General features: G+C 53.0%; 3 protein-coding genes across 5 annotated transcripts in view; all 3 read left to right on the forward strand.

The window, feature by feature from the left end:
• Positions 1 to 2505: 2505 nt before the first annotated feature.
• Positions 2506 to 8893, forward strand: JDP2 (Jun dimerization protein 2). Its single transcript, XM_026051793.1, has 3 exons — positions 2506 to 2724; positions 7381 to 7485; positions 8352 to 8893. Exons 1-3 carry the CDS (start codon positions 2524 to 2526, stop codon positions 8535 to 8537), a joined length of 492 nt encoding a protein of 163 aa, XP_025907578.1. The 5' UTR covers positions 2506 to 2523; the 3' UTR covers positions 8538 to 8893.
• Positions 8894 to 23605: 14712 nt separating this feature from the next.
• On the forward strand, positions 23606 to 28561 carry BATF (basic leucine zipper ATF-like transcription factor). The gene is made up of 3 exons (XM_026051879.1): positions 23606 to 23671; positions 25262 to 25366; positions 28352 to 28561. Exons 1-3 carry the CDS (start codon positions 23606 to 23608, stop codon positions 28559 to 28561), a joined length of 381 nt encoding a protein of 126 aa, XP_025907664.1.
• A 10487-nt stretch (positions 28562 to 39048) lies between these two features.
• Positions 39049 to 68355, forward strand: part of FLVCR2 (feline leukemia virus subgroup C cellular receptor family member 2) — a 35018-nt gene continuing 5711 nt past the window's right edge. Inside the window, exons 1-9 of one of the 3 annotated variants that reach the window (XM_026051778.1) lie at positions 39049 to 39441; positions 50867 to 51008; positions 52214 to 52354; positions 57281 to 57348; positions 58097 to 58200; positions 65627 to 65737; positions 66325 to 66430; positions 66915 to 67026; positions 67422 to 67477. In XM_026051778.1, the coding sequence (XP_025907563.1) occupies positions 39154 to 39441; positions 50867 to 51008; positions 52214 to 52354; positions 57281 to 57348; positions 58097 to 58200; positions 65627 to 65737; positions 66325 to 66430; positions 66915 to 67026; positions 67422 to 67477 (1128 nt within the window). In that variant the 5' untranslated portion in view covers positions 39049 to 39153. The remainder of the gene's footprint in view (positions 39442 to 50866; positions 51009 to 52213; positions 52355 to 57280; positions 57349 to 58096; positions 58201 to 65626; positions 65738 to 66324; positions 66431 to 66914; positions 67027 to 67421; positions 67478 to 68355) is intronic. The other 2 variants (XM_026051779.1, XM_026051777.1) reach the window with 2 other exon arrangements.

Here is a 68355-nt window from a genome sequence, read left to right on the forward strand (position 1 = left end):
TGTGAGGTCCAGAGTGTCTGTGCTGAGCTGCATCCTGTTATGTAAGAGAATGAAAATCAGGGCCCCTGAACCCAGAATGAGATTGAAGAATTCAGCTCTAGGATGCAGTCAGTTCCCGGGCTGAAACATATGAAAGGATGGATCAGGGCCCCAAATCAGCATGTGCCGCAGCTGCTCACAGTCCTTGCCTGAGGGAAACCCAGGGAGATGTTCACATGCTTCTGCTCTTGTTCCTGCCCCCTCATGGGTCCATGAAGCTGGGAATGCGCTTCATGGGGCTCCCTGGTTGGAGCTGGACTGCTCTCCTCCTGTGCCAGGGGTCACCTTATTGACAGCAGCTAGGAAATCTCTAGCTCCTAAATACACAGTTATCCCCAAATGGGAAATGGGGCTTGATTCTGTGCAGTTCCGTGCTGTGGTTGTGTCCTGGGAAGTGTCCCCAGGTCACCTTCCCTTTGCTCACAGGTGCTTTTCTGCTGAGGAAGGGGCAGTTTGGGGAAGATGGGGAGGCTTTTGGCACACTCCCTGAATGTGATTGAGTTTTCCTATCCAGAGTGCTGCCAAGGGCAGGATAGTGCCGGGTTTCTGGAGGAGGGAAGCAGCTTAGCCCTCTGTAAGCCAAAAAGGGAGGCAAAGGAAGCAGCGTGCTGCTCCGGAGCTCTGCTGCCAGGTGTCTCCTGTCCATTTACCACATTACCAGTTCCAAAGGTGGAATTACCACCCTTTGGTTTAGGGTAGTGATGACAGAACAGATACTTTAGCTTGTTTTAGATTTTTGGAGTCTTATCCAGTTGATGTTTAGTCTTTGCTGGTCGGAATTATTACCAAGTATTGTCCTTCCTCTTATTGCCGAAGAGACTGGAGTCTGCCCCGTCAGGTAGCATCACACTTCCCAGCAGTCATTCCCATCTCCCCTTTCCCTCCTCTCCTTTCCGGGCTGCGCCGGCCTCGTGCGGATCAGCGCCCCGTGCCCAGCGCTGCCCTCCCCTCTGCGCTCCTCCCGAGCGCGGGGACAGGCCCCGGCTCCCCAGGGGCTGCTCGAGCTGCTGCCTCGGGGCACGGGCGCCGCTCGGCAGGCTGCAGCGCCGAGGGAGGGCTCGCCTCGCGCCTCGGCCTCTCGTCCGCAGCGGCTGTGCGGCTCCCGCCCCGCCGCGACCGCGGGAGTCTTCAGCAGCTCCCTAGTCTCCCTGACCTGTGCGGTTGGCTCTCTCCCCACTTTACTGCTCATCTAACAAATATACCAGATAATCTCCTGGGCAAAGACACTTCCCCGTGCCAGGAAATCTGCTCGTCCTGGTTACCCTTTAGCCCTCTCCTGCTCGGGGTTACCTGTTTGCAGCCTGCCGGGGACGCAGGTTTGCTAGCCCAGGGCCGGCAGGACACGACAGCTGGCTCCGCGGTGCCTCTGTGCCCTGGCTTAGCACAGCCCTATGTGGAGCCTTTGGGAGGGAGCAGGGCAAGCAGAGACCTCCCTCCCTTCCCGTGCCTCCTAGCTCGGCAGCCAGCGCCGTGGCACCTCCCAGAGGCTCCTGCAGGCTGTGGCCGGGGGACGGGTCGGACTCCTCTTCCTGGATTTGAGTCTTTGCTGAATCCCGGCCCCGCTTACGGCTGTGGGAGCAGCTCACTGAGGTCTCTGTTAGCCCGGTTTTCTCCCCAGTTTTGTGTGCGGGTGTCCCGGTCCCTAGGTGCCTCTCTGCCTTGGGGGCTCCATGGGGTGGAAGCGCCGGGTGTGCTGCTGCTGGCACAGCAAGGAGTGGACACACGGGGACATGGACACAGCAAGGAGCAGGGACACGCGGCTGGGCTGAGGGTGGGAATGGCTGCGGCACCGACAGCAGTTGGCTGAGCACGTTGTAACTGGGTTGCTTGTGAGCGCCCCGGCCCGTTATGCAAACGGAGAGGTGCTTATGCTGTAGCCCACAGCTCCCTTCGCCTTTTGGCTGGCACAGCGGCTCCAGTTCTACAGCCTTATTTAGGCTTATTTAAACATTTTCTGTTTCTTTATATAGGGGCCACTTGTCACATTTCCTGGTAACTCCCTCTTGGATGCCCAAAGTGACCCAGCAAAGCTTGTCCCAGACCTGGTCTTATTCCAGCTCTCTCTCCTGGGCAGGAGCCTTTTTCCCGTTGTTGTGTTCTCTCCTGCCAGCCTTCCCTTCCCTTCCCCTGCTCGTGCTGGGGTGTTTGCTCTGCGGCAGGCTCTTCTCGCAGCAGCTCTTCTTGGTGGTGCCCTTGGCCCTTGCGTGTCTTCTGCCCCACAGCAGGCCGAGCCTGCCCGGATGATACCCAGCCTGAAGCACTTTATGGTCCTCTTAATACCACCATCTTCCTGCCCGGGTACCTACACATTAATCAAAACTTGTTTAAGAGTGGTGTCACGTAGGCATGGGAAAGAGCATCCGCTTTCCCTGGGTCGCACCTGGCTAGATCGTGGAATACGCTTGGCTTGTGCTGTGTTGTGAGACCTGGACTAAAGTGGGCTGTGTCTGCTTGCCTCTAGGCCGCGGAGCTGTTGTCCCTGCTATGATGCCAGGGCAGATTCCGGACCCGTCGCTGACGGCTGGCGCGCTGCCCGGGCTCGGCCCGCTGACGGGGCTGCCTGGCACGGCCCTCACGGCGGAGGAGCTCAAGTACGCCGACATCCGCAACATCGGCGCCATGATCTCGCCGCTCCACTTCCTGGAGGTGAAGCTGGGGAAGAGACCCCAGCCCGTGAAAAGCGAGGTGAGTCCAGGGCCATAGAGAGCAGGGGAGAGGGGGCTGTTACCTGCCTGTCACACGTGCCCTGCGCCATGTTCCTCTCCCGTCTGTGCTGCCACTCTGGTGATGTGCATGTGTCCTGGCACCTGAACCGCCAGCATCATCCTCCTGCTTCCCTCCCTGCATCTTATGGCTGAACTTCTGTCCCTGTGGCATGGACTGGGATGGAGGCTTCATGTCCCAGGCCTGGCTGGTTCTTTGCAGCCTTTGGTCTGCAGCTGAATGTGGCCCTGCAGGGTGTGACACAGCCTGCCTTTCCCCAGGCTGGGCCAGGCACCCCGGAGGAGCTGAGAGTCCCACCAGGGAGCTTGCCTGAGGCTTTCCTCCCATTTCTGGTGACAACGAGCTCTGGAGCCGCCGGTGTTGCCTCTGCCTCCTCCCCTGGAGTGAGGCGTGTGGGTGAGCAGCCCTAAGCAGCAGGCAGGGACTCGGCCTTGGCTGCAGGCCCTGCTGCCTGGGGCTGCCTCCCTGGCCTGCTGGCGAAGGGCACTAGCTTCACCTCGGGGCTCCTGGAAGGGAGAGGTGGGCAACGTTTGTTCGGTACCACAAGCGGTCACATCACAGATAAACCACAGAGACATTTGCACAAACTTTCCTTTGGTGGTTGTCTCGTGTCTCTGCTGGCTCCTCAGACCTCACTGTATTGAGGCGTTGAGAGTTTGCATCTCCTGCTCCTTCAAAAGGAACTGGAAATCCATCAATCTGGAGGCCCCAAATCACTGAGTGGATTCTGCCAGCAGGTCCAATAAGCAAACCTTTTGATGAGTCTGCTTGTGCTCTGTGTGAGTATTTTGGGCAGTCCTACGTGAAGACAGGATGTTGTGCATTTTCCGGAGACAACAGAGATGGAGATGTCTGGAGATACTTGCATGATAAGAAGTGACCCATGAGGTGATTGGCCAAACAGAATGAAACTGCAATACAGAGGGAGAGCCCACAGGGCCTGGGCAGGTGCCTTAAGGTTTGTGGTGAAAGCTCAGCGGCACCCAGACTACCTTCAGGGAGGCTGCCGGCTCCTTTATGCCAGCCTCTTGTGGTAGATTCCAGCTGGGAGAAGCAGTAGGATAGAGTCCAGCTGATGACCTTTCACTGGAGTGACATTAGCCCCTTCCACAGCACAGAGCTTTGTGGAGCTCACCTGGGAGAGAGCTTGGCAGCTCTCTGTCAATAGGAGCTGAGGCTAGGAAGCTGGGGGAGGTTGTCAGAAGGGTCTCGGGGTGCTAAAGGCTCTGCTTCCTCTATGAGCAGAGCAGCTGAGCTGTCAGCTGAAGCTAATTGCTGTCCTGACCTTTGGGCATGCTGCTTTTGCAGCAGCTTAATTGCAAATTCCAGCGAACCCTTGCAGCTGGCTGGGGGTATGTTAGCTGGCTGGCCTGGCACTGGGGGCTGGGGAGAGGTGGTGGCCCTGGCTGATGGATGGGAGGGCAGTGAAAGACATGAGATCAGCAGTGAAACAGAGCTGTGCAGCCCTGCAGCTGCACCCCTGAACGTTTTGGGTGTCCTGTAGCAAGTGGTGTGAGCTCCACATAGCTTCATGCGCTGGGGAAGAAGCAGGGAGCTCTGTGTTGTCTCCCCAGGACGCAGCCTCTCCTGGGGAGCTGGGCACATCTGAGGCTGGCCCTGCAGCTCCTCTGGGCACGGGGATGTGCAATGAGGTGTCTCTGCCCCACAGCAGGTACTGAAAGTGCTGAGCGTCCGCTGGGGCAGTCATTCAGACACCGTGTGGAGGAAGGGAAAGGGGAAACCCACTGGCAGCCTCCGGATGGTTGCGCTGCCTGCAGCCTGCTCCTTCCTGCACGGCCGGAGGCAGGGGGGCTGAGGAGAGCACATGGAGCTGCCCCTGGCACAGCTCTCGCAGCGACCCTGGGGACAGCAGCCCAGAGGCAACGCACACGCGGAGCTGCAGAGTGGCCTCCTTGCTCCCATGGGTGCCCCAGGTGGGTGCTGAGCACCGGCCTGCCCCGCTCCTCGGCGGGCCGGGGGCTCCATGCCGGGGACACGCGGGTGTGTGCCCAGAGGTGCAGTGTGATCCCAGTGCTCCGCTGGAGCGCCGGGCACTGCTGCTGGGCAGCTCCAGTTGGCTGCTGCCGGGCTCCTCGCTGGGGACACCAGTGCGGGCGCTCGGGGACAGGCTGCGCAGTCCTGGCCCTCGGGCTCATGAAGCTCATCTGTTCCTGAGGCAAGTCAGGAGACGTTCCAAACATGTCACCCAAACCTTCAAAACTCAGAAGACAACCCAAAACCTTCTCCCTGCTGATCTGCCCTGGAGCTCAGCTGTTGAAATGTGCTATGGGCCATATGTCAGTGCCCTCCCTTGTGCCTCTAACCTGCCAAGGCCCAGCCTCCAGCACCAGGGCTACGTCACCTTTTTGAACAGAAACCGAGGCAGAAAATGAGATCTTGAGGTCGTGGGAGCTGTGGACAGAAAAGGCAGAGCCAGACCTTCTGTGGGGAGAGGGAAGCTCTCAGTGTTTTCTGTGGTGGGGACAAGGAAGGGTCATTTTTCCATTTAGGTAAAAAAGCAGCAGGGTGTGGAAATGTGTCAGTTCTCAGACAACACTTGCACGTTGGCTCTTCTTGCTCCCAGCTCCTGGTAAAACCAGGGCTCTGCTTTGCAGGGAATCTTTGAGCACATGTTTCTTCTCCCTGCATCCTTTTCCAGTAGCTTCTTGGCCTTGAATTCAAGGATTATCTAAGGGGTAGAGGAGTGGCCTGTAAGTGCACGGAGAACTGTGACTGCCTTAACTATCCTGGCATCTCTTTGCAAATCTGGGCAGTTTCTGTTTCTTCATGGATAGTATCATCTGGACTGTTCAGAAAGGGCAGAAGGAAAGAAGCCAGCAGAGCATGGAGTTAGAGCCTCCCCGTTCACTTCTGCTGATGCAAATACCATCTAAGTTACATGGGTGCAGTGAGAGCTGAGAGCTCCTAGCTGGACCGGAGGGCATCACTGCAGTTCCAGCCCTGGCTCTCTCCAATCCAGTGCATCGTGTTTTGGGGCAGTATCCCCTGGGCTGCCTTGGCAGAGGAAGGGATGCAGCCTGACTTTCTGTGAAGTCCATGGGCACCTTGGACTGACTTGACTCTCTCCTTTACTCCCGTCTAAAATAGCACCCTTATTATTATGCTTTGGACAGGCAGGAGAGAAGATGCAAAACCTATTAGTGCTATAAAACTTACTGATTGTCCTCTAAAGCCCAGCGTGAGATGTGCTCACCTGCGGTGCCCCTTCACTCTGCCCAGGCTGTGTTCCATCCTGTCCTTCACGTCATGCTGAGATGTTTTGATTAAGGGGCTTTGGGCTCATTGAAGGTTGGCGTCTTGTACAGCTTCCATCTGTGAATGATGGAGCTTGTAGCTGATTTCCTCAAGGCACCATAGATGCACCTATGTGTCTAGGATAGCATGTTGACCCGCAGTTTTCTGTCCATGGCACTGAAAATCTGACTTCCCTTTTGAGGACCTTAAGCCAGCCCATGTACTAGATCAACACATTGCTTGAGGCAGTTTGGGTGGTGGGTACTGCAAGAGGCTGCTCATCTAGGAGCTGTGACCCTTGGCCACATCTCACACCTCTCCTTTCAGAGAGGTCTGAAAGGAAGGACACAGCTGCCTGGTCAGGGCTGTTATGCAAACAGACCATGGAAGTGGTCATGAAGCGACTGTTCTTGCCACTGCCTTTGAAAGGGTGTATGAAGGGACCAAGTAGCTAAGTGTGACGCTGTGGATTTTGGAGTCCCAGGCTAATATGGATGAATGTCGTGTGTGGGGCCTCAGGGCACCTGCAGCCTTCTCACCTGCAGCCTTGCTGCAAAGCCTAACCTGATTGTTGAATTCACAGGTCCTTCTAGCACTCAGATCTTCTTAGAAGGAGCTAGTTTGGCCTCCTGCACAGGCTCTGCAGTAATACCCCTATTGATTTGTTGAGGGTTTTCCAAACCCATATGGCCCGGTGTGTGTGGTTTGAGTAAGATAGCACAGAGCAACTGAGTCATGGCAGCTGGGACACTGCCACATCCTGCCCTGCTGTTAGGGACACGAGGCCTGTCCCCACCTTACGGCAGAGGCTGTGTCCTGGCCACTGAGAAAGACACGGGGAGACAACCAAATTTACTGGAAGTGGGAGACAGCCTGAACCAGCTGGGGGGCTCTCAGGTGCCTCGGCCTCCCTTGCCCTCTCTGATGCTGTGTGTGCCCTGCAGGCTGTGCCTGCCCATGTCTAACAAACTGTGCCTGTCTGGCTGGGATCCTGGGTGCTCGGCGTGCTCTTCTCCCTTGTTTTCACCCCTTGCTGCCCTGCCTGTCCTGCACCGCCTGCTCCCGGGGGCTGCTGTGGCCAGTCCCCACCGTACTGCCCTGCTCTCCCCCCTTGCGTCCTGCAGAGTACAGTTAGTGGCTGTGGCAGCAGCACACGTGGCACTGCTGCGGGTTAGTCCCTGTCACCGGTGCAGTGTGCCTGTCCCCTGCTAGGAGCGGAGGGCACCGGCAGTGCTGCGTGCAGGCGGCTGCCGCTGTCCCCCCGTCCCCCCGTCCTGGGCTGGCAGGGGTGCCAGGGGGCACGTTCACAGCCCCTGCCCTCCGGCCCACGTCTGACACCTCTGAGCCTTTGTCTTGTTACAGCTGGATGAGGAAGAGGAGAGAAGGAAAAGACGCCGGGAGAAAAACAAAGTAGCAGCAGCACGATGTCGTAACAAGAAGAAGGAGAGGACAGAGTTCCTACAGCGGGTGGGTGCCCTGCCAGGGTGCACGGGGGGCTTCAGCTTGGGCTGCTCCTTAGGCCATGCATGGTCTGTCTGCAGGGAATGCTCCCTCTGAACTGACCCTCTGCCTCCCCTTGCTCCAGTGCCCCATCTGGGAAGAGCCAGGCCTGTTGTCCCCACCTGGATCCTGCTGGTGAAGGGGTGGCCTTGTGTGCCCAGTCGGAGACACTGGGCATTCCCACACCTGTGTCGGGGCACAGAGGGGCTGGTGGAAGGCTCTGGGCTTGGCGGTTGCACCTCCCTGTGGCAGGAACATCCCACCCATGGGTCTGTGGCACCGAACGTGTGGTGGCAGCAGGCCGGCTCCCTGCCCAAGCTGCTGGAGTTTCCCTGCTCAGAGCCCAGGCAAGCCCTTGCTGTGAGCTCAGGGCAGAAAAACACCCCCGGCACCCACCTTGCCAGCTTTTCTGTAAGGGTGGTGGGACATGGGCAAGTGATGCATCTGGGGATAGGGAGCTGTTTCATGAGGGCAGGTCCATGCAGACAGGGCTGGGTGAACCTTGCAAAGAGTGAAAATGCAGGTTCATTTTCTAACACCCCCTTTAGCCCTTGGAAATCAGCTAGGCAGAGCATTAGGTGCTGTGCAGTGGCGAGGCCTGTCTTAGGAGACGGGTGGCTGGATCTTTCTAGCGTTGGTAACACAAGGTAATGGGACCGCGTGTGATCTGCCTGGAAGAACTTGATGTCAGGGCAGGTCTTCAGGCTACTGCTTTGCTGCAGGGGCTAAAGAACAGTGCTGGGCAGAGGTAGCTGGCTTTCCAAATTGCTTCTCCTTGCATGTTGTCCGGTGAGAGTGAAGTCCATATGTGGTTGTGTTTCCGGCCCTGCTAGGAGTCTGAGCGTCTGGAGCTCATGAACGCAGAGCTGAAGGCCCAGATAGAAGAGCTGAAACAGGAGAGGCAGCAGCTCATCCTGATGCTGAACCGGCACCGTCCAACGTGCATCGTGCGGACAGACAGCATCAAGACGCCCGAGAGCGAAGCCAACCCGCTGCTGGAGCAGCTGGAGAAGAAGTGAAGGTGGCTCTGGGCCACGAGGAGGAGACAGTGGCGTGGGGTCTTCCAGGGTCTCTAACACATGTACTGTATGAAGAACTTTGCACCGAGGCCTGGTGCAGCCAGGACCCAGTGGGCTTCCTTGGGAAATATGGACCAAATAAATACAGGGACAGAGAAGATCAGGAACATGTCAGTCATCTGCTCTGAGGCTGAACCCGGGAGCAGGGCGAGCGGCTCTGGTGAGGGCCACCTCTTTGTGATACCTCATCATGGCCCGTCAGCCTTCTCGGGGCCCCGGGAACGCCGCTGCTGCAGCGTGACCTGCGACGAGGAGGAGGAGGAGGCACGGGAGGAAGCTCCCACCCACCTCGCCCTCGCCTACCGCCCACTGCAACGCTGCCGGCTGGGAGCAGAGCCTGCACGTGGCAGACACGGCCGTGGGGCAGCAGAGCAGAGACCCCGTGGCGGCCGGAGCCACCCCGGACACTGCCCCTGCTCCTGGCGCACACTCCGCATGGGAACCTGAAGCGAGGAACCGCAAACACTTGACACAAGCCTGGCTGGTGGGCAGGCCTGTCGTGGCACGGTGGCGCAGGCGCCCCTCACAAGCACACTCTCAGTATAATGTTTACAGCCCAGCTGTCCTTGTCGGCCGTGCTTTTAAATGCACATTTTTACACTTTTTTAAAATATTTTTTACAAAGTTTTTATACAGTGATCTCTATATGGATTTATATAATCACTAGATGTGATCCCATAGAAATGTATGTTATGATGGTCTGTTTGTTACAAATGCATATGCCACAGTAATCTCCATGCTGTTACTTGTCCGGTAGCGTCCGGCTCTTCCCCCAGTGCGCTGGGAAGGGCTCCACGCAGCCCTCCACTGTGGTGCCGCTACCCTCTCCATCCATGTATGTCCTTCATAATACTCAGTTCTGTATCTCAGTAAATGTTACTTTACGTACGCAGCCCTCCTGTGCTTCGTGTGGGGCAGGCTCTGCGTGGGCTCGGCTGGAGCTCTGCCCGCGGGGAGCAGCTGCGGGGCTCGGGCTGCACCAGGTGAGTGGCATTTGGGCTCTTCCATTACTCACACACAGGCAGCCTTGACTGCACTTGGGCAGAAAGTCCTGCCAAGGTGGCCAAGGCAGGGCTTGCAGGCTGAAAAGACAGAGGTGAGACAGCGAGGCCATCTCATCCTCATCTTTCCTCCTTGTTTCAGGCATGGGTACAGTGGCTTGAACTCCTTTCAGAGGAGAGGAAAAGATAGGGGGAGCTGTCACCGCGTCTTGGTGTTGGTCACAGCTTCACAGAAGGAGGTGGAGGACAGTTCCTGCCCAGCCGGGATGCCTGAGGTGGTGCTGACGCTGGGGAGGGTCACCTGAATGTGACTGAATGGGGAGAAGGCTCCTCTGAGCGTGCCCGCTTCTCTTGTAACCTCTGCAGCACCTCTTCTCATAACCTCTGCAGCACCTTTCCCCTCCCTTCCCAGTCTCCAGGGACATCTGATGCCAGCCCTTTCCTTGTCCCATACGTTCTTCATGGCTTTCCTATCCTTTTTTGTAGCTTCTGTCTTTGGAGACTCCTGGAAATGCTGCCAGCTCCCTTTTTTAGTGTGAAAGCTCTTGGATGTGTTACAGGCAAAGCCTCTGCGATGGGATGTCTTGTCACCTGAGGCGTTTTGGAGGGATGTGCAGGGAGAGAATCTGAAATGAACTTGGTAGAGAAAAGCATCGTCCTGGCCCTGCTCCTACCTCTTGTCGTGCTGCCCTTGGCAGTTTCCCTTCTGTGTTTCATTCCACCCAGACCCTACAGGGTGGCTTGGATGACTTGGATCTGACCCGCTTTTCAGCTGCTGGCAGTAATCTATCTCGGTACTTCTGAGGAATGTGATAACTCTCAGCGTGCTTTGCTGAAAGGATGCAGAGCACTTTCCAGGCCTGTTTTCTCTCTTCAGGATTTGATTTCCCCTGCAGAGTGTTCATGGCAACAAATCTGCGCTTGTATCTTTGCAGGTCCCTGGGAGCTCCCAGTCCAGCTTCAGGTGCTCTGGCCATGGACAGCTCGTGCTTCCAACTCACCAGGCAGTCTGGGCTGTCCCCACATGAGCAGTCTGCCCCTTGGCTCTGGGTCCTGCCAGCACACAGTAGGGGCCAGGCCGTCCTGCCTCACCCCTGCCACCTGTGCAGTGTCCCTGTCCCTGCTGTGACTCTCCTACCCCGCCGCCTTCTGTCCATGCTGGTGCTGCCCCCATGGAGTTAACCCGGGATTTGGGTTGATCCACAGGCTGGTGCCTGCTGGGGGTGGCCACGGGGCTCTCAGGCTGCTGCTGTCTTGCAGTGCCAACCTGGGCGAGGTGACGCTGCCTTGTGAGGGGCCACAGAGGCTGCCAACAGCTGAGGGACTGAAGGAGGTCAAAGAAACACATGGAAGGATCCCAGCTGTGCACCAGGGAGGCGAGACGAGCGCAGCCCTCCCTTGGGGGCTCTGCAGGGGCTCTGCTTGACCTGGCTGTGTCACTTTGGCCCTTTTCCCATATGGGGCAAAAAAGTCCCCCCCTAGAACCACGCGTGGGATGTGCAGAGCTCTGCCGAGGTCCCCCTGTCTGTGAGTGCCTCCTGGAGGAGCCCAGCACCCATCCAGCCCGCGCTGCTGCAGGGCGCACGGTGCTCCCAGCCCGAGAGCCCCAGGCTGCCGCCCTCGCAGCCGAGCCGCACGGACCTGTGTGAGTGCCGAGAGCCCCTCGGGCTTGTTGTGCCAGTGCCGAGAGCAGACGTTTTACCTGGCAGAGGCAGCGGACACTTCTCAAAGGTTGGTCAGCCACCCCGCGGGCATCCCCCACCTACAGTCCAGCTCGGCAGCACTGCGGGCTGCGGGGAAGCAGAGCGGATGGCGGCGAGCGCTGGAGCCAGTGTGCGGAAGGGGCTGCTCCGTGTCCTGGGCTCCGGTGAGCGGCCAGGCCGAGCTGCTCCCCACGGGTATGTGTGCACGGGCAGGCGCTGGCACACAGGCGTGCGCACACAGGCGGCCGCACAGCCCGGCGCAGGCACAAGGCGACGCTTCAGTGAGTGTGCTCCCACTAAACACACAGCACTCGCACGGACCTGAGCGCCGTGGATGGCCTCATCCTGCCCTTCCTCCGGCGGGGCCGCTGCCCGGCGGGGCCGCCAGGGAGCGCTGCGGGGCCGTGGTGGGCGCCGGGCGCGCTCTCGTCCCCTGGAGAGGCGCTGAAGGAGCCGAGCGCTCCTGCGGTGGCGCTCGAAGCTCACGGCAGAAGGGTGAGCGCGGGCAGCAGAGCCCGGCTCACCAGCTCCTTGTCCCCGCGCCGCCTCGCGGTGTCCCAGGCGGCCCAGGCCCATGGCGCCGCGCTCCCCATGGCGCCACGCTCCCCATGGCGCCGCACTTCCTGCCGCCCCTTGCTCCTGCCCGGGAAAGGCAGCAAACGCGAGGAGACCAAGTGCTGCAGGCACCAGGTCCCGCTTCCCTCACCAGCCCCTGCCCTTGGCCACCCCGAGGCTGCCCCGGGGCCCACAGGGTCCTCACCGGGCTCCTTGAGGGGCTCCTTGGGCTCCTCGCCTCCTTCCCAGCCCCCTGCCCAGGGCACGGGCTGCCTGGCGCCCGCTCCTCTCACGGGGCTGCCCGGCCTCCCCGCAGCACAACTTGGAGCCTGCTGCTTCTGCGGCTTTCATGTTGATGTTCTCGTTTGTTTGTGTGTTTCTGCGTGAAAAACTGACCTCTCTGCCCACGCTGGAAGGAGCTGGCAGTGAGTCCGTGACACTGCAGTGAAGGGTGTTAACTAACCTCTGCCTCTCTCCTCTCTTGTTTCACTTTGAGCCGAGGGCGGCAGGTATTTATTGATCTTTGAGCCTAATTGGCGCTTCCACCCATCTCACTGGAAAACAACCCCCCAAAATCCCCAGGCTCGCTATTTACTGAGAGACGCAGAAGCTGCTCTGCTGAAAGCGAGTGCCCGCTCTGCTTGGCGCAGCGTGGGCACCACGCAGCCCACGGCCGGGCACAGGGCCGTGAGCCAGCTCCGGTGCTGCGAGGATGGTCACGGAGCCTTGGGAATGAGCCGGAGGCAATTCCGACTGTCCCTCCTGTGAGCCGGCGGCTGCCCTGTGTGGGTCCCGCCAGGCTGGGACGTGGGTGGGTGATCCCTGTGTCGGCATCAGCCCTTTCTGCTTCAGGAGACCCTCCTGGAGCTGCTGGGTGCCCCAGCAGGGCCACGCGAGGGGCTCTGTGATTCAGACTGCCCTAGGTCTGGGTGCAGGGGCTGGCCCAGGGTGCCTCCCCGCAGCGTGGACATTTTTCAGTTGGTGGTGCCTGACCGTGGCGCTTCTCTCCCCCGAGCCTCTCATGCCGCGCGGTGCGTGGCCCCGGCTGCCCCCAGCCCCAAGCAAAGGGAGCCGCAGGAGCCACAGGGGGGACCGCCTAATTCCTCCTAATGACCCCGACCTTTTCAGTCCCAGCAGGTCCCTCCTGCGGCGCAGGAGCCGCCGGCGAGGTCCCTGGCGCCAAGCGCGGCCCTTCACCCGGCTGCAGAGCCGGGGTATGGCTGTGGGGAGAGAGAGCCTTTGGGGTTGTGTCTCTGTGGGTCTTTGGCAAGGCTTGCAATAAATTCATTCCAGTTAGCTAAGAGCAAGCTCTGCTAAGGGCTTTTAACCCTCCCCTGGGTACCCTTGTGCTAAATGGAGGCGGGTTTGCTTTGCTTTGGCTTTTGAAGTGGAGCGGCCAGCTGAAGCTGCCTCTGCTCCGTGGGGGCATGTCTATCAGCACTGCTTTAATGCTGGGCAAGGGCATCCTCCAACTTAAATCTCATCTGAATTGGGTACAGCTTAGCTGCTCTGGCTGTGCCTGTGAAGACAGGCCCCCAGTTCCCCATGTGCAAAGGGATGGCTCTGCTGCGCGGCGCTGTGTCCAACAGGGCTGGATGCGAGCGGTGCCGGGCAGAAGCGGGAGCGGAGCCCTTGGGATGAGGGCGGCTGCCGCGGGAGGGCACCTCACCCTGCCCCGTGCTCTGCCCAAGGACTCGCTGCAAGACAGAAGTGCCCAGTGTTGTCTTGCTGATGGGCTTCCCAGCTGGGTGCCCCTGGGAGTAAGGGGGAAGGAGGCCCTAAGTCGGCTCCGTGAGCCGAAGCACCCAGGAGAAGCCATGGAGCAGCTCCTTGCAGGAGGCCCTATGGGCCCGGGCTGAGCGAGGGCCTGTCTGGCAGCGCGGCTTCACTGCAGCCTGTCACGTCTCAGATGAAGCTTCAGGAACAGGATCTTTCGCCAGTAACCACCACCTTGTGCTGATGTTATCTAGTTTCTGCAGAATGAACTTGCTGAGTTGTCATCTGCGGCGCTGTCAGGGGAAGTCCTGACTCCTGACGCTGCAGTTCCTGTGGCCGCTTTGCCAGAGACCCAATTCCAGCAGCACTGGCCGGGCTGACTGGATTTGCTGGAAACCTGCTGGGACTGAAAAGGTCGGGGTCATTAGGAGGAATTAGGCAGCTTGACTTTGGCACTGCGAACCCGTTGGAGCCTTTACCTTCCAGTTGAGGGTGAAATGGCCACTGTTCAGCTCCTGCTGAGATGAGGCTGTTGCCTGATGAGTTCGCAAGAAAAGGCTCTTTCTAAAGCTAATCTGGGTGCCTTGGTGAGTCCTCTCAGGACACAGGCTGCCAAATTCTGCAATATTGGAAAAATTCGTGAGGGCCGGGCAGAGTTACTGCTGCAGTTACATAGACATTTACTGAAAACGAGGCCTCCTTTTTCTTCTGGAGAGACCTTCGTCGTAAGCAGAGTGACCTGACTCGCCCATCAGCTCCAGCCTGCGGATGACGGGAGTGTGTCAGGGCTAGCGAAGGTGCTGGGGCCTGGGGCTGGGTGCTGAGGCCTGGGGCAGGGAGCTGAGGCCTGGGGCAGGGTGCTAGGGCCAGGTGCTGAGGTTTGGGACAAGCTCAGCGGGCTTGCCTGCTGCGGGCCGGGCATGACAGAGCAGTGGTGCAGGCCCCAGGAGGAGCGGGGCAGGTTTCGGGGTGGCTGCGGGCGCCCCGTTGCTGCCCGTAGGAAGGGAGGCTGCCGGGCACAAGGGCTGGGAGCCGGGCGGGTGCCGGGAGCCCCGCGGCGCTTCCCTCGCTGGCTGGCACCGTGGGCCGGGGCTGTGGGGCCGGCGCCTTGGTGCTGCTCCCGCTCTGCCCTGGGGCCCTGGGCACCCGCGCAGGGCACGCGGTGGCCCACGCTGCGCCGCTCAGCCTGGAGTTACCCTGCGCCTGGGAGCAGCGGGCGAGAAGGGAGCCAAGGTGCCCCAGGAAGGGCATGGGAGTCCGTCTGTCTGTCCATCCCGTCACAGCCGCCGCAGACATGGGACGGCCCTCCCGCGGGTCATGTTTGCGTCTGGCCACCCCACTGCAACAACAGGAGACATCCAGAGATGGGGGCTGACCTAAATCTGGGGTGCAGGAAAATTTCCCTGTGAGGAGACTAAAAGTCCCGCTAGTTTAGAGCGGAAACTGGTGAAATGCCGCGTGATAGTGATGTGCGGAGCAATGCCGGGCTTAGAGATAACTCTGTTCCTCTGCTCACCCCCTCACAAGATGTTCAAAGAAATGGAAAGACAACTCATTTCAGCCTGGCAAGCTGACACTGTTCTCACAGAGCGAGCAGGCTGGTGTGTGCAGGTGGACAAGATGCCCCGTGGGCCAGAAATTTCAAAAGGCTCTCACAAAGGATGACGCAGATACACGAAAAACAAGGATACCCAAAACTCGAGTCAGAGAGTCTTTCTTTAAAAAAATAGAATTAAAAAGAAAAAAAATAAAGGGAAAAGGCAGAGTTCTCAATTTCCTACGCTGTGGTGCAGGTAAAGGAGAACAGGCTGGAGCTTCAGCCCCTTCCTGAAGCAGGAGCCAGGCGATGCAGGGAGCTGCTCTCCAAGCCGGGGCCCAGCAGCATCGCTCGTGATGGGCCCAGGGACGCGGCGTTTCTCCCTCCTTTCCTCTCTGAAGCACCAAGATGATTGCTGGCACTGGGAACGTCAGGTCAGTCGGCATGTGTGCCTGGGCAGGGGCTCTGGCAGCCCCTGGGAAAAGCAGCTGGCATTGGGAGCCAGTTTGGGAGCACTTCTCTTTCCAGAGGGAACACTGAAATTAGGGAGTGAAGGCACAAGGGCTGTGTATCCACCTGCACCCATCCTGCATGAGTATCTGAGGAGCCCGAGCACTGCCATGGTGTGGGGGGGAAGGCAGAGCAAGTGCACACATACCCCTGAGCCAAAAGCAATGGGGACCTCCCCGGGGTGGGACGATGGTGCCAACATCGGTGCTATTCACAGTCATCCCCTGCTGATATGGCTGTCTTGGCGTCTAGCTGCAAGAACATGCCCTAAATTATCTGTACGCAGTCCTTGGGAGGGTTTGATACATCTTATGGGTGGTATCGAAGGAATCCATCCCTCTGGGTGGATCATGGAGCAGCCGGCTCAAGTCATGTATTTAGGAGTCACCTACTAATTTAGGAGTCAAGTAGCACCCCGGTACCTTTGCTCCCCTGCCACGGAGCATGGCTGCAACCCGGCATGCCCGGCGAGTATCACACACTGCTGCTCAGGCCGTGGCCAGTCCCCTCGAGTAACATTTCTACTCTGACTGGTGCAGATTCCCTGTAGCTGGAGGTGGGATGCGGCTGCCACAGCGCCCCGGGGCTGCTCTGCCTGCTGCAGCCTGGAAACAGGCAGTGCCAAGGGGGCTGCGCTGCGGCCCCCTCGCCAGAGCCGGTGAGGCTGCCCGGGGTGGATCAGCCATTCTGGTTAAACGGCTCGCTGCCCTTCCTCTTCGGGCCTTCCCCAGCATCGCCCAGCGAGACTGCCACCGAAATGAGTCAAACCGTCAGACAACATCTGCAGCCCTCGCAGCCCCCGTGCCCGGGTGCTCAGCTGGGGGGCTCAGCCCCGCGCAGCGGAAGCAGAGGCACCTTCTCGTGCTCGGGCGTCTGGTGGCGAAGCCTCCTCGGTGCCGCCGGGGTGGCAGGTAGCCAGCGAGCCCGGGCGCTCCGGCAGCCTCTGCACACGCACCTGGAGCTGGGCAGAGACCCCGCGGAGGAAGGTCTTGACTTCTCAGGCAAGAAGTCAAGTCACATTTACCAGATTTGGGGATCTGCTGACCAAAGACTCTTCTTTTACACCCCCTTCATCTGAGTGCCTGCTTATGAGCCACTAAGTCCTTGCTAGAGAGAAATTGGATTTTGCTCAACTAATTAATTGCCCACGCAAATGATTATTTCAGGCCCTGGCCAGGAGGAGGAAATTGTGGTTCCCTCCAGGAATAGCCTGGGCTGAACTCTGCTTATCTGCACCTTCAGGCTGAAGCTCCCACAACTGTTGGAGGTCAAATCCTGAAAAACTTGTGGCTTGTCAGTTAAAAACCCCTTCAGCAGGGATGCTGTGGCCAGGCAGCCCGGCTTGCTGTGCATCCCAGCAGGGTCAGCTGAACCCCACTGATGCGAAGCTCCGTATCCTGGTCTGAACTCAAGCAGGTCTGGACTTCCTTTTTATTTTTTAGTTTTATTTATTTTTAATAGTTTGCAATAACACATGAAAATGCATACAAATGACATTAGTTGCATAAACATCATCATAAAGATCATATCATCACAATCAGCATCAGAAAGGTCATCATAAAGATCATGAGGTTGCAAAGACGGTTACCAGAGGCTTGCAAATTGGCAGAGAAATGTCCAGAGAGCACAGCATTAACTGCCTTGTGCAGGTCTCCCTATTAGCACCTCTCCTGCAGGCAGGAGGTACCTGTGGGAGGAGAGAATGGATGCTCTGCTCAGCCAGGCTGCCTCCTGTGTTCCTAGGGCTTGGAAACACCTCGCCAGCAGTCAGTGAAACCCTCATCTGCAATGAGCACAGAATAAGGATGGACAATTTCTTGGGCTGGATGCCTCCTCACACCTTGCAGAGAGCTGGAGCTGCCTCAAAGTTGCTCTGTGAGCTGCATAAGCAAAGGCTTTCTCAGAGCCGTAGGTGTTCCTCATTTGTTGGGTCTAATTGCAGAAGTGCTAAGCATTTGCAGCTGCAGTTACAGACATCAAGAGCTGGGATTTGTTTAAATAAAGTGCTACAGAACTAAAAACATTGGGGGAAAAAAATATATATATATATATATATATATATATATATATATATATATATATATATATATAGATCCCAGCTAGTTCAATCTGTTTGCCTAAGATTAGTGAATACTTATCACCTAAATCCCTCTTTGTCTCTTGTTTCTCAATTGTTAAGTGAGGATAACTCACTCCACGTACACACCTGAGAGGCAGCTGAGAAAATAAGCCCATTAAAAATCCCAAAGTGCTTACTGAGGTACTGGGGCCTAGAAAAGAGTCCATGAGGAAAGGGATAGTGATGCTGTGGAAAGGAGCTCCCAGCACAGGGCAGCGATAAAGGCAGCGCAGTGACCCCGGGGAGCAGCCTCGGTGGATCGTACGAGTGCAGAGCACGACACACAAGGCACAAAAGCAGCGACACGCAGGGCACAAAAGCCAACAGGAGCCAAGCCTGGCACCTCCGTGCCACTGAGTGCTTGGCTTGCCATTTTTCACAGGCTCTGTGTGTAAAGTGCTTCCTAGACTCTGGTAGGCTCTGCCTGCTAAGGACTGACAGCGTTCACGTGGCAGGTACTGCTGTCTGTTAGGGGGGATGAGTTTGGTGGGGCTCAGCCAGTGCTCTCCTGTCGCAGCCTCCCTGCTGTGCTTTGTGCTACCTCAGCAGAGATGCTATAGCACGGGATGGACACAAACTGTCCCGTCAGCCAGGGGAGCTGCCCACTTCACAGGCAGGACTGAGGCTAACTCAACAGGACGGGGTAGAAACTTGTCCCATAGAGAGCAAAGACACCCTTCGTGCCTCCCTCACCTCACAGCTCTTACCAGCACCCAATCCCACACAACAGTCTTCAAGACTAATGTGGGGAATGGCATGCAAATTGCTGCAATTATCCGAATAGCATAAGAAATTATTTGCATAAAATGCTACATGCGAGGCAGCAACAACCTCAATGGCTTGCAGGAGATTGAAGCTGGTAACTTACTTAGGTGGATTTTTAAATAGCACTAGTCTTTAAAAGCTCATGCAGAGAAGGAACCTGTGGATGGGGTGAGAGGCAGAGGTCCGTGCTGCTGCTTTGGGTCTGCAGTGGGTGAGAGGTCTGGGGCAGTGGGTTTATGCAGGAGCTGTTCCCATCACCTGTCCTCAGAAAGTCGTTTACATGGGTGGGATTAGAGTAGAGACCTTCCTGGGCTTCTGAGGCCAAGGCGCTGGCTGCAGCTAAGCCCCTTGTGCTCTCAGGCCCTGGGGACTTTCTGGTTTTTAGCTTCTTTCTTTAAAGCCTGGAAACCCGTCTTAGCTTTCACCCATCCTACCAAGGCAGGATTAAACCCTCAACATTTCTGACAGAGCTTTGTTTCCAGCCACTTGCCTGAAGGGTATTGAATAGCTTTGCTGTCCAGCCTGTGCCAAAGCCTCCCCAAGCTCAGCCTGCTCCAGCCCTGACCCGGGTCTGGCCTGCAGTGCTTTGGCCCGAGCGCCCTTTATCCTGCACCATGGGGTGTGCGCTGACTGCTCTGCCCGTTGCTTCCTCCCCACTGCCTTCCTGCCCCCAAGACTTCTCCTTTGAGGGTAAAATATACCCATTTTTTTCACTCTTTCCTCCCAGTGGAAGATTTTTGCGGATTAATCCTTTGTGTTGTTTTTCTCTGGACTTGCTCACTCATGGGCCCAGCCCCAGCACAGGTGACACAGGGCAGCATCTCCAGCATGGCCGGGGGGTGCCAGCCCCACCACAACAGCTCCGTGTGGGGTGACACTTGAGCTTAATGATGCCCTGCAGCTTCTGCTGCCGAGCTGGTTATTCCTCGCTTCTAGCGGGTATGTGTCACTTTATTCTCCATTTGCATTTGTTCCTGCTGCCTTGTGTCCCGCTGCTCTCAGACCACGTCTCCAGCAGCCTCTGATCCGTGATCTGAACCATGATCTCTCTAACTCCGGCCTCCCCAGGCCCTGCGGCTGCCCGAGCTGGAAACGCTGGAAGTGCTGAGGTCCCCGGGGGCGTCCCTGCTCTTCATACAGGACCGGCGCGGAGCTGCTGAGCATCATCCCTCCCCAAGGACCTCCGAGAAGCGTCACAGCCCTGTGGACATGCGGCTCCAGCGGTAACCTCACCCTCGCTGTGCGTTCATCGGTGCCCCTGCTAATGGCTTCACAGCTGCTGTGCTTAAGATCAAGACATCTAGGTGAGCCCAAACAGAAAGCCAAGGGATGTTATTCACAGTCAATATAAAGTGAGTCACCTAAGTAAAGCGCAGAGAGAAGGAGGATGAAGTTGTGAGGTTGAACCTTGTGAGGTTCCCTGCCTTGTTAGGGGAGCAGGGGACAGTCCTGCTGGTGCCGAGTGTCACAGCTGGGCTGGACAGCTCTTCTGGGCCACCTCCTACATGCAGCAGGGCAGAAAGCAAGGGGACCAGCACATGGCAGGATACCTGCCCCATTTGGTGCCCGCAGCACTCGGCTCCCCAGCAGCAGCCTGAAGGCAGCCCCGATGGGTGTCTCTGGCCCTGCGTGGGGCACTCGCTGCCCGTGTCCTGCAACAGCCGACCTGGGGTAACATCGAACGTTTCCCGGGGTGGTGGCACCTGGATCTCGGTGGGGTGGGGACTGCTGGCAGCAGGGCCAAGTGCCTGAACCCTCCCTTGCACTCTTGCTCTTTCCTGAGGTTTTTCAGTCTGTCCCAAGCTGTTACTAAAGCCCAGCTAATGGCAGGCTGTGGGGTGGCTCAAGGCTTTTCTCTTGTGAATAAGCTTTGCCCATAGGAAGATTCTGGCCCAGTTTGCATGGTCCAGCCCCTACACCAAGCTTTTCCATGTGCTGCAGAAGCACTGCGTGCCTCCCTCTGGCTGCTGCTTTGCCAAGTAGGCCAGGAATTCAGCTTCCTCACCCTACGAGGGAGCACAGACGCATCTCCCTGGGGAAGCAGCGCTCTCAGTCCCACCCTGAGCAAGCAGAACGTGCAGCGCTCTGCACAGGGACCCGTGGGGCTGCTCGGGCCCATGCTGGTGCTAGAGGAGCACCCTGGGGCCCGGGCAAGCTGTGCTCGTGGCGCGACAGTGCGGCCTTCTCCGGGCCGGTGGGAATCCAACGGGCTGCTTCCTGGAAAGGAAGCGCTGCTCGGGGTGAAGGAGTGCAGAGGAAGTGCAGCAGTGCAGCGAGGGAACCGGCGGCTCCCAGTTCGGCTGCCTGAGGGGCCTGACCCCAACCGTCAGCCTTGGCGTGGGCTTCCCAACGCTGGGCCGTGCGTGGGCTTCCTGTGGTGCCTTGGGCAAGCTCTCCAGGCCCTGTTGGCACTCGTGACTTTGGTTGCTGCGTTCGTGGAGCCAGACACGCTTCGAAGGGCCCCGGTGGCTGTGAGTGGCAGTGCTTCCAGGAAACGGGGTCCCTCAGGATGTCTCGTGCTGAGCAAGCAAAGCCCCGGAGCCACATTTGAGAGTGAGGGCTGCGCTTCCTCCTCTGCGGAGGCTCCTCGTGTTGCCCTGCTGCACACTCTGAAAATAAACACATTCAAGGCAGTGAAGTGCTCCAATGATAGTCAAGGGCACTGGGCCAGTGCCGCAGGACATTTCTGAAAAGGGAAATAGATGGGCATATATAAAAGCCAACAGATATGCAACTGCAACGAGGCCAGGCAACTTCCCCGGGCGGCAAGCCCTTAGCCACACACGGCTCTTCCTTTTGGCGCTGTTCCCGTGTCATCCCTCTGAGCGACAAAGCAGGTAAGAAATGCCAGGAATGCCCACACAGGCCTGCACCATGCACCAAGCACGGGCACCACGGCTCGCAATACCTGCACTGTGATATGGCTGCATGCCCAGAGCGCCCAGAACCTTCTCCTCGAGGAGTGACCGCGACTCATCCCCCTGCTGCCGGGCGCCTCTTGCCGTGCCTGGCACCACGGAGCCTCACCAGCTCCATGGCCAAGCATGGGAAGCACGGCTTGGCATACAGGAGCTGCGGCCTGGCTTTTCATATCCCTGCGCAGGAGTGCACGGGATAACATGGGAACTGGGATTGCTGCTTTCCGTAGAAGTGAGTTCAATGGCTCCTACCAGTTTCTTTATCTGCTTTTCATGGCACATAGAAGAATCTGGCCACCCTGAAGTGTGCTGCTGTCCACAGCTTGAGAGCAGAGCCACGATGGGCGAGAGCTGCGGCTCCTCAGCCCTACGCCCTGACACCTCCAGCTCCACTGACCTCCCGCCAGCCCCACAGCGCCAGGAAGGGCAAAGGGCTGGACATCCAGCCCCGCTTCACCACTTCCCACTTGACTGTCCCAGCAGAGCCGCATCCTTCCTGGCTCGTCCGTGCTGCCTTTACTGTGTGCTGACAGAGGGGAGGAGTGCACACAGGCTGGAAACATGGAAGAACTGGGGCAACAACACAGAGGAAGAACGGGAAAGCAAATGGGGTGAAGATGTATGAGAAAAGATAGTTGGACATGGGTTACAGAGAGTAGCACAGGAGCAGAGGAAGAGGCAGGATGAAGGCAGGATGAAGACGTTGCCCTGTTGGTGCGTGGACCTGTTCCTTCCCCTGGTTCTGATGGTGGGAGCAGATGAGAAGACAAAGTGCCCATGGTCTACGGCAGCCCCTTGGCCCCTGCACAGTCAACTCCAGACCCTCCAGCCTGGGCTGCAGGGTGACCCAGTGGCTGTTTTCCAGGCCTCAGATTAACGAGGCCCATACTGAGGATGGAAATGGTCCCGGCAGGCAAGGCCTGGGGGACCAACAAGGGATACAAACCAGCTCCTGCCCTGGGGCTGCTCCGCAAGATGAGCAGAGGGAGAACAGCACGGCCACCCCCTCCCCAACACGCCACAGTATTCCTGTCTCCCCCGGGGCTGTCTCATGTCCCCTTGTACCAGAAGGGGCTGGAGAGAGCAGAGAGGGGGCCTGGACCCACATGTGACAGCTTCAGTTCCCTGGGGTGACACTGAGCCCACATGGTGTGCAGGGACAATGAGGTCTCAGGGTTTCCTGCGGGGTCTGCAGCATCACTATCCCTTTACTTTGCTTCCCAGGTGCCAGGGATGATCGTATTCCCCTTATGGACCGGTGCTGAGGTATTGATTCATGCTTCAAAGAGTTAAGGAGCTTGGTCCTGTAGAAAATGATGCTTCTACTCAAACCAGCCCCTCCTACGAGCCCATCTTTCTTTTTGGACAGGACAGGTTTCTCAGAGCACATCCACGAGCCATTTGCACAAACGGCTTTTGCGTGGGACCTGCCAAAGGTGCTGGCCTCATCCCCAGGACTTGCCACAGCGGCATCGAGGGCGGTGGGATGGACGTGGGAGGCTTGGACGGACGTGGGAGGCTGCCTGGGAATTTCCGTGGCCAGGCACAGGTAGCCCAGGCCGCTGGGGCCTGCGCTGCCCGGCCTGCGCGTCGCGGGTACCGCGCGCCGCTCCGCTCCTCCTGCCGCTGGAATTTCTGGGGGCTCCCAGCGCCGCCTCCTCCGCACTCGCCCTCCTTTGAGGGTCCAAATTTCACAGCCAGAGCTGGGGCTTTTCTTCCTTTACATCGCTGATGTTTGTCTCAGAGGAAACCCATCTTGCTGTTTTTCAAACCGCCTGAAGGTATTTTTCGGGGGTTTTTCAGGCTATTTTGAAGCTCGTTTTTCCCAGATGTGCTTTTTTTCTCTCTTCTTTTTTTTTTTCTTTCTTCTTCTTCTGTAACTTTTCTTCTTCATCTCAAAGTTTCCGGCCACGTGACTTTCAGCTTACATCCCGTAGGTTCTGAGAAACCACAGGAGGCCGAGACCTAAAGGGAAGGTGCAGGGGCTCAGAGAGGAGAGGCAGAGAAAGTGACAGAGAGGGAAGAAGGACAACGTGCCCCAGGAGAGGACAAGAGCAGGGAGGCAGGGGCCCATCTCAGAGGACACACAGAAGGGCAAGGGAGAAAAACAAAAAAGCAAAAATAAAAGAAACCAAGCGCTCTAGGGGCGTAAAGGAAGCCAGAGCGGCCCCGGGAGGCAGAGCTATGCCCCACAGCTCCGACAGCAGCGACTCCAGCAGCTTCAGCCAGTCACCCCCTCCCAGCAAGCAGGTAAGGGGGGTCCCTCACAGCTCTCCTGCTCCCCAGTGACCCTCACGGATGGGCAGGGGCCACGTGTGGTCAGCAGGAAGGGTGAGAGACGGGCGTCCGTCGCTGGCGTTGTCCCAGCACAGCACAGCACAGCAGGGCTTTCTAGGAACGGGTGTTGGGTGAGAGGGACGCCGGGCCGGGCAGCAAGCCTGGGGCAGCAGCTGGGGCTGCCGCGCACAAGAGAGGGGCAGAAATACAGCCCACGAGCTGGGGCCGTGCCTGGGGTGCCAGGACCCTGGACGCTGTGGGCTGTGCAGTGCCCGTCCGAGAGCCAGCAGGTAGGAAGGCACCGTGAGAGAGCCGGAGCCGCGCGGAGAGCCCAGCACTCAACTCACAGACCTGGAGGGCTCGGGGCAACCTGAGGACCTCCCGCTGCCCCAGGCATCATCCAGGGAGCAGGAAAAGCCCTGGCACTTTTGACCTGCTCTTCCTCTGCTCAGCCTCAGCTTTTCCTCTCAGAGTAGTGCTGGACAGAGCTTTGCTATTGTTGCAGGGAGCACCTTAATGGTAGGTTTTCTGCTGACAGATCCTCACACATGTCCAAGGTGTTTCCATCTCCTGGCTGAGCTTCATTGTATTTATCATTTGCTCTCTGGCTATAGCTGGAAACAGGCAAGCATCTTTTGCCCATAAATCCCAGGAACAATCAAGACAAATTATGAGGTTGTTCCTGGATGAGAAGCACCCAGGCAGAGAAGGGGATTAAGCAGGGAAACTGCTAAAGGATAAGGATCAGATCTGATGCGGGACTTGGGAGCTGCCATAGCTGAAGCACTGAAGGGAAGGATAAAACGGTTAAGTTCAAAGAAAAGAAAAGCTCTTGGGCGGGGTGGCGGGGGGAAGAGGATGTGCACAGACTGATGGGCTGGGAAGATAACTCTTGTGGCTGAATTTCATAGTCCTGTGGGGGAGAGGTGGTGTGAATGTTAGGCAGTCCACAAAAGAGACAGTGACAATGTGAAAATAGAAGATGAAAGAGTCTGAATGACGGTTTTAACTGTCAGAAGGCGGCAGAAGGGCCAGATCTGAGCAGGGAACTGCTGCTGTGTGAAGCTCGTGACCTTGAGCAGGGAGAAGTGTGAGCTGCTCTGCCCAAAGGGCCTGGAGTATTGCACTCAGCATGTTAGACAAAGATATTGCTACTGAGGGACTCCCGAGAAGAGCAAGAATAATGGGCATTATGGGGGAATAGTGTAACTGTAGAAGTTGTTTATATTGCCAGTGTGGGATGCAGTCTTATCACGTTTCCTCAAGCCATAGCCCACATCTGTATCCTGGTACAGGGACAGTCATCTCTTTCCTGCTATATCAGGAGAATCAGGGTATCAGAGATGCCCCTCCTGGCAACAGGGATGCTGAGAGCATCACACCTGCCTGGGACAGGGCTTTACCCTGATGCTCAGGAGTTGTGTCCCATGTCCTGTGCTTCAAGGATGTTCCTTTGGGGCTGCTCTTCTCTCTCCCCTTCCCACCTCTCCCAGTCCTTCATCCCCGTTGTTGCAAGGGGAGTGAGGGGGCATCCCATCATTTCTATGCCTTGTGTTTCTCTAGGACTCTTCTGATGACATGAGGAAAGTCCAGAGGCGGGAGAAGAACCGCATTGCTGCCCAGAAGAGCCGCCTGAGGCAGACCCAGAAGGCGGACACGCTGCACTTGGTGAGCACTCCCATCCTTTCTCCATCCTCAGTACTGAGCTCAATTTACACAGGACAGGAAAAGCAGGGACCAAGGCAGGATGTCAAAGTCAGCACTAGCAGCAGCTAGAGCACAGAGCCCAGTCAAAGGCAGGATCTGGCCATTCAGTCGCCCAAATACACTTGCCTTCAGCAGCTCCTCAGTGAAATCCTTTGCTTTTGCTGACACATAAGTTTCCTCTCAAGGCTTAACTAGTGTCACTGAAAAATTAAGTGTCTGTTTTTGGGGAAGGATGGTGATTTTTAGTTGTGTGTGTTTGGACAGCATTTTGTGGACAGTATCAGAGCACGGCACGGGGCCCCTTTGCATTTTCGGTAAGTGCAATCCCACGTGTACCTGGCTAGTGGTGATCTGGAGGGTGCAGCCTGCAGTGGGCTGTGCTGGCTGCGCTTTGAAAATAGTCAGGGTTGTGGTCAAGAAACTATCCTTTGATTTAGCGTTCTTGACCCTCCCATAAATCCCTACTTTTGGGGAGAATTTTTGAGAAGCTTCCTTTGGATCTTCCTTGCTGTGTAGTGCCCTCAGTCCTTGCTTAGAACTGTCTTTTAGTCTTTATCACTAACTTATTATCCGTCTTGGGATGACACGGCTCTAGGCTGATTGTGTTAGGTCTGTCAGCAGTTGTGGCTCTGGGTGACCGTGTCTGAGAGGGATGAAAAAGATCACAGAATCACAGAATGGTTCGGGTTGGAAGGGACCAACTTCTAGATCTAATTCAATCCCCCTGCTCAAGCAGGGACACCTAGAGCACGTGGCATAGGGTCACATCCAGGTGGGTTTGAAGATCTCCAGAGAAGGAGATACCCCTTCCTTGGTGCTGATGCTCTCTGTAAGACAATCCTTGAGGTGAACGAACATGAGCTCTGATATTCCCCCAAGAAAATCCTTAATAGCTGCACACCAAGAAGAAATGGGCAGTTCTTGTTAGGGCAGACAACAAGCTACTTAGGAGGTTACTGCTGCTCAGCTGACAGTGGTACCAACGACACGTTGCCTGCCCCACATCTAACAAACACAGCACAACAGCAGCGCGTCTCAGGTCCATCTTGCAGGATGAAGAGAGGATGCTCGCAGGCAGGGAGACAGCTAGAGGATGCAGAAGCAGATGGACACGTGGAGGATGTACATCGAATTTTTCTATTTTTTTTTTCATGGTGACCTTCTTGGTGGCTTCTCTTGGGTTCATTCCCTGTGTGCCCAGTTAGCTCAGCACTGAATGAACCACATCTCTCTCTCTGATGTAGTTTTGCTCAAGAAGTGGGGCTCAACTTGGGCTGCTGTTGGTGTGAAAGGACACGGCAGCTCTACCTGCCCCAGGACTTTGTCGTTTTTGTTTTGAGGGGAATGAGTCACTAGGAGGTTGGGGCTTCCCAGCCCCTTGGTGATTCCCATCAGCTCCTGAGATAAATATTGGTCATGTCTTCCAAAGCATTTTGTCAGGTCTGAAAGATGCTGATTTCCTCTGCAAGGTCCTTGGGTGATAGCTGCTGTAAACAGTGGGTGCGCGAGGTGCCCCAGCACATAGAGCAGCCTCCTCTGGACGCTCAGTGTGACCCGGGTGCCAGGCTGAGGGGCTAAGGCTCTGCTTTGAGGGGCGGCAGGAGTACCACGGGGTACAACTTGGATGGCCAGAGGAAGAAGGGGCTTTCGGGACCTCGAAGCTGTGCCTCGCTTTGGTCATCTTGCCTGGACTGCCACCGTCTGCCTCTGCAGCCTGCGCAGGGTCCTGCCCGGCGCAAGCAGCACCGCTCCACCCGCGCGGGATGCTCCAGGCTGCAGCTTGGGAGCAGCGGGGATAGCGAGGGCTGTGATTTGCTCAGGATCTTTAGGACCAGGCTAAACATCTTTATTAATCCCTTTGTTGTTATTATTAATACCAGTAATAATTCTGTTCTTCTGAGGCCTCAGTTTCTCTTTTCTTCTGACTCAGGCGTCTCTCCCTGCACACTCGCACTGTTTAGCTGGTTTCCCCGGCTGCTAGCAGGAAGCAGTGAGTCTTTTCTTTCCAGGGCAATGACAGGTTTCCTGTGGCAGGTGGTTTTCTGGTTAAAGGCGGCGGTTATTGAGCCCCCCCGCCCCCGGCGGGCGGCCGCGGGAAGCGGCCCGCGAGGCGCCCGCGTGCGTGAGAGGCAGCTGAGAAAGCCTGGGCGGGAAGGCGCCGCCGCAGGCACTTCTCGTAAGCGGGCGCCGCCGGGCCCGAGCGCCGCACGCGCTCCTCGCCGCCGGCCGGCCGCCCGGGGGAGGGGGGTTTGCCCAGGCGCCGCTCCGCTCCGAATTTACCGGAAACATGTCATTCTGGAAACTCTGCGGGGCACCGAGGCGCCCGCCAGGGAGGCGTCCCCAGCTCCGCGCTGCGGCTCTTCCCGCTGCCGCGCCAGCCCCGCAGGCTGCCCGGGCGCCGCGAGCGCGACCGCAGCGCGGCCACGGCTCCTCGCCGGCCACGGCTCCTCGCGAGTCATTGCTCCTCGCTGGCCGTGGCTCCTTGCAGGCCGTAGCTCCTCGTGGGCCATGACTCCTCATGGGCTCTCCAGGAACCCACGCGCGGGAAGCAGCGTCGCGATGGAGCGCGGCCCATGCGCCGGCCCGGCGCAGATCTCATCACCTTCCCTGTCCATCCAGCCCCGTGCCGCTGGCACCTGCCTGTCCACATGCGCTGCATTCGTGTTAGGGTACAGTCAGCAGCTCCCCAGTGAAGATGGGAAGCGTAGGAAGATGAGAAAAGGCCCGACCTTTTGCGCTGTGGTGTCCTCATGCAGGGAGACACATGGACTTGGTTACTCTTACGTCTTACCCCTATGCACTGCAACATAGCTGGGTGCCACCCAGCACCCTAGGGCTGCCCCATCTCACCTGGTCAGCTCTGCACAATTTTGTCCCCTGCCCACATCCCCAGCTCATGCTGGTGGCTCCGTGCTCAGGAAGGCCCTGCCGGTTTTGTCTCCCCAGGAGAGCGAGGACCTGGAGAGGCAGAACGCAGCGCTGCGCCGGGAGATCAAGCAGCTCACGGAGGAGATGAAGCACTTCACCTCAATGCTGAGCTCCCACGAACCGCTCTGCTCCATCCTGGCCGCGGCGCCGCCGCCGCCCCCGGAGGTGCTCTACGCCACACACTCCTTTCACCAGCCCCACATCAGCTCCCCGCGCTTCCAGCACTGAGCCGCCGCCGGACACACAGCCCATGGGCTCTGCAAGTGGCCACAGCCGCCGCGTGGGGCTCGCTCTTTCACCCAAGGGAGGGGGACAGACAGACGCCCCTTCTCAAAGTGCATGCTCTGAGCCGCACGTCTAGGACTTGTCCCCTGTCCAGAAACGGCAGAGCCCCCAGGAGGCATCTTTGGGCAGTTTCCAGCTTGGATCCTGGCAAGGAAGAGGCATTCGCCAGAGGGCAGCAAGCCCCTTCCCTGGAGCTGGTGTTGGGACACTTGCAGGAGCGTGGGCGGGACGGGCGGCCTCCCTGCGAGCGCCACGGGGCGCGCGGCAGCGGCAGCTCCAGCGACAGGAAGGGCAAGAGGGCGGAAGGGAATTCCAGGGGCCAGAGGGTACCAGGGCAAAACTGGTTTATTTTTGTAAAATAAAGAATGAAAATACTTGACCTTTGGCTCCAAAACAGGTTGAGCTCCTGCCAAGGCACCGTGTCCCGCAGCGGGATCCCAGGCAGTCTCAGGGGAGAGCCTGGTTCTGGGGGCAGCCCTCAGCGCGCTGGCATCCACCCCAGGGCAGCAGCCCGCACTCAGTGGGGGCTCGTGCACAGGGGGATTGGTTTGTGGGCTGATGGAATCACTGGGGGACATGGAGTCTTCCTTGCGACACGGCTGGCCCTGCCTCACGAGTCCAAGTTGCCACGTAGCAGCACAGCTCTCAGCCCTGCTCTGCTGTGGAAGTCACCCAGGCTCTGCTCCAACAACGGGCAGGCTGACCCATGTGTGGCCCTTGCCTGCATGCAGGCGCAGTGCCATGCACTGTCACCTCCTGTGCTGGCCCTCGTGGAGCCTCTAGCCTGATAAGCAGTGTAGCTGGTAGCCTGGCAGTGTGAAGCTCTATGCAGAGCACATTAATTCTGCTGGGTCTGACCTAACGGAAACACAGGCCTGCCCATACGGGTGGTCTCTCTGTCTAGCACTGCAATCAGCCAGCAGTCTGTCTGTCCGTCCACAGAGACCTAGTCTATACCCAAGTTTAAAAGTCACCCGCCATGCAGGGCTGACTTCTAACCCTGGCTTAGGACAACTGCCCTCTCTAAGGACCAACAGCTGCAACTTTTTCAGCATGGAGTACCATAAGTATTACTAAAACAGCCTTTTGTGGGCTCTCACCTGAGGATCTGAGGTATATAGGCCCAGTTTTTTTGGATGTCCCTCTTCCAGGTGCAGGAAACAGCATCTCCAGATGGACTTTGGTCCATCATTGCAGCCCTCAAAAGCATTTAGGAAAAGTCTGCAATGTGCTGTGCCTTGCCCCCTTTCTGTGTCTAGTTTGCCCCAGTGTACAGGGTGATAACCAAGCACTGCCATCCTTCAGGAGCACTTCCCAGATGGCATCCAGGAGGTGCTGGGATTTGTCCTGCTCTGGGCTGTTGAAGATGCCTGTAGACCTCCTGCCTCTTGCTGGTACGCTAGCATGGAAGCACTATGGTCTGGGATGCCTGGTTGTCAGCATGTAGACCTGGATGTCACCATCCCACCAGAGCCAAGCCCACCCTGAACGATCCTGGCCTAGACTGTGTAGCTGTAAAAATCCCTTAGGTGAGGATGGTGGTTATTCCAGCAAGGCATCCATTCCTGCAGCAAACAGAGCTACTATTCCCTTGCGTAGGTCATACTTTGAGTCACCCATGCTACAAAGGCTCTTCCCAAATTGCATCTCTCTGGGACTTCTCCCTTTAAACCTGAGAGAGAGCAGCAGCTCTATAGGAGTCAGCTTAGTTTTGCTGCTCCTACAGCTTCTGGTGGGTTGGCTCTTGTTTTCCGGACTCACCCTTCCCTCGGCTGTGATGCCCTCATGCTTACTGGGCCACAAGGAACAAGAGGAAAGAGCTATTGTAGCTTGCTTGGGGCCTGCCATGCAGAGCACCATAGGCTCCCTTTCCCCACTGAAAGAGGCAACAGAGACCTAACAAAGCTTGCACTGATTTAAAGCACGGTATCTTCTATACTACTAGGAAATCTCCATCCTTGCTGCCAGCTTCAGTGTTTTCTCATGGCTTTAAAATGCTAACCTTGGCTTTAGCTACAAATGAAGAAGGTCCTACCTGATACACAAACATTCCCTGCACCCACGCAGACACAAAGCCAGTATTTCTGTCGCAGAGCTGTCAAGGTCTGAGATCTTGCAGCCTGGGTGGGGCTCTGCATAATGACCCACAGAATTGTTAGACTACCCACTGGTAACGTCTCAGACTTATTACTGCAACTCAGAACGAAAATAAGTGGTGAGACTGGGAGACGGATTTGCAACAACATCCTCTCCAGAACCTAAACAATAGTCTTGGCATCATCAGCTAGGGTGCCTACCCCAGACACAGGGGTGCCTGTGAGCTGGAAGACCTCCAAGCAGCCTTGTGCTTAGCCAGTTGGCCTAGCACTAGACATATGTTGGTGCTCCAGGATGTGTCTTCCAATCTGGCCAATTGTCTCTGCCCTAGTTACGCTCTCAAAACTATCATCGCAGATGATCTGCATGGTTCAAGTGGTTTTTGCCCTCTTAGTTGTTTCTGGTGATCATGAGGTGTTTTGCATTGTTATGAGGAACGGTTCCCCTGGGAGACAGACTTCAGCATAGCAGCAATAGGGGACAACACGTCTGCTCAGGGCCATCAGCCTCTTCAGCCAGTATCTTAGATACAGGTCCCTTCCTGAGGCTACTTTCGGAGATGCACCGGGTGCTTCATCAGGCTGTGTGAAGAGATCCCATCTTATCTATACCTGTGCTGTGTCTTGCTCCTGCCCCCTATTCAAGGCTCCTCACAGAAATAATTTTGATTCACAACTAGCCAAGTGCTTGTCCTGGTGTTGGCCCTCCCTGTTATCGGATAATGAACTGCTAATGAGCTCCAAAGGGGCCAAGGGCAGGGCGATGGCCACCTCAGTCACCTTCCATTGTGTCTCCCACCCATATCCCGAGCTCTTCGGCAGTTCTTTACAACAGCACCTTGCATTTCTAAGGGGTTGTGTGAGTATTTTCCAACCATGCCCAGTTCCAGGGAGCAGCCTGCAGCTTGCTTGTCTGAGTGAAGGGGCTCCTGGGCACACAGGTCAAGCCGAGTGCCTGCTGGGCCTGTGGCACCTTGTCCTGTTCTGACCCAGGCGAGTTACGGCCTAGTGTCCATACAGTTTCATCACGTTATATTGATCTGTATCACAGATCTTTCTCAAAGCAGCAAAGGAAGGCCGAAGGCTCCCAGTATGCTGAGAACTCCTATTTTCAAGCGGAGGAAGGACAGGTGGGAAGTTAAGCTTTCTCCTTCCAGCAAGCACACGCTGCTGAATACTGCGTCTGTGCTGGCCTCTGCTGGGCAAAAGCAGAGCTCTCCTGGCATCGGCTGTCCTCAAGTTCGAGAAACTTTTCCTATTAGACTCTAATATGGAAGAGCTGTCTTAGAAAGACCAGCCTGGCTATTACAAGGCACTCTGGAGAGGGCTGGGAGCATCACAGACCGTGTGTGTGAAGGCCACGGTTGAGTGTGTGTGTAACCAGTGCCCAAGGCGGGATGTACAGGCCCAACCAAAAACACGGAGCTCTGGCTGCCTTGGGCCTGAGGATTCAGTAGTTTAGGCCAGAGCTTGGTTCTGCTTTGAGATCCTGGGAGGTTTCCAGCTCTGCTGAAGAAAGTGGAGTGCTCAGCTCGGCATTGCCAGCACCTCCTGGCCTGTAGCTTGGTAGGGCCTAGTGTGGGCAGTGCAGTGCTGATTGCAGAGGGATCTGAGCACAGGAGAGAGGCACAGGAGAGCAGTAACAAGTACTTAAAAAAGCACAAGCCTGACACAAGTCCTGACTGACCACCAACCATGACTGACTTTCTTGACTCTATGGAATGTATGAGGTGAGAATGGTGGGTTTTGTTTATTAGATACCCAGGAGAGCGCTTCTCTAAGTGCTTGGGCTGGATTTCTATCCATCAGTTTGTCCCTAAGGCTATGGAAATATCGATGGCTAAGGTACCTGAAACCCAGCCTGTTTGGGGCTAGGAGAGCAGGGAGGGCAGGTGGAAGGTGGCACTGAGCTACAGCTGCCTGCTGCTCTTGAAGCCTTGGTGACTGTTGTCTCCAGATTCATGCAACTGGTGTCTTCTTTGCAGTAAGACAACGCAGAGGTTTGGCAAATATCTCTTTGCACAGTCTGAGGCTGGGATGTGGACTGTAGGACACGGGAATTAACATTTTCTTTTAAGGCCTTTGCTGAATCTCATCATCTGCTATGGATGTGACATCAAGACATCTCTCTGCAGAGGGAAGTAAGTCACAAAATACGGAGGGTGCTGTAATTTTCTGTTTCTATCCCCCTAAAAGCACAGGCTCAGCACTTTGCAAGTTCTCAGTATCAGCATTTCAGGGTTGTTTCTACAGCAAGATGAATGAAGATATGACATTCAGTGCTGACTTGAGCTTAGTGTATCTCCCCAGATGGGAAGCCCGGCCTAATCTTTCATGCTGGGTATTCCCTTCCTGAATTCATCTCCTTAGCTCAGCTGTAAACTCCCAATATGCCAGGTGCCAAGGTGGGAAAAACAGTGCCAGTTGTCACCTCATGAGTAGGTACATTGATCCTGTATCTGGCTGTTATGATCCCATTTGTCATCGCTATTATGCCTTGCCTCTAAATCAATTCAAGTGTGAATTTCTCGGGGCAGAAAAAAGGGATATTACTCAAGCACAGTATGTGTGGGGTCTGAAGAGAGGAAGAGATTTCAGATTAGACAGCTCTCTGGTTCACCTTGCTGTAGCTGTAAAGATGCATGTCCATCTGCTGTGGCAGGATTCTGCAAATCCCGCCTCACAAGTCACTTCTGCTACTAATGCCATCTCACATCAGCAAAGAATCATATCCTTTGTATTGAACCAAAGCAACAGTTTTCAAGAGACATTTTCTGCTTTTTAAAATGATTGTGGTGTTCAAAGAAGTGCTCATCATACAAGAATGCTGTGTGGCTGCTAATCTTTCAGGCTGAGGCTAAAGAAGATCAGGAGTCACTGCTGTGAGGCAAAGCATTTTTATAGAACAAAAGCTGTGGAGAAAAAGCAAAACGTGGTATGGAATAGTGAGGCATTCTCCCAGCAAATAGCACTGTGCTTCCTTTGTCTGTGTCCCCGTTCTGCTGCACGGCTGCCTTTTATTTATCAACAATCTTGAAGAATGGGTTTGAGAATGGGGCAACTTCTGTAGATAAACAAAAAGTTATTAACCTGCCAGGATAAATGATAGAGGTTTTATTTCCATATTTTTTCCCGTCAGAGCAGGCTTAGAACCAGTGTGTTAAGCACACCATTTTTCTTACAGCTTTTTGTTGCAAATTCCAGGTGCTGAGAATTTTATTGCTTCAGGAACATTCACTGTAGAGTAAATCCATGTTCATCCCAGCTCCTGGAGCAATTCTTTTCTCTTTCCTAAGTCCAAATGATTTTTTTTTCTCCTCACCACAATGATCATAAAGTATCCTCATCCCTGCAGTATTTGTCCTTGGTTGTCATTTCTTCTGAAGAGAGTATAGAGGAAGAAGAAAACGTGTGTTTTACTATGCATTTACTATGCATCAATACCAACTTTTAGCACTCTTTATTTAGTAATTAATACCAGCTGCAGCATTAGAAGACAAAAAGCTCTTTTGTGTCATTGGCATGAACTGGTATGACTCACTGAGATCAAAGCTGGAGGATGCTGAGTAAGAAGGGTTTATATACTTTGAGATTTTGATATTTGGGGTTAATCTATGACCCTGATCTGAATTGGGGATGTAAATCTAGACTATGGCTGAGGTTTGAATCTAGCTGGCTCTTTTTTTTTTTTTCTTCACTTCTTTTATTCTGACCTAAGCAAAGGGCTCTTCGTTTCCACATACGTGCCTGGTGCCCAGCAGAGTAAGGTAGTTGCACTCGGTGCCACAGCAAATAGAGGCCATGCAACGTGTGTCTTCACAGCTATGTGAATCTCCAGAGCTCTTTGCAAGTGAAGTTTGAGAGCTGGGCTTAGCAGCTGAGGCAGCACAGCACGCTAACCACAGCCACCCAGTTTTGGGATTACAGCTGGTTGTCATCCAGCCAGATCAGCGTGGGGAAGAGCAAGCTGATACCTGCTTGCAGAAGGCTGTGCAGAGGTGTCGTAACCACCCTATGTCTCAAGAGGGTGAAACAACCAACGACCATCTGAGGAACCAACGACCTTCTGAGGAGCTATAAGTCTAAGTGCACTTCCATACTCTGCATTTGCTCCGTTTTTGCTCTCTTTTTTTTCTTTTTCCTTTCTGTTTTACAAGAAGGCATCTATAAACTGACAGAATGGTAGCACTTCAGTCATGCAGTCCTACGTGTCTTTGCAGTTCAGGCTTGCATGATTCATCCATAGAAACATCACCCCTGACCTGGACAGGGTTACATGAAAGCCATAGGTGTGTTAAAGCCTGATTTTGAACAGGTAGATTAGATCTGAAAAGAAATGGCAGCTCATGTTGCTGTTGGGCAAACCGATACAGACGAGGTCATGCAGTGTGACACAACTGGGCAGGGACAACAGCTCTGCCTCTAGCAAGGCCACAGGCAAATCACGCTCATTCTTGATGCCACAGTATCCTCTGTAAAATGGAGGCAAATAATGTGTCCGCAGTGAAATCCTCTGAGAGCAGGTGAGATGTGCCAAGGAGGAGCAAAATCTCCTTATCTTCCTTTACGTGAAACCAGAATTATGCTTTTGAAAGGTCTTGAATTTTGAAGAGGATAGATTTGGTGCTTAAAGTTATCACCTGAACAGCTTTGGTCCTGCTGAGGTTTGCAGTCTTCTCGAGTTTAACTGTAGATCTAAGCCTTCATGCTATATATTGAAGAAGGTTTTGCATAATTTTGAATGTTGCCTGCATGCTGCACTGCTGTAAAATCAGGTGTCCATTACTGCAGTTGTGTCCAGCTTTTTACACAGAAAATATACCAGGATTCAGAGTATGAAAATAATTGTGCCTCTAATCTCTATCTATAGGGACTGCAAAGTGTACTGGAGAGCACATGGCTTGCTGGTGGCTCTGGTGTGTAGGAGGTTATAGGTGTCAGCAGAGGGCTCACAGCTCCCTGCCCGGCTCCATATGGGAACATTCAACCCTACCTTTGTCCAGCACCCTGACCCGCCCCCCAGCCCTGTGCGCTGTGTGTGGACCTCCACTATTGCAAGCTTGATTAAAATAATAATAACAAACAAACAAACAAACAAATAAATAAATAAATAAATAAATAAATATCGTGAGAGAGGGACATCCTCTGAGAGGGGGATCCTCTCCCTGTACCCTGAGTCCTGGTTGGCCTGCTGCAACAAAATGATTCCCAGTACTTGCCTCTCTGTGTAAAGGGACTAAGACTGGGGCTAAATTGTCATCTGTGCCCTCGCCCAGTGCCAATCTTTATCAGCCTAATCTGACTGGCAGCTTCCCCCCCGCTCTTTTTCTTTTCATTCTGAAGATGTAATGTCTACTTTACCCTTAACAGCCTCCACTGACAGATCTTGTAGACTTCCCTGCAATGTTTGTTATGAAAGGTTTTCCAGACCTCTTCCAGCCCGCAGTCTGACCAGTCAGCATGTGACAGAGCGACCCATGAGCTTCTCGGGCGAGATCTTCCGAGTGCTGTGCTGAGATCTGGAGGCACAGGTTGCTGTGCTGTGAGCCCATGATCCTGCAGGCTTGGATCCTTTCCACTTAAAAGGACCCTAGCTTCTCCCGAACACTCTCTGTAGGAACTGTATGCTTGGAGTAATCTGAGTTTTAATCCTCTTAAGCCCAGTAAGTCCTCAGATAGCTGTTTTCCCCTATCAACCTTCCCCTTTTGGCTACTACTCCTTACAACTCTGATCTGGTGTGCAAGCGAAAAGGGACCCAGGGATTCTTCTTCTCAGGATAATTTTCTGCTGTGCCTTCTTCACGCTTTCAAGACTGATTTCCTCTACCCTTTCATTACTGCCGTTGCTTGCCATTGAGGCCTGTTGTCACCTGCTAGAAATCAGAAAGCTGGGCTATCATTTCCAGCAGCATCACTAAAGATTGTATTTATCGGGCAGGCTTTGAGAAGACAGATTGCGTAGCGAGGCATATTTGTCAGTCTTTACATGAGACAAAAAAATTGCATGTAGGTCATAAGAATAGAACATATTCCAAGAGGGTCAAAAGCTGCCTTAAGACTGGTGGGGCAGGCTGAGGAGCTGCTAGGCTCTATCCGTTGGCCTGAACTGTTAAATTTAATCTGGGACCTAGCTGTGCCTCTGATCTAGTACCATTTGCAGATACCTTGGCTACAGAATTCAGTAACCTTTTTAGTACTTGTGACAATCTCCATGTAAAGATTTCCTTGTTTTAAATCCCACTCCACGGGGTTGTTCTGAGATAAAAATAACTCTCTGTAGCTGAGGATTCTTACATAAAGACGTTGTGATAGGGGAAATCCAAAGGCAGCTGCTGTGTTGCTTGAGGAAGGGGGAGGAGAGGTTTGACTGAGAAGAAATCAATGCAATAATGGAGATAAGAAATGTGAAGGGAGGTTTATGTTTGTCCAGAAATTGGTGACTGATATGGAAGGATGATTAAAAGTTCATAGTCAGAAACAAATCCTGAAATCAGAGGAGCAGAGTTCTGGGGAAAATGAGAACCTGCACATATGAAAAATCCCTGGCTAATTGAATTTGTCATTGGGTAATGCTTGCAGATTCGAGGTTGCTTCTTTGTCCAACATTCACTTGGCAGACTTGTCACCAGAGTCTGAGTGCTACTGTCATTCCTCTGCTTTTAGTGGGGTCTCTGTTTTAGTCATTCTTGGTTTACTGATTGACTTCTGTGATTGCACTGAGACATCATCTGTGTGAAGAAAAGGCTCCCTGCTTGATGGTGCTCTGGTTTGCTATGGACGTTTTGTCCTCAAACCACTTTTCTGGCCCTTGCTTCTATATTTTTCTATCCCGATTGTTATTTATGTGAACTATGCTATCATTATCCTCTAGCATCATAACGAGTTCCATGGGTGATGTCTGATATTCAAATACAGTACTGGGAAGGGTGCACTGGTTTTGCTTTTTTCCGGCTGTGCCACTTGGCTACTGCACTAGGAGAACTGCACAGCTCGGAAGAAGGAGACAAATAATTCAAGTGGAAAACAAAACAAAGAAAAATCCACAAACAAACACCAACAGGTAACAAGAACTGAGTTCTATGAGGATATCCAGCCAGAACCACTTGAAGTGACATTTGCTCTCCCTGGAATATTTTGTCCTACGCTTTTTTGCTTGCATGAGATATGAGGATGTAGTGGCACCAAAGCTGTGCCTCTGATTCTCGACCTGGCAATAGTCAAGTGGGTAACTTGCAGGCTGGTGTTTATAACTTTTGATAAAAGGTTTTTTTTTTTTTTTTTTTTTTTTTTTTTTTTTTTTTTTTTTTTTTCCTCCACAAAGGAGATCTAGGCCAAAGAGAAGTCACTTTTTGGTTCTGTGCCAAAAAAAGTCTTGTTTCAGGAACACGATAGGTCCTCAAGACGGGTCATCACACCTACTTTTTCAGTGAACTTTGAGCAGGTTGGTAAGAGCTGCAAGCGAGCTGAATGACAGCACGCATCCAAGTCCAGGTTTCAACGCATGGGGCAAGGAATGTGTCTACAGCTCAGATAACACACTATCAATTAAATGAACTACGGATCCTTAGTGTAATGATTACTGGAATGTAATCTCTCACAGTGACAGGCTGCTACAGTAATCGGAAAAGATGAGCTGATTCATTAGCTGCAAGGTCCCTATGAGGACAAAAACATGTATCACTCAGGGCTGCTTTGCTTCCATCACTGAAATGCTTTTTCTCTTCACTGGATGTTTTTGCTTTGCGGATGGGGAATGGAGAAATGCTGAAAGCTGAAATGGTGAATAAAAACGCAGTATCCTCTGCCCATCACCTCATGTCACCCATCCACTCCCTCAGGTGGGACACCCGCCACCCTCCCCGGGCTCGGGAATAACGGAGAGGGGCAGTCCCCAAGGCCGGGCTCGGGCGGCGCTGCCCTCGGGCCCGCGGCTCGGGATTGTCGCCCGGGGCTCCCCTCAGGGCGCCGCGGCCGTTGGCGCCGCGGCCGTTGGCGCCGCGGCCGTTGGCGCCGCGGCCGTTGGCGCCGCGGCCGTTGGCGCCGCGGCCGTTGGCGCCGCGGCCGTTGGCGCCGCGGCCGTTGGCGCCGCGGCCGTTGGCGCCGCGGCCGTTGGCGCCGCGGCCGTTGGCGCCGCGGCCGTTGGCGCCGCCCCTCGGCGGCTCCTCGGGGCGCCCCGCGGCTCTCCCGCCTCCTCAGCGGGCGGCGCGGGGCTCCCGGCCAGGTGCTCGAGCGAGGCGGGCGGCCATGGGGCAGCGGGAGGGCTCTTCGGAGCGGGCGGCGGGCGCCGAGGTGCGTCTGTCGCGGCGGCGCTGGGCCGTGGTGCTGCTCTTCAGCAGCTACTCGCTGTGCAACGCCTTCCAGTGGATCGAGTACGGCAGCGTGAGCAACGTCTTCGTGCGCTTCTATGGCGTGAGCGCCTTCGCCATCGACTGGCTCTCCATGTGCTACATGCTCGCCTACATCCCGCTGCTCTTCCCCGTCGCCTGGCTGCTGGACAAGCGCGGCTTGCGGCCCATCGCCCTGGCCGGCTCGGCCCTCAACGGGCTGGGCGCCTGGGTGAAGCTGGGCAGCTTGAGGCCGCAGCTCTTCGGTGTCACCGTGGCGGGGCAGGTGGTGTGCGCCGTGGCGCAGGTCTTCATCCTGGGCATGCCCTCGCGCATCGCCTCCGTGTGGTTCGGGCCACGCGAGGTCTCCACCGCCTGCTCGCTCGCTGTCTTTGGGAACCAGGTGAGCGGGGTGCTGCGGGGTGAGAGGTGCCTGCTCCGCTCCGGGAACTGGAGAGACGGGATAGGGAACGGCCGTGCGGAGCGGGACATCCAGCTGGGAGCTGCAGGAGAAGGGATGCGTCTGGGCTCAGCTGTGGGGTGACTGGGTAGGCGAGGGAGCAGGACCTAAGTCTGCAAACTGGGAAGCAGGGTGGGCTCAGGAATGGACCTGGCTTCGGGCAGGCTTTGGATGTGGTGTCTCCTCCGGCACCCTCCCAGTCGCGCCTCTGTGAGTTGGTGGCCCAAGGATTTGACTTGGGAACTAGTGGATGGAGTAGAGGGGGACGAGGGCAAGGTGCAGAGGAGTGTGTGGGAGCCCCTCAGCCCCACAGCGGCAGCTGCATCTGGCTTTCACAGCGGGATCCTCCCAAAGAGCAAAGCATGTCTACTGAAAGGGATACGTGTCACCCAGCCCTGTGGATAAAGAGCTTTAACACCTTTATACCTCTTACAAATAAGATATTACTTATTTTCCACAATTCGAAATTTTTGCTTTGAGCAGAAGCAGACCCTGCGTGAAGCAGGACAAGGTAAGGTCCCTGGACACTCTGGGGTCAGGGCGGGCAGGGAGGCCAGCGACCCATGTCTGTGGGAGCTGTAGTGGGTGCACGGTGGCAGAAAGCAGATGGACTAAGAGTGGGCAGTGTGGAGAAGGGAGGCAAGAACAAGGGTGATGGATACTCTGTGATGGTGACACTATGGGCGGAGGGAAGGACATCTTGGCGCTGGCTGCGGGCCGGACCTGCGCCCCTTACTGCTTGCAGGACCCCATGTTCTCGGCTAAAGAAACCTCTGCCGCCGGGACGGTGGGTGCCGCTCAGGTAGGAACAGCTTCCCTTTGGGGCAGTTCCCCGAGAACCGTTATTCTTTGGAGGTGACTTTGTGTGCAGGTGGCTTTGGGTGCTCTTCCCTGTGCTCCAGGCTCATGTACTCACTTAGGTACCGCTGCAGTGAGAAGTGAGTGCTCAGAGGTTGTATTGGAGGACCTGAAGCTTGCAGATCAGTGATAGGGAGCAAGGCAGGCTCCCAATGTTAATCTTTTTAAAGAGAAAACACATTTAACTTTCTCTGAGTGAATCATTTTTTTTTTGTCCTCATTCTTATCACCCAAGCTAGTGAGCTGTGTGTGTGTTTTTAATGTATTTTAAATAAATCTTTAAATCAGGAGGCATTTAACTTGGCATGAACACTCTGCTGATTTAGAGTAAATAAGTAACTGAGCGTTTTGCTTTCTGTTTTAAAAATTTATCCAGGTTACTCAACAGCGTGTACAAGAAATCCAAACAATGGGGCTTTAGCCCGTGCTGCGTGTGTCTGTGCCATCCTCATTGTCCTGAAAGCAGTGCTTTAGGCCAGCAGTTGGGAAAGGCAAACTTTGGCTAAGCATTTTGTTCACCAAATGTCAACTGTGACTGCCCTGGCGGTTGAAGTGACATGGCAATAGGAGCTCAGGTCAGTGTACAGCCCTTGTATTTTATGTCCAGACTTTTTTTCTGGAGGATCCAAGAAGTCCGAACTGACAGAGACTGAAGGCAGGACATACTGCATAGCAAAGGACCTATTCATTTCTCTCCCATAATTGATAGTGTTGAGGTGTACAATTGAGGTTTATTATATGTGTGAAAAAGAGCTACTTTGTTTAGCTGTCATGTTGTGTAGGGGGAAGAAACAGAGGCTCTCTTTTTTTCGTGACTATATTTAGAAGACTGTACTTTAGGGAGTGATGGAAAAGCAAAATATAGTGGTTTAGTAATTACAGTATGCCATTTTGGCAAATGATTCCCTACACTCATCCCTCTACAACAGTCCGAATTCTCCTTTCCTGGCCTTCTCGCTTCCCTTCAGCCTGACTTACAGCCCCACCAGGTGGAAAATTCCATCATAGACACTACAGTGGCCACGTGCTGATGTCCTTATCTATTAGGAAATACAAGCTGTTACGCGGAAGAGCAGCGCGGGGTCACCGCTTGTCTGCTCGGCCTCTCTGCCGCTTTTATGTCCCCGTGCTCCTCACTGTGCCGTAAGCAGTGCTGAGCTGGGGAGCCCTGCCTGCCTGGCTGGGTGCTCCTGATGCAGGGAGGACTGCTCCGGGTGCCCCCGTGTGCTCTCGGTGCCACCGTCGCTGCTGCTCGCTCCCCTTCCAAGTTAGCCCCCCTAGAGTAAATCTGTGAATCAGCTGGACTGGGTGAGGTGTTAAATATCAAGATAATCCCCATAGAGGGTATCAGACCTTCCTCACTTTATTCTGATCATGTTGTGTTTGCTGTGGTGTGTGAAGCAGCAGGAGAGGTTGGACTCACAGCTCTCGAATAGATGCTGAGGAATTTCTAGAAGGGAAGAGCTTGGGCACCCGCTCAGGAGGCTGTCACATTCCCTTGCTTATTCACTTTTGATTTCATTTTACATTTCCTTGTTTTAATAGCAAAATGCATAGATTATTCCATTCCTTTTCTGTGTCCCTGTAAGTGCAAGTATAGGTAGGGTATATATTGGAGTTTACTTGCAAGCAGATATTTTAGCTTTAAAATTTTAATGTTATTAAAATATTACCAGTACTTCTTTGTTTTGAAATGTCAAGAATAACCTATTCAGGTTATAACCTTTACCTACTTACAGAGGCTGAAGTTTCAGGGTTAGGAAATGGAAGAGTATTCTGAGTAATTGGCTAATGACCATCAGATGTGTTTGAATTTCTGGGGAATATGGCTGATGGCCTTCAGAAATGTTGCTCTTGGTGGTAGCCCATCTGTTTGGATATCAGCAGTGCTGGAGGAATTTGGTGCTGGGGATGTTAAATCCTGGGTCCAAGATACGTTGTAGAGGTGGATTGTGCTACTTCTGTTTCATTGTGGTGGTTTATCAGTAGGTGAAATGCTTGGAGTGGTGGCTCTAACCTAGCAGGTTGCAGCAAATGGGCTTTTAATATTGCTTATATCAAAAGGGAAGACAGTCCATTCATTTTTTTCCTCATAACATGTAGCAACAAAGGCCGGCAGTGGAATGAAATATTGCCCTGAAGCCTGAATGTTGTCCATATTGGGAGCTGCCAGGGCACCAGGCTTTGCCCCTTTCTTTAAAATGAGCTTTTCTGTCCTTGAGGGTGAACAGTGATCGTGCTGTAATATGATGGAGCTAATACTTTGGTGGGAATGTTTAGTTAATCGAGGTTCTTTGGCTGTGGGTTTGAGCTCCTGTGGCGCATACTGGCGCACTGCGCTGGAGCCAGGCCTGCTCCTGCCTCAGTGCTGCACCTCCCTGTTGTCACCTGAGGAGCAAATGGCATCAGCAGCACCCGCAGAGGTGGGTGAGTGTTGGGCAATGGAAGAGCATTTGTGTTTCTGTGGCTTTGTCTTGCTTTGCCACCTGCATGGTGCTGACTTGATTGAAATAGACTTTCTGGCTCTTGCCATTCTAACAAAAGGGAAAGAAGCGGCTGATGCTCTTGGAGTAAAGATGCAGCAGCAGGAGTGCAAGAATGTCTTTCTTCTGTGATTTTTTCGGCTCTTGTTTTTTAGCAGTTGGAGGTGTTAATAGGGACTGGCAGGCAAGAATACTTCAGCTTTGTGTTCATCTCTGTGGGGAAGGTGCTGGCACAGCTTGCTGACCTTCAGGTGAGCCTCATTCCGACACAGCCAGGATGTGCCTTGCTGCCTTGCTCAGAGGTAATTTGGGACTTGCACAGCAGCAGCAGCCTGAGGCAGAACTTGCAGGTGCTCCCTGGAGACCGCTCAGAGAACTGGTGTAGCAGTGGTGATGCCTGGAATAGAGAATCAGGGTGACAGGCTGTGGCTGAGATTGAGGGAAGTGCTCTCTCCTGGCAGATCCCTTTCTGTTGTTCTCAGTTGGCAGAAGGAACATGCAGGGATCATCTGTGAGAAGTCAGGTCTGCGACACGTGCGTGTGTGCAGTGGCTTCCGTGCTGCTGAGTCTGCGGGGTGAGTTGTGTTCTGCGCGGGCGGCTGCTTCATGCCTGGTTCACTCCTGGTTCTGTTCTGTAGCTTTTGCCCTTCGGAAAAGCGACCATCTGAAAGTCCAAGTGTTGTGGAAATGGAACAGGTCCTGGGGAAATCCTGTTTCCAAGCAGAGCACTAGATCTCTCTGGTGGTGGTGGTTGTGCTGGCGGTGGTGGTTGTGCTGGCGGCAGCTGTTGTTGTGTTTGTTTTTTTGTCCCTTTTCCCCAGATGAGATGAATCCCTGCACAATAAGGACAGGGGATGACCTGCCTTGCTTCCTGTACGTGAGCTGGGCTTCCTGGGGCTTTAGCTGTTAGAGCAGAGAAGGTTTTACCAAGGGCCTGAGAAGAGTGAGTAGTGGCACTGATTCCACATGGCGTCCTTCAGGCCTAGCCCCCTGTCCCTGCCTGCCTGTGACGAGGGCTGGGCCGATCACTCGGATCCCAGGGAGCACTCTGTGGTTGGGCTGGGTGGATCACTCGGATCAGAGGGAAGGCTCTGTGTCCGGCTCGCCAGGAGCTTGGGTGCTGGGCAAGGCACGGGGACGTGCTGACCAAACAGCGACGTGGCTTTCCCAGGAATGCTGAGGTTTCTATAAATGGGAACCTGAAATGAGCTATTTTACCCACTTCATTTGATGCTCCCTTTCCAGCCACATGCGAGAGGCAGCTGCCCGTCTCCCTCGCGGAGGCGCCTGCCTTGCAGGGTATGTGCTGAGGAAGTTGCATGGGAGTTAAATGCATGACTGCAATGCTTTGGCTGGGAGCGGCTGCCCTATGGCACCCTCAGCTCCTGCCCTCTGGGATCCTCAGTTACTGGCAGTGTTTTGTTACTGTATTAGGACCTTGGCCAAAGTGTTATTTCCCCACTGAGGACTCCAGCGGCTGCTGAGGTAGCTGTTGGGACTGAAGCCCTTTTTCTGCATTACTGTCTTTATCAATTTGCCACCTTGCATTTCTCTCTCAGAAATCTGGGGGAAGGTGCAGTCGGGGCTGAGAGACTTGGATGAATTGCACGAAGCAGCACTTTTCATCATGTTGTTGCTTCATGCTAAGCACTGCAAGGAAATGATGCCACAAAACTAGGAGCATGATGAGGAAGGCAATTTATTTATAGAAAAGTTGGGAGTGTGGAACTGCAGTTGAAGAAATGCATAATTTCCCACAGCACTGGAAGAGAAAAAAGATCCAAGGCCCTGGTTTGTCTCTTTACAAGTTCAGGATTCATTTTTTCCTCTCAAAAATGGAAGGAACGTGAAGAGTAATTTAGGTTCTTTTACCTTCCAGACCACTGCAAGAAAGTTCACTAAGCTTTGTTGTGCAAACATGCTAGTAATTTCACTTACTGGCTGTTTTTCAGTAGGCTTTTATGAATTTTAGTATTGCTATTAGCATTCTGTTTGCTTGAAAGAATAGCCAGTTTTTGAGAGGTCTTTTTATATCCAGCAATGTCCTTTTCTTCGTGTGTTTTTTTTTAGTGTATTGCGAGATCTTTTGATAATACTCCTATGCTCTTCAGAGCTCCTGATGCAGCATCTTTATGCAGTCTTAATGCATGAACTTGCCTGGCTGGCAAGTGGGGAGCAAGGAAGGTCCCAGCACCCTCCGTTGGGTGTCTGTACATCTGCCCTCCACACCCTCAGACACACGATCTCTTTGGCTTCTCTTTTTTAATTTCCTTTTAAAAAACTTCCTTCTTTTTAAATGGTTCCTTCTTTAAAGTTAAATATACTCTAGTAAGTTGGAGAATTTGGGAGGGGGCTGCTGCAATGAAGCTGGATTTGAGGGTGGTGCAGAACCATGCAGTAATATTGATCGTAGTCATACCGTGCTGCTCCAGGCCTACATCAGGAATTGTGCCACCTCTTACACCTTCTCAGCAAAAAAACAGTATTTATGGATTCTAAATATGCAGTGTCTGCATCATCTCTATTGTGATATTTACTTAGCCTGCAGTGGCATTGCTGAAGATTCTCACCTTGCTGTGCTTTTATTTTTTTTATTTTTATTTTTTTGAGTATGTTTCACCTGTCATTTCCCATTTGATGGTCTCCCCATCAATTATTCTGGCTTACATACAGACTTTTTGAGCTTCTGCATTCCGTCTGCTGCTTATTCTTATTTTTTCTTCAGTTAGCTTCCCTCTCCTCTCTCGATCAATGCATGTATAATTTTTATGCTGATGTTGTGTTGCTTATCTTCCTTCAACAGGTTCTTTTTTAAAACATCCTCATTCTGATGTCTCATTTTTAAGATTGCCTATATATTAATACCAGCATATTAGCCATTTGCCCTTGGTTTTGTTGTCCCTTCTTGTTTCCACTTAGATCTCTAATCTCTTGTTATTGTAGAGACTGCTCTTTGAGCAAATTCAGGTAGGAAACACATTCTTTCTATCCATTCTCTAACTTCACTTCACGACTAACTTCAGCCATGGGCTACTGTGGTGCTCAGCAGTAGGCTGTCTGCTGAGCACACTCTGCTGTAGATGCTGGCTTCCCTGATACTCTGTCCAAAAAATTCCCCCAAAGCATTTTTCAGAGTGAGAGCCACTCTGGTTTCAGAGGAGGAGGGAATTTTGGAGATCAGGACAGTGCTGCAGTGTTTCTTACATGGGTGGATAGGCTATCGTGTTGTAGGCTGAGCTATGTGCTGAGTTTGGGGAATTGGAACCTGTTTACGGAGGTCTTGGAGATCTTCCTGCCTGTACAAAGACTGGCAATGCTCCTTTACATGTGGATGAAAAGGAGTGCGTTATGAACCGTGGTGAGTGATGTATGGAGGGGAGTACAGGTTGTTACAGCATCGGGTTTCTTTTTACTATGCCTTATTTTCCCAGCCCTGATGTTGAAGGTGTAGAGAAGGAGAAACTTTGTTCTTCCGTTGTCCGAGGAAACCTTTACATTTTCTGGATATCCAGATGCCGATCTGCTCACTGGCCTGCTGAAAACCAAACTGAAACTCTCCTGAGGAGATGTATAACACACCTGCTGTGCAATGCTCATGTTGTGGAGAGCTTATCCTAACTGCTGAAAGCACTGTGGGTAATCCAGGGCTGGTGAGTAGTTCCCAGGAAATCTTTATTTTTAGTAAAGTTAAGAGACTTCATCTTCCTAGGACCACTGTCTAAAGAGAATAGAGAAAAGGAAAAAAAAATCCCAGTAATAAGAGCCACATTTTGTATTTCAGGGCAATTGATGATAGCGATCCTCTTTTTCCCTTTTCTCTTTTTCTTCTTCTGGTCCTTCTTTAAGGTTTAAGAAATCCTTAATGGATAAAAGTTTTTTTTTTTTTTAAATTTTTTATTTTTGGTGGGAGAGATACAGCGACAATGAGGCCAGAACATCCTTGTATGGGCAAAAAGCAGGTGCAGAGCATGTGCCAGCCTTCTGAAAAGACAACAGGAGTGTTCCAGAGAACCCAATAAATCTGTGTCCCTTTGCACTGCCAATAGCTGTTGAAGTTCCCAGAAAAAGGATTTCTGACCGACTTGCAAATAGATTCTCAATACCCTCGCTGCTGGATACATGAGCTATATATCCTTTCTCAGTTGGGGAAAAAGAGAGACCTGAAAAGCGGCAGTTTTGTCCATGATGCCAGGAAAACCCCTAGCAGAGATCAGACTAGAGCACGCGTCTCTCCTTTCCCGTACTTGTTTTGCTGTGGTTCAGCAACTCGTATGAATGGGATGTGACTACAGGGACTACAGCATGTTTTCCTGGACTCATAAAACCACAGCAGAATGCCCAGAAAGAAGAACTGTAGGAGTCTAGTCCTCGATCTTCTGTGTGAAGACTCTGAATATTCCATGAGCCTCTGCTGAGATTACCTTCTTCCACCTCTACAAATACAGGTCAACTCCTCTTGTTAATGTCTCGACTTTTGGATTCATTCAATAGTTAATCTTAAGGCTGGGTGAGATCTGAGCTTGGCTGCTGCTATTTACCGAGCTGCCCAGGAAATCCGTCATCCCCAGCGAAGAGTGGGAGAAACGGAGCCCCTGGTGCTCGGGCTGCGTGGGAGCTACAGGCTGGACCGGGGCAAGGCCTGGCATGTTGGGTGCCCTGCATTGCTCTTAGCAGTGGAATGACGCGAGTCTGGACAGGACACAACAAACATCACAGGTACTGAGCTGCCTCTAAGCTGTGAAGCATTTTACCCTATTGCTACATACACTCAGAGGCTACCAACAGCAAATTTATCCTCTTCCTCTAGTGTTTTTTCCAAGAATAAAACTTTGATAAGACAAAGGAGCAATTTCCAGGAAGGAATTTATAGACCTTATCTGGGAAGGAGTGGGTGGGACCTGATTGCCCTTGATATGTAGGGTTGGGCTCTTCTGCTGATCAGAAAGGAGTGGTGCTTCTTCAGACGCTTCCTCAGAGGCTGGAGCTCCTGGGAATGCTAAGGAGAGAGCACTGAAGACTGCTCTGGCCATGTCCCGGACTGAGCAGGCAAACTGGAGGGACAAGACCAAGTTTTCCTGCAAGCCAACCAAAATAAGCTTGCTACAGAAACAAAAAGGGGTTTGCCCTGCATGTGTGTTCTTTGACCCTCTCTGGGTTTGTTGTAGTTGCCTCTTCTGTGAAACCACAGGCTTGTTTCTGTCCTACAGAGAGCTGGAAGCTGTTGTCGGCTAATGAAGACCGGAACGTGAAGTCTTTAAGTGAAGTGATCATTGTACTTACTGGGAGAAAGGGGAGTCTTCCCAGTGAGCAGGCAGTTCAGGTGAGATTGAGGGATAGGCCATGTCACAACAAGGCAGCCAGTGGCAAGTTCAGTCCTATATCTGAGGCTCTGTGGACACCAGGAAGGCTCGAGAAGCTTTGCTGGTGAACAGCTCTGGGATACTGTGGTCCCTGAAGTTCTCTCTTAACCTCCTTCATGCTCCGAGTTACTACTACGGACAACACAACTTGTGTCTGTCCTCATTTGTCTGTCAGTTAATGCCTAAATGTTATTCTCGTTCCTGTAAGCGCCCTAGGCTGGCACGTCAGATCTGTATTCTCCTGGTGACTATTTCCACTGGGTTCCTGTGATGTCCCAGTGCAGAGAAGGAGCTCAACTGATGTCCGTTGTTATCTCCATGTGTCCCCATGTAGGGTACTTTCTGACACCAGAAGATATGGCCAGAAATATTTGCAGGTTACTTATTTTTAAACTAATTAGGGTCCTGAATCTAGCAGATAGCTATATATCTCTTTTTGAATCATAAGCGTTTTCAGACTCCACTAACTGAAAGGAGAAAGAGGGAGCTTGTGGAGATTTTTTGGGGGGCTCGATGGCCCAATGGACCAATTCTTGTCCCAGCCACCACATATGGCACTTGAAATATCTTGAAACATGTGTTTTATGGTTTGATCCTTGCAAGAGTAGATCTTCCAGAAGGAGTTTGTCAATGTCCGAGAAATTTGAAGGTAGTGAAAACACAAAGTGATTTTTGTTGAAAAAAAAATCCAAGTGATGTGTCTAAACTTGTGCCTGGGATACAGCACTCCTGCATCACTGTATTGTGGTCTACTTAACAGTCATTTATGACCAGTGTAGTCCTTGTTTTCCATAGTCCTTGCTTTTCTTAGTGTCACCAGCCTTATTTCTATTTAACCCTTTCTAGGGACTGTGGAAGCATGCAGCCATACAGAGTTGGCTGACAGTGCAGTCTTCCTGGTGTCCAGTGGTCAGGGAAGGACAAAGCAGAATCCAGTCCCCTGTCCTAAGACTGTAGGTCATGCTGGTGCTCATGGTTTACTATCTACCTCACATTTCCTATTAGGAAATTGCAGGAGCTGTGGGGTTTGCTTCAATGTTTTCTCACTTCCGTGGTTTGTACACTGTTATCTCCTCCCTTAGTGTGGGGATGAGGGCCATGGATCTGTAGAGGCTGTGTTGCTGCAGCATGAAAAACCAGTGTGGGTGGGAAGATGGAGGAATATTTCTTGTTGCTGGTCTGGGTTGGGCCGGGTAGCATTGCACCAGCGCTGTGTGTAGCGTTGCACCAGCACTGTGTGTGCTGTTCTGCCTCCAGGGAAATGCTGTGCCTGGCATCTCTGTCTTTCTCGGGTGTCTTCTGTTTCCTTCCACCTAGTAGCAGTTTATGTGTGTCCCTTGTTACTGGCCATGACAACAACATTTGGCTTCAGCTATGAGAGAAAAAAGAAAAAAAGGCGGGGTGTAGGGTGTTGCGAAGCCAAAAATTGGGTTTGGCCCAAACAGGGGAAAGTGTGCAGGGAACTTCTGAGATAGGCAACAGCTGAGCTTGAGCGTGGTCCTCTCTCTGACATCTAAGGGGTTTGGAAGTGCTGAGAAAGGCCAGAGGAGCAGGTAAAAACACTGCGTGGAAGCTAAATGGTGATTGCAGCACACCTGCCAATAGTGAAACACAGAGAAAGATGTGGCTTTTGTAGAGTACCCTCTAAAAAGAGGGCTGTGCTCCTAAGTATCAAAGTGACCGTTTCTTCCCTCTACATTTTGGGGGTGGCACTGAAGCTCTGTGCCACTTTTAGTGTCACTCCCAGCTGTTACAGAGCCTGCACTGCTACAGCCCCCTTCCCTTCTGAAGAAACTGCCGTGCAGGGAAGAGCCGTGGTGCCCTCCCCGGAGTGTGCGGTGCTGCTGCGGGGCCGGAGCTGCTCGGCTGCCACGTGCTGCCTGCCATCACAGGCACGGCAGCTGCAGGCTGTCCTGCAGGCCCGAACGCCTCGGCCAGGGCAGCTGTCAAGCCCTGTGACACAGCCTTGGGATTGGCATGTGTGTCTCCGTGCTGCTTGAGCTCTTGCCATGGCTTTTTTTCTAGGCACTCCGGTTCAGTGGGAAAAGAATGACTGGTAGCATAGTAAGATTCTCCTTCAGAGAGGACCCTTTAGAGAAGAGTGGCATAAAATGGTCGAGCCAGATTGCATCTTGCTAGTCAGAAGCAGGCAGCCTTTCTGCCAGCTCTTGCATTTGTCCATCTGGAAGACAGTGGAATGACTCAACACATCAGCCTAGCAAGAAAGTATGGAATAAATTTCCTGCTCTCATTTTCTGGTAATTTGGCTCCTTACAAAATGGCAGATTATCAGTTGATCAGATGAGCACCAGAGCAGATGCAGAATCAGCTGTCAGATGTGTGAGCAGGTAAGAACATGCATGTGGAAGAGCATGGGAAGCAAGACCTCCACTTCGCTGAAAGAAAATGTTAAATTTTCTCAAGCCTATTGCAACACCTTGCCTTGAATATCCTGATAATTATCAGCCTTCTTACAGCCAACTAGTTATGCATAGTTGGCTTTTGTCTCAGACTTGTTGGGTTATTAAGGAGATTGAACTTGGAGTAAGCTCAGCCAAGCTCTTGCTGCGTGAGGGAGGGTGCATGAAGGGGCAGAGCTCGGAGGTGGTTACAGTACTGCAGTTCCTAACCAGGCCTCTCTGTGTGTCTCCCTTCTCTCCTGCTCAGCTTGGAATTGCTCTGGGCTTTCTCGTCCCTCCCATTCTGGTTCCCAACGTGGAAGATAAGGAGAAGCTGGCCCACCACATCAGCATCATGTTCTTCATGACAGCTGGTGTGGCAACAGCCCTCTTCATCCTCGTTGTCATAGGTAAGGAGGTGGGAGTAAAATTGGTGGAGCTGAGGACATCAGCCTGTTGTGTGAGCAGCCTCTCACCCCCTCCCTGTGCTAGGGAATGGGCCAAGGGGAATCATCTGGCCATGTGTCCCAGCACACAGCTCTCTGTGTTGTGTAAGACTATATTTTGCTGCTCCCAGCCCTTGATGAAAGGCACATGTAGGAGGGGTGCAGAGAGTGGTGAGCAAGCCTGCCAAATCTTTTGCTGTATCTTTTGCTGATGTAAAACTTTAACATGAGTAAGTCCTTTGAAAGGCAGCCTTGGAAACCTTTCCACTTTGTACCTGCCAACAGAGAGATGGATCTTGGGTCACGCCTTGGGCTGGTGACCTCTTTAGGGTGAAGAAAAGGAGGCAGGTAATATGGCATCACAGGAACATGCGGTTCCCAGGGAAAGAAAAAAGGAAAGCAGTTTTGAGTGAAGGAAAGAAAGCATTAAGGGAAGTAAGCATTAAGGGAAATAGTGGGATACTGGAGGTGCAATTCTGCCATTCAGCACATGAAGTAGCAGGCAGGTGTTTGGCATGAAAGCTGGAAACACCAGAGTACAGGGCTGGTCTCCTGGGCTCTGTGCTTTTCTTCATGGGCCCCTCTTGCTGTCTTGTTCATGTCATCTAGTGGCTGAATCAGATGGCAGCTTTAAAGGTCCTGGGGCAGGGCTGTCTAATATAGCATCCAATACAGCAGTATCACCTATTACTAGAGTCCTGAATGCTGCTGTAGTGCTACCTGCAGACTGCAGAGAGCTTGGCCAGACTAAGAAGAGCCAGGCCTGAAGTAAAAGCAAGTATAGGTCAGTGCTCTCTAAGCATGGGACATGGAGGGCACTGGGGCACTTTTGTCTGCTTGTTTTTCCTGTTCTGCTTATGTCTCCAGTAGTCTGGTAGTCTATTTTCATGCAGACCAAGACATTATCAGTCCTGCAAAGCCTCATGCTGTTGTCAGAGACAGACTGCACAAAACGCTGACTGAAGGCAAGGTACTTTCCAATAGTAGGAGTTACCACTGGAGGAACCCTGTTCTTCCCTGCTCCTGGATACATTTGTGCCCCAGCTTTAAGGACAGTCACATTTTGCACATTTGGTTTCACAAGCCGAGTTCCTCACATGGCTCTGCCCTCTGTGCGTGCCCTGGCTTCACGGCGCCCTGCTACAAACAAGTCTGTTCTGTGTTTGCAGTGTTCAAGGAGAAGCCTCCGCACCCTCCGAGCCAAGCTCAGGCCTTGATACAGTCGAGGCCACCGGAGGAATATTCCTACGTGCAGTCGATCGTCCGCCTGCTCCGCAACACTAACTTCATGCTGCTCATGGTCACTTACGGTAAGATCTAGCCATTCCTCCCTGCAGTCCTCGTGGCCACACATGCCTAGCTTCTCCCTCCCTCTCTGTGCTGTGCTAATGCTCTAAGAAGCCTGAGTTGTTCCAGGGAAACATAAGAGGTGGTGATGCTTGTGAACCAAGGGTCCTTCTGGCCCAGCAGTCTGTCCATCACTGGCCCCAAATAAATGCCTGGGGAAGAACAAAAACGTGGCAAGCAGAAGGGCAAGAAATAACTGCTCGTTATTTCTCCAGTCTGATTTCTGTTCATGGGATTTTCTCTGCTTGCTGTTGTTTGTTCTCTTTTTTTTTTCCCAGTAAGTTAGTAAATTGCAATGAACTAATTGAGTTCTAATCTAAGAAAGTTATAGTCCTGTGTCTGACTGCAATTCACTGTCCTGTTAGAATGCAGCCCAAAACAAGGTAACCTTCTGAAGAGATGTGGGGCTGCAGGTGTCCTGGTGGAGGTCATGTGGGTGTAGGTCCAGAAACTGCACTGGCTTCTTGGAAATCTCTATGCAAAATGGAAAGGGCGATTGGGGACCAGCTGGACTTGCTGTTTGCTTTGCTTTCTTCAGCAGTCTTGGTCTGCATCTCTGAGGGCAGTGTGATGTGCTGGATAAAATCCTGATGCTAAAATACGACATACAGACATGTTTTGTTCGGTGTTGTATTATTTTATTATTTCTCTGAGCTGAGGCTGGGAATGTCTTTGCTACCCATGTCCCAATAGGCTGTACTGTAGCCAATTAGTCTGCAGGGAATTCTGTCCCTCTTTCCTGTGTGCTGACTGTGGAAGTGCCACAGGAGCAAAGAGTAGTAGTGATTAAAGTTCTACCAGCAGCTGTGCCCAAAGGAGCATGTGGGTGAATATTCAGGTTGGAGAAAGTGAGGTCATGGCTTTGTATCTGTTGAGAGTGCTAATGGTGGTGGAAATTCCTTTACAGTGTGATAATATCCTAGGAGTGCCCCTCTCTGATCACCTTAAAACTCCGGTTTTGCATTGCATTTTGTTTGGTTTTTTTTCCAGCACCTGATCCCCTTTGAGAAAGTGGAGATTAAAAAAAAAAAAAAAAAAAAATGTCAGAGGCAGATAGTTGGACCTTATCATCTCCTCCCTTCAGGCTTATTTTTCGGTGTAGAGGGTAGATGTTAATTCTCAAAGGGGTGAGCAGGTTCTGGAGCAGAAGAGAGAGATGTCAGTATGAAGAGCGTGTTTGGAATCTGATCTCCCTGGGATAATTCCTCCCTGGCAGTTACAAAGGGATATAGAAAAGCTGTTGAGCAATGGATAATTCAGCCTGTCTTCCTTCTGGTCTCTGTGTTTATGCTGCTCCTCTCTGTCTCAGCCTCGTGTCAGTCTCCAACTTGACTTTTAAACATCTGGCAGCAAAGATGGTGACTGATATTCAAGGAATAAAGCAATGAAACTTTTTTTTCTTTCTTTTTTTCTTCCAAGTCTGGCTTTAAAATAGAGACAGCTTTCTACTCAGATTGAAAGATTTGTTGACCAAGATTTAAGAAATCTGCAGCCACATGCATGCAACTGAATCATCCTTCCCAGCTAGCACGAAGATATCTGTAGTTTCTCTTCACTTTTTTATTAGTGTGGAGTGAGTGTAAGGCATAAAGTGCAAAAGCTGCTGTTGGCTCCTCTTCCTTGGTGTGGGACCCTCAGTGAGGCCAGGTGAGAAAGACTCTGCATTACCTCTAAGGTAAAATAATAATATTACCAGTGGTTGGCAAACTCTCTTCGTGTGCTAAGGCTTGCAGTGCTAGAAACATTGGTGACACAGAGTTGGGGTTAGTGAGCTCTGTCTCGGGAAAACCTTGGGAAAATGCTGCCTTTTCCCCAAGGCTTCTAATATTGCTGTCATAAGGCTGAGACATGACACAGAATGGATGTTTATTAAGAAAATCTGAATTTACTGAGCTGGACTCTGTACTGAAACTACATGTTGCTACAGTGAGGCAGTGAGGAGATGGTAAAGCCCCTGTGCAAGAGTGATAAAGTGGAGCCTTAAGTAGGCTCCAAGGAGACAACAATTGGGGAGGTGATGGAGCACTGAGGAGGAGGCAGGACAACAAGATCTTTATAAAGATCCGTTGTCCTGGAGGATGATGAGAGTGAAGAAGAGGCATGCCAGCAGTCTGGTGGGTGGGAAACAGATGCTTAGCTATAGGAGACCTATGTTTTAGTCCAGGCATTAATTAGGGCTCCTTTTGGAGCCTGCAGGAATAAGCTAGAAGAGGAGGTCTGGCCTCCATAAGCTAGAAGAGGAGGTCTCAAAGATGTTCTTAGACAGCACACTGCAATCAGGCTGTAGTAGCTAAATAAGGAGTAAGGTGCTCCTTACTAGGAATATCCTGTTCCTAGCTACTAGTGCTGTTTTTCTCATCTGTGCACACAAGTGGGCATAGTCTCAGTGGAAACAGCCCTTGCCTCTTTTAAAGGCATTCGAACAGCTGGCTGTGAGCAACTGTGACATGTGAAATGCCTATAACTTTTGCTAGCCCTCACAAATGCAAATCTGGCACATTGTCTTGATTCTCAGAATATTTTGTCTGACTCCAGCGCCAGGTGCTGTCGCCAACTCTGCATCTCTTTCTGCCCAGCTTGGGAGCAGAGGCCCTTCTTTTTCCTGGAAATCGCCTGCAGTGCAGAGCCTCCGTGGAGCTGGCAGAGTGACAGCAGGCTCAGCTGCCACAGCCGAGCCTGGCTGTCCCCACAAAGCTGCTGTCCTCTTGGCTGGATGCGAAGCAGAGAAACAGAGACGACTGGTCTGTATTTGTGCCCAGCTTTGAGGGGAAGCGCTAGCAGGTGGAGTGAATGTGAGATCTGTCACATTCCCACATCCTGGCACTGCTGTTTGTGGAATGTCTCATAGAATCACAGAATAGTTGAGGTTGGAAGGGACCTCTAGAGATCATCTCGTCCAACCCCGCTGCTCCAGCAGGAACACCCAGAGTACGTGGCACAGGATGACATCCAGGTTTGGAAGATCTCCAGAGAAGGAGACTCTACACCCAATCTGGGCAGCCTGTTCCAGGGCTCTGTCACCCTCACAGTAAAGCAGATGGAGTCATGAAGATGACTCCATGGAGGGTGGAGGTGGAACATGGAGATGGAACTTCCTGCTTCAGGCTGCCCCAGTGATGGAGCTGGGACAGAGCTCTTTGACACTCTTGGCTGCCTTGCCATAGCGAGCTGTTGGGCAGAGCTGGCTTGCACTGCCAGCCTACCAGGCTGCAGAGGTTTGTTCTGCCTCCTCTCAGGCTCTTGGTCATACTGGAGTTCCAGGACTTACTGGGTAGTTTGGGGGCAGGATCACGTGCAGAGTGTGTCACTGGGCTTACTAGCCTCTCCTGTGCCCTCCTGGCACCTGCCCTCAGGACAGGGACTGTTGCTGCAGCCACGGGCTTGTGGAATTGCTTGTCTGAGTTCTTCTTTTGCTGTGTGCACGTTGCTGATGTGCTGTTGAGCAAGCTCTGCGTGGTGTCCTCAGGCATGGCATGTGAAGGAGGTGACAGGTCCCCCCACCTGCTAATCTTGCTCCCTCTCATAGTCCTGTGTCTAAGGTAGTGGCTGCCTTCTGTCCCACGGAGGGGTGGGCTGGGTGCAGGGCTGCTCAGGGCTGCAGGTCTGGAGGAGACTTAGCTCTGAGCTGGAGCTAGAGCTGAGAGTTTTCATTCCCTCTGCCTGCTAGACAGCACTTCTATATTTTGTACTGCCATGTTCCTGCTTTTAGGTGAGGTTGAAAGGAAGATGGAGAGTTGGAACTTGACATGTATCTGGGCTGTAGGATTTCAGGCATCTAAGCCAGAGTTTTTAAGCACATGCCTCCTTCTGGAGATGCATGGGCTGCTAGTAGTGAAATCTCTCTCCCCACCCAGTGTCACTGAAGCCTTGAAGAGAAACCAACTGCAAATGTAAATGACTTTCTGAGAAGAAAGTTGAGCCAGCTATTACAGGCCTCATCCACCTGGGGAAGGCTTCTCAGTATCACCCAAGGTGAGAACACAGCAGTTGCAGAGCTGCTCCTGCAGCCCCCACATGCATGTTCTCATCCACCATAAGCAAAGCTCTTGTGTGAGCAAGAAGAAAACTTATGAAAGTTGCACATATGCTGCAAGTGTCTGAACAGGGCTTGACCAGTATCGCCCCAACGGTTTCCATTTTCACCTTGTGTGATACTGAGAAACCTTCCCCAGGTGGCTGAGGCATGTAACAGTTGCTCTAACTTCCCTTTCAGAAAGATAATTACTTTCACAGTTTTTTTTTTCCCCTCCAGGCTTCAGTGATAATCTGTAAAAGGCGAGACTTTCTCCATGCAGACACACACCGCAGGTGCCTGGTGGGAGTGCTGTCCTCACTGTCAGCTCTGCTCCTTCTGGTGTCTCTTGGCTTGGAAGGATGTTCTTTCCAGGGTGTCAGGAGGGAGAGTGCTGTTGAGCTCTTCTTTGGGAGGAAGCTTCCCCGGTCACTGGCACTGATAGTAACTGAATCCTGGCTCCTTATCAGAGGTGTGATGCTGAGGCAGGTGCTTTGTGATCTGATTTTTCCCTGGCTGGGATGGAGGAGAAAACTGTACCTCTCAAGATGGGTCTGGCGGTGCCTGGGAAGGATTGAGATGCCAATGGGTAGGTCCTGCAAAATCTTGTTCTAGAAATGTGTGCAGCCTCTCCTGTGGCTGCTCAGGTAAGAACAATCCTGAGGCTGCAGGCTGCCTCTCCTGAGCACTGAGCCTTAGCTGGCCTTGGTCTGGATTTCTCCCAGTAACCTGAGCCCAGGGAGGCTGGACAGCTGCCCTGCTGCTCTGCAGCCTTGTTCTGGATCAAATATCTTGCTGCATTTCTACCCTTTCACTACTACTGCAGTAAGAAAGTAGTAGCAGGCTCTGAATGTGCTGCATTTTATCCCCTCCATAGGTTTGAATACAGGGTGCTTCTACTCCCTGTCCACTCTGCTGAACCGCATGGTGATCCAGCACTACCCAGTAAGTGCCACTGGCCCTCGGGACTCTCTGCTTGCTGTTGTCCAGAGCTAGGTGCCAAAGGAGTGTCTCTGAGAAACCCAGTGCTACGGGGCTCCTGGCTGCCTCTGGCACGAGTTAGCTGGCTGGAGAGTACTGGCTTCCTTTGGTCTCTATAGCAGCCCAAGCTGGTGAGCAGTGACAGCTCCTCTATACCTGAAGTGACAGTGTTTTCCCTAGAGAAGTTCTCCCAGACGCTGCCTCTGCCCACTCCCTAGCAGCAGTTCCCATTGGGGTGTCTGCACTTGGCACTACCCACACTAGCAGGCCTGTAGCAGGAGAGTGGGATACCACTGCAGCTGGTCTTTTCTAATGCCTGCTGCTGGGCCTGAGTGCCAGCGAGCTCCTAGTTGGTCCCAGTGTTTCCTGGTAGATTGATATCAATTCTGATGCCAGGCAGCAAGTTTTGTAGGATTTATAGTATCTCCTTTCAAGCGCCTGTTCACTTTGGTGAGTGCTCACCTTTCCCCAGGGCTGGCTCAGGAAGAAAGGCCAAACCACGTTTCTCTGAAGGCCAGATATTTCATTGACTCTTGCTTGTCCCAAGAGGTCTTTTGCAAACTCTAGTTTTGGTTAGCATGTTACCAGGAGAAGACCTGTGTGGGGGGAGGCAGCTTAGGTGTCTCTTGCTGTCTGGGTTCTCCACACTTTGCTTGCTGTTGGCTATGACTTGGCTCCTGCGTTTGTGTGTATGTGTGTGTGTCTTACACAGGGGGAGGAGGTGAATGCTGGCAGGATTGGACTCACCATTGTGCTCTCGGGCATGGCTGGGGCCCTGATCTCCGGCATCTGGTTGGATAGAACCAAAACCTACAAGTAAGTCCCTTGCTTGCCCCTCTGCCCCGGTGACTGTGCTCTGCCTCTGCTCTGTGCAAGGAACAAGCCTGCACAGATTCAGCTCTGCTGCCCAGGAATGAATTGCTGGGAGGAATTTGCGGGAAAGAAAGATAGGATTCTTCTGAACACAGGTAGTCCCGAGTGAAGCTTGGAGCAGGGTGTTAGTCTGTGCTGGGCCAACACAAGGTCTGGTTCTGGTGCTTCCTTTTCCCAGCAGGCTCGCAGGCTGGAGGAGTTTGTTCATCAAGGTCTGTGTTGGTTCTTTCTGCTGTCTGTTTTTCTGGGTTTTGGGGTGGCCTGAGATGAGAGTTTGAGTGTTTGTATGTGAACTCCTGCTATGTCATACTGATCAAAGTTTAGCTGTTGTGACTGGCGTTGCCGAGAGGGAGCTGAGACCTCAGGAGAGGTGCCTGGGGGTAGAGAAGAGATGGAGCAGTCTGTCTGAGTAGGGAAGACATGCGTGGGCTGCCAAGGAGAGGTATCCGAAGCTTGTGGGCAGGTGATGGGGGCTGCCTGGTCACCCAGGTGGGGTGGTACTTTCCTTCTAGGCAAACGGAGCCAGGCTGGCTGCCCACGGGACTGCCTCTCGGGACCTGGTCTTGTCAAGGTGGCCAGGAGAGCAGCACACTGCCGTGTCCTGAGGTGGCCCTGGCTGAGCTCTTGCCAGCTCCTAGCAGAGCAGGGGCACATATTGCCCAGTAGCTTCTTTGTCAGGGCTGACAGAGTTCTTGGCATGGGCAAAGCCAAGACTGGGCCATTTCTGTGCCCTTACAGGCTGGCTTCTGTGAATCTCTGTGCTATTTAATGAAAGCACCATTGAGTGTAGTGCTGAGAGAGAGCTGTGCTGTGTCCAGGGCGTGGGTGGAGGGCCTGGGGTTGGGTGGTGAGGGCTTGGCTGCCTGTGGCCTCCCAGGCAGATCTGGCCAGTGCACCCGGCCGCTCAGTGCAGGGAGGTGGCTCAGGGTCCCTGCTGCCCTGCAGCTCTGCCAGCCCCCAGGAGCTCGCGTGACCCTGACGAGACTCCCTGTGTCCCTGCCTGCTAGAGCTCTGCGGGGTGTCCTGGCGGATGGAGGGTGCCTGTGCTGCCTTACAGGGGGATTTGTGTTAACAGTTTTTCACTGTGCCCACTGGCATTGGGAACTGTGCTAACCTGCTCTCTTGAGCAGGTCAGGGAGGATAAGGCTTTCATTGCAGGAGTAAAAGATAAATTGGCAGCTTTGAAGTATGAAGGCAGCTTCAATGTCCTTTCCTTCCAGCAGCTTTTCACCTCGGGGCGCCCCTCTGCTTTCTTTCTAGCTGGTAGCTTGGGCCAGAAAAGTGATGTCCCATGGTAGAGATTTCAGGTGACTCTGACCAGGTGCAGCCTTGCGGCTACTGAAGAGACCTCAGGCCCTAGCTGCCAGTCTGGGGTCAAGCCTGGGGAGGAACTGTCCTGTCTGGCAAGGCAGAGCGGTGGAGGAGGGCTCCCGAGGAGCTGCAGCAGATGGCTGGTACAGAGCCTTGCAGGTCGCTTGCTGCTCTTTCTACATGGTTGCATGCAGGTGAGTGTTTCTCTCCTGGCAGCTCTGAGCAGTGGAAACCCAGGTGCTGTGAACCACACTCGACATCCTGCGTGACGCCGCTGGCGCTTTCCGACTGGAGCTGGTGCTGAGGGGGTCTTGCTGCAGCAGAAGGTCCTCCTGGATTTCCCGGAGTCGAGCCAGAGTGCAGCACGAGGGCTCCAGAGCTTTGGGGCTCACTAGCCAGAGCTGAGGCTTGTGGCATGTGGGTTTCTTCCGAGGCCTGTGTTTTCTTGAAGGGATCATGCAGGTGGGCAGAGCTGCCTGAGCGTACAGAAAAGTAGGGTTGTGTCACCCATAGAATTTACCCTATAGACTCCAGGAGGTATTTTGGGACTAGATACAGCCTTGTATGAGGAAAAATTCTGCTAAGAATTTCTTATGCATTGCAGCCCAACAAGTGGATTTCTATGGAACTAGCAATATTTCTCAGATTGCTACGTAATCTCTATTTAGTCTCATTTAAAAGTCTATTTAAAAAACCTGCCAGAATGCCAGATGTTTGAAGTAGATCCTCACCCCCGCTTCCCTTCACCATTCAGAATCAGGAATATAATGATAAGCACATGAAAATCAGGAAGGAAAGATGTCAAGTATGGTTTTTTTAGTCAGCTTAGAGGAGAGAGGGAAGACAAGGAAAGAGGCTGTCTGATGAATAGGCTACAGCTGTGACTGGGGGGAGGTTAATAACACGATGTATTGCAGAGCTTTATATACGTGTTTGTGGGTTTTATTTTTAATTTTTCTAGTATTTTTGTTTTGTGTCCTGTCAGCAGTTCCTAGAAGGGGTGGTGCTGTGCTTGTGAAAGCCAGTTGGGCTTTCCCTGTCTCTTGTGCTTGGGCACTGTGTGGCCTTACAGTCTTGCTTTTATTTGGCAGGGCAGTCCCCGCAGCAGCCCCTGCACTGTTCTTATTTTTGGAATTAACAGGCGCATATTTGGCCCACACAAATATGTGGGTTATGTTGTGATGGGAAAACTGTCCCAGAACTCAGGTCACCTTTAGTGGGATCGTCTGTTGACAGCAGATCACCTCTCTATAGCAACACAGTTTTGCCATGAAGTTAAATGGGCCTCCCTTGCCGTTCCTGCCCAAGGAAAGGGCTGTGACAGCTGGAGGCTGCTGATTTGCCTGGGGTGTCCTAGTATTCCCAAGGAGTCCCGCCTGGAATCAGAGATCTAGGAACTGGATTAGTCAACACGTCTCTCTGAATGTGTTTTGCTTTTCAAGGGCGGTGTACAGATGGCAGAGGGCCTCGCTGCTTCCCGACAGCTGCTTTCTGCTCTTATCTCTGTACTTGAAGATTTTGGAGGTGCTCATCTCTCGCTATTGACTAGACACAGAACCTTAAATGCTTTTTGTGTAGGACCATGAAGTGTGTTTAAAATCTGGGAGAGGGAAGGAACATATGGGCAGTGGAGAATGGGATAGTTGGGGTTTTTGTGTGTGTGTGTGTCTAAAAGAAGCCTGACCTGAGTTTTAGGCCTTCTTGTGGCAGCCTTTCCCGAGCTAGTCCCTGGGTAGCAGATGTGCGTCTACCCTCTTCTGCCCTGTGTCTTCTTTCACCAGTACTTTATCAAGGCTGTCCTCTCCCGTGACCTTCATACAGAAAAAAGGTGACAGAAGAGTGATTGTGGAAAGATGTGGGGCATGAAGATCAAACTAGCCCTCTGCAATTCCTCCCTTTTCTAGAACCTGACCCCTCAGTGTCCTCAGCAGTGAGACCCTTCAGGCAGCATGGGGACAGGGCACATTTGGGCTCTCTGGAACATGCTGTCCTCGTGGCAAAGCCTGTGAGGGCCACCCAGCCTGCACAGCAGGGAGCTGCACGTCACATCCTAGGGAGCAGCCAAGCTGAGCACCTGCCTGTGGCCTCCCGCCCTCCCCTTCTGCATCTCTCTTTGTTCAGCCCCTCTTCCTTCAGGTGTTGCTCGTGTTTCACCAGCTCTGCCTCCTGGTGAGCTTGGGCCTGTCCCCTTGCCTTACCCTGCCTCAGTGATCCTGTGGGCTGCTGCTGGGCCGGGCCTGGTCCTGCCTGTTCTTGCTCTGGAGCCTCCTCTGGTGTTGGCCGCGCAGCAAGCACTGGGCTCCCCATGGATGCTCCTCCTGGCTGGCCTTCTCCTCCCTGAGTCCCTTTCTCACGGCCTTTTGTGCAAGCTCTTTAACCAACGTACCTCTTAAAGAGGGCAAGGAATGTGACTGGGAGCAGAGGAGTGTCAGGGCAGCTTAGGTTCACCAAAGTGACAAGTGTGTCACCTCCTTCGCAGTTCTCCCTCTGGCTCTGCCATGGAGGCTTGGCAGCTGGTAGCACCGCCTACCTCCATGCTGGTGCTCTGGGCTCCTCTCCCAGACCCTGGAGCACAGAGATAGTTTAATCTGGGGTGTCCTAAGGTGATACAGCAAAATGCATAATTTTGGCCATGCCCTGTACAGGGTGTCCTTTCAGGGAGACTGGCTGCTCATCTTCCAGGGGGTGTTAATTATCAGTCCTTGATGGGTTATCAGCCCCGACAAGTTGCCCAGAGCACCAGGACTGTATGCAAATGCCTTCTCGTTTCTCCGTCATGTATTTCAGTTCCCATAAGACCCAGATGGTTATGGTAAATGAGTTTTCAAGCAGAAGTAGCCATTCTTCAGTGGTCTTGCTAACCTCTGACTAGTGAGTGTGGGGGCAAAGGTCAGCCCTGAGAAACATCCTCCTTCCTCTTTTTTTTTTTTCTTTTTTTTTTTTCTTTCCGTAGGAGTTCCTTGCCTCCCATCACTCAGTAGCTACTTGTGACTTGGTCAAACTCTGTGCTTGTGTGACATTTAGGGTCTTGCTTGAGCAGCTGGGCACAAAATGTCCATTTAGTTTTTTCTTTTGTCATGAATGATGTTCTCACTGGAGCAGGTGTTTGCTAAAGTCAGGTTTAGCAGAAGTCTACCCGTGTGCTTGATACCGCTTCATGCAGCAGAAGCTGCACCCGGAGCTCTCTGTGCATGTCCCAAATAGGGGCCCTCCTTTAGGGCGCTTGCTGGGATGTATTTGAGGTGCTCAAGCTGCAGCCCTTGTCTTTCACAAAGATCATCCCATTTGGTTTGTCTTACTGGAGCCTAATGACTGAGGGAAGTGGGTAAGCAATGGGTAAGCAGGGGGTTTGCTGCCTCCTCGAGTGAGCTAGTGCACAGCAGAAGCACCCATGGCAAGGTGGAGTTCAACTCTCCTCTTTTCCCCCACCTAATCCTGCAATTCCAATGGAGATCACCACTAGCTTAAGCCTGTGAGAGTGGCCTGCTGTAGTTCTCGGCAGGGAGTTGCATGTTCTGGGAACTTCTCTGTTGCTGCTTGACTAATGATCCCACCTCAGTGTGAAACAAGGTCCTGACCACATCTGGTCACCAGCTTATCATCTTTGCCCTGGAGTGGAGGAGCAGAGCACAAGGCAGCTGTCAAGAGGGAGTGTTTCAGATGCAGCCCCTCTTGAACGTGTGAATCACAAACCCAGGAAATGGGGCAAGATCTTGTGGGACTGCCCTGAGAACTCTGCACTGAGACCACAACTGGTGGTAGATGGGAGGGAGACCAAAAAAAACCCCCATCTCTGGACATGTATCAAATGTCCTTGCTGACAGACTAAGCATCTCGGGGCCAGGGCTCCTTCATGCCCGCCTGTACTGTGTAGTGTGGGTTTGAGCGCAGATTTCTGTGCAGTTTGGAGACTCCTTTCTGTGGCAGCAGCATCCAGTTCAGTGGCGGTCTGCACAGCCCAGGGAGATGGAGAACCAGTCCGCTCTTCTCCGCGGCTGTTCTGTGCCAGGGTATGGGAGGCACGAGAACTCAGGGGGCTGTCCAAGGGACCCCATATTGAGCAGAGAAAGGCTTTTACTGCCTTTCCTTCACCCCTGAGGCAACTCTCTAACTCCTGTCTTGGAGGACATGTCCTCATGTCATGTCCTCTATGTCATTCATATTACCTTCTTCTGTAGCCTTTGGGCTCTGTGCCAGTCTTGCAGCAGCTCGCTGTAGTGGCTTACACTAGAAGAACCCCCTTTATGCTACCCTCGCAGGTGAATTATTTTATCCACAAAACTACTGGAAAAACATAGTAGAGGAGCTATGTAGCATTGGAGGTTAAGGGATATCCCTACCCTTTCCACCCCCCCTCCAAAAAGCACAAAAAAACCAACCAAACAAAAAAACACCCCCTACTTATCACAGTGAAATATTTAATGTACTGAAAACCTAAATAATGTGTCTTTTGAATCTTTATAAGCATGAACCAAAAGTTGAAGTCTGAACTTAGCTTCTCAAACTTGTATTTCACTAAGAAATGACTTAGGGGTATTAGCCCCGCTGACTGCAGTCATTGCCAGCAGTGCTGGAGGACAGAGCATTTTAGTCTTATTTGTGATAGTTCAGTGTGCTGGAGAATTTTTCTTGCAAATGTGATAGTGGTTGCCTGCTACCAGTTTGAGATTAGATTTCGGACAGTATTTTCACTAAAACCAAATTTTAATGTGAAAATAGATGTGATTTTTTGTTGTTGTTTCTTTAATAGAATTGCCTATGCTGATAGCAAACACATTCTTTAATGGATTAAGCTTGTAAGATTGGCTGAGAAGCAGAAAAGTAGCTTGTGATAATACTTATAACTTGTTCCTAGGAGCCCCCCTCCCTGTGCAGCCCCAAGTTAATCTTCTTCTACTCCGGTAACTGCTGCTTTCAAGATACTCTTGGAATTTCAGTCAGTGACAGAATTTACCTTTTCTTCTCTCCTTCCTTCCCCAGACATGCACTCCTTGCTCCCTCTGCCCCGGACCGGGCTGTTTTCTTTGGCTGTGGGAAGGAATTCCAGGTTATGGAGTCAGGGGTAGCGGCTGCGCTGGGCTCAGCGCTGATGGGGCTGCAGCCCCCGCTCTTCCTTGCGGCCATCCCCGCTCTTCCTTGTGGCCATCCCTGCTCTTCCCCGGGCACGGGGGCCCTTCTGCCCCTCCTGTGCTCGTGGCTCGGGTGCTGCTGGCTGTAGCACCGGTGCCACCAGACGCGCCGTGCCAGGAGCCGGGAGGGTGCCCGGTGCCGTGCACTGCCTCTCGAGCACTGCAGGCAGCTGCAGCATGGAAGGCTGTCGCTCTAACTTGCTCTGGGGAGCACTGGAGAATAAAACATGTCCATAAAACAGCATCCTTGTTTATTCTCCCTGCTCTGGAGTTCTTTTTGGCCTCTCTCAAAAGTGTCCTCTCTGTGTGATCTCTATACAATATCCTCTCTTTGTGGTTCTTCCCAGTCGTGGAGGGGCTGTGCAGCCTTTCTCAGCTGACCCATATCACGGCTTCCCCTTCCCCAGCATTCCCCTTCTGCTTTTTGCTTTCCTGCTTGCAAGTGGTCATGCCTTCAGCCCCCTGCTTGTAAATGTGTTCAGCTGGTTATAAGGCAGAGGATGCCCATGAACCCTAGCCGGGAGGAGCAGTCATTAAGGTTAATGATCTTTGACTAAGGCTGATGATTTGACTTTCTCTCCTGTTTAGAGAGAGATGACACGTGGCCAGGCAACAGTCAGCCCATGTTAGGATATGAGTTTACTGACTGCCTCCAGGGTCCCTCTCTATAGGTACCATGTCATTCTTGACCTCCCAGGGAGCAAAGGGCTCCTGAGAGACAGGTAGATGGGAACTTCCATGTCTGCTCTTGCATCTCCTGCTGCCCTACTTTGTGTCCAGGCCCTGCTGTGCTCTGTGTCAGTGCAGTTCCTCTGCTTGTGGTGAGGGTGTGAGAGTGCCGGGCCCTTTTTGTTACCCTATGCTGAGATCTATGGAAGGGACGAGAAGAATTGGATTAAATAAAGCTTGGATTGTGCTTTGCCTTGCAGACAGACGACGGTAGTGGTTTATATCATGTCCCTAGTGGGCATGGTTGTCTACACGTTCACGCTGAGCCTGGGTTCCCTCTGGGTGGTCTTTGTGACGGCGGGCGTGCTGGGGTGAGTACCTTGCGGGTTGTGACGTGTGCCGGGGCGCAGGGACGGCGTGGGGGACACGGCACATGCAGCCACGGCTGCGCTCCGTGTCCGACGCTCCTGTGGGATACAGGTTAAACAGTCTGCTCGCCACACCTCTGCTCAGTTTGGTTAGTCAGGACATATGTCAGACATAAGCCCTGATTGACTATAGTTGCCTTAAATGCGCTAGGCAGTCAAATGAAAGGATTTGAGCAACAAATAGGACTCAAGCAGGGGAGAAGGAAAAGCACGTGGGTCAGGGTGGCTGCCTGGCCGTGCTGGGGACTGATGCCCTTCACAGTTACCGTGGGAGGCGCTGCCTTCGGGCCTCGTTCAGCACCTGGGGCCGAGGCTCTGTGAGGCTCTGGGCACAGGTTTTGGAGAGCGGGAGGGAGGCCTGTGCACAGTGAGGGGGTGGTGGGACAGCTGCGTGGGCCGCAGTGATGTGCGGGGACACGTCCCAAGCAGCCAGGGATTACAGCATTGGGGCAGGGTGTGGGCTGCCCTGTGCCTCTTCAGTCATCCTTCTAGTAGCTTCTGAGCCTTCCCTGCTGTGTGTTTCTCTACAGGTTTTTCATGACGGGGTACCTGCCCCTGGGCTTTGAGTTCGCTGCCGAGTTAACATATCCGGAATCAGAGGGGACATCATCAGGGCTCCTTAATGTCTCAGCACAGGTTGGTGCACTCTTTCCTTTTCCTCACCTTCCAGAACCTCTTTTTAGGCAGAAAGATCAAGTCATGGTTCTTGCTCCTGATCCCATTTTCTTGTCCATGGTTATTGTCATATACTTCAGACCTAAGCACCTTAAAAGTCTGCTTTTTAAAATGCTGGTGGCATTCCTGTAGCAGAACCCGTTCTCTTTCTGCTTAGGAAATACCTGTCAATATGCCGATGATCTGTGCCTTTTCCAACATTGCTCCTAACAGCCTAGGACCTGCCTTTCTTCCAGTGAGAGAGCAAATTCAGTTCTCAGGCTCACCTCTCTTCCCATCATCTGCAAGTAGGTGCAGGGAAGTGTTTATAGCCAAGTTCTAGCCCAGCAGAACTAACCAACAACTTGGCAGACCTGTATACTCCGATATTTTGCTAGTGCTGGGAAATTGTTTGGGCTGCTTCATAACAGCAGTAGAGCTTGACCCTTCTTTTGTCCTTTTGTAGATCTTTGGTATTGCTTTCACCATCAGCCAAGGACAGATCATGCATCACTTTGGGACCAAGGCAGGAAACCTCTTTCTTTGTTCCTTCCTGTTCCTGGGGACTGTCATAACAGGTAATCAGACTTCCCTGTGTTTCTCCACTGTGGCTCTTCTGCTTGGGCATCTATGAAGGGCTCCTATGTGTAGCAGTGCCTGCAAGAAATAACAGAACCCGTAGCAATGCTGCTGTGCTGCTTTAAGCAGCTCTGGTCTATGGTAAAAAGAAGAGATCCAAGGCTGCCTGCCCAGCTGCTGGCTGGGGTCTCAAAAGATGAGTCTATCGCTTGCTGGGATCAGGAGCCTCTGCACTGCACGTTTCAGAAGTGCTCTCAGTCAGGAGGGTGGCTTCTCCTGTCTCCTTGTCTCCTCCAGGGCTTCTACTGCTCTTTTGGGTCTTGGGGAAAATGATTGGGGCTCTGAACAGTGACTTAATTGCTTTCACATTTCTCTGTCTCCTTCTGTGTCTCAGCATTTATTAAGGCTGATCTTCGAAGACAGCAGGCCAATTTGGAAAGTGAACAGACAGTGAGTAAATCCCCCTTGATCCCTTCTGTGCTCCTGATAATTCACTGCTCTTAGCTCAGGGCAGTACCCAACCTCAGTTCTTTCTAGGAACGGGGTTGGTCCTTTCTGAGTCGCAATTCTAGTTTTGATCCTGTCATCTCAATTCTTCTCCTGCCACCTTTTGCCTGTAGGGAAGCTCCTTGTTGGCATTTTCTGAGAATTGGCTGTAACCCCAGCTCCATTGGAGGCCAGTGTGACATGGTTAATGTCATACTGAATATTTGAGGCTCATTTTTGAGGTTTTGGTCCTTGTGGACTCTGCAGGGCTCTGCATGTCTTCATATTAGCTAGAGACGGGTATGGGTCAGTGCTATGCTCCCTTCTTTGCCCTGTTAACCACAGAGCCCTCAAACGCTTTGCCCTTGTTTTGAGTTGGCTCATCATTCTTCCAGCTCCCTATGGAACAAGTTGTTCTTCCTACTCCCTGTCCTTAGCTGCAGAGTGGAGTCCAGGCTCTAGGACTGGAGGGAAGTCAGTGGCAAAACCCAAATCAGGGCTCGGAGCGCCTGCATCTCCAGCCTTTGTGCAGTGTGTGGAGAAGGCTGCAAGTTGAGGTTTCAGTATCAGAGTCTGGGGTGCCCCTTGCAGTAAGTGCAGCTGTTTGCAGGAGGGAGAGGACCCAACCACGGCAGATAATCTCAGAAGCTCCCCCTGTGCAGAAGGGGCAGGAACTAGTGCTTGCCTTGGCCGCTTTCCCTCATGAGGCTCCTTTTCCAGGACGTCCGCTCAGTGTCCGTGAAGCCATCGGCCCCTGTGACTGGCAGAGCGCAGCTGCTCGGTGCCATGCGGGCCGAGTCGGCTCGGTGCAGCAGGCAGCGCTGCCTTCCTCCAGAGAGGCC

This window comes from Nothoprocta perdicaria, unplaced genomic scaffold (assembly GCF_003342845.1).
Source record: "Nothoprocta perdicaria isolate Ctin4 unplaced genomic scaffold, notPer1 scaffold_8, whole genome shotgun sequence".
In the NCBI taxonomy this organism is placed as follows: Eukaryota; Metazoa; Chordata; class Aves; order Tinamiformes; family Tinamidae; genus Nothoprocta; species Nothoprocta perdicaria.

Coding starts and splice junctions, on each gene's coding strand:
- JDP2 (XM_026051793.1), top strand. CDS start 2,524: ATGATGCCAGGGCAGATTCCGGACCCGTCGCTGACGGCTGGCGCGCTG. Junction 2,725..7,380: donor CCCAGCCCGTGAAAAGCGAG/GTGAGTCCAGGG, acceptor GTCTTGTTACAG/CTGGATGAGGAAGAGGAGAG. Junction 7,486..8,351: donor GGACAGAGTTCCTACAGCGG/GTGGGTGCCCTG, acceptor CGGCCCTGCTAG/GAGTCTGAGCGTCTGGAGCT.
- BATF (XM_026051879.1), top strand. CDS start 23,606: ATGCCCCACAGCTCCGACAGCAGCGACTCCAGCAGCTTCAGCCAGTCA. Junction 23,672..25,261: donor CACCCCCTCCCAGCAAGCAG/GTAAGGGGGGTC, acceptor GTGTTTCTCTAG/GACTCTTCTGATGACATGAG. Junction 25,367..28,351: donor AGGCGGACACGCTGCACTTG/GTGAGCACTCCC, acceptor TTGTCTCCCCAG/GAGAGCGAGGACCTGGAGAG.